Source organism: Capsicum annuum, chromosome 2 (genome assembly GCF_002878395.1).
Source record: "Capsicum annuum cultivar UCD-10X-F1 chromosome 2, UCD10Xv1.1, whole genome shotgun sequence".
In the NCBI taxonomy this organism is placed as follows: Eukaryota; Viridiplantae; Streptophyta; class Magnoliopsida; order Solanales; family Solanaceae; genus Capsicum; species Capsicum annuum.
The window spans coordinates 146,290,803-146,361,832 of record NC_061112.1 but is presented as its reverse complement, the minus strand read 5'-3'; the positions used below and the strand labels follow the sequence as shown (position 1 = coordinate 146,361,832).

Genomic DNA, 71,030 nt, shown 5'->3' with positions numbered 1-71,030 from the left:
CACATCTTGCCAGTTGAAATACACATTTTTTGAGCCCTCGAATTATGGAGACAATCAAGAGTGAAGAATTAAGAGAACAAACATAATTGCACCATATTATTTATCAATAAAATTGTGTTTCTTCGTATTTTATTTATAATTGTAGTCAATTTTCATCACTTTAAAATTTATCACAAACAATTACATCTTAAAATTAATTTGCATTTCTTTAGATGCATGTCTCCCTTTATAAATTAAATTTTGCGTCAAACTTTCAACCAATATTATTAGATTATTGTTCTGACCTTATGCCTACCTGCTTTACCACTTAACATGAAAAAATAATATCAGTAATAAAGAGTACTTTGCACAATACCTTTTACAGGAATACCAAAATGTGTCTATTCCAAAAGGAGTGAAGACCTGATTACACTTCTTTAGAAAGATGTAAACAAAGATGCTTTGAAAATAATAAAGAAGAGTGGACCAATTGTCCACTATCCATAAAAACATGTCTTGGACATGAAAAGAAAACTCTCTTTAAATTAAAGTTGCATATTCCAGTCAGACTTTTTTTCCAATCTTTTTTTTTTTTTTTTGATGTTATTGAATGAATTTCCACCATCTTCTTTTCTCTGTTGCTAGATTCCTTATCTCTGCGTCTTTTTCCACCTTATTTCTTCTTTTTCGGCTTTCTGATTTCTCACTGCCTTTTTCGCCACCCATTGGGATTAAGGATTTACATATTTTCATGAAAAGATGGCTAAACAACTATAACTGGTATCGTCTAAGTATAGTGGCTGAGCATTTTAACAAGGGGTTCATAAGTGAATATAAGAACTAATCGAAGATGGTTCAACATCTACTATATATATATATATATATATATATATATATATATATATATATAAAGAATAATTTTAACCATGTATATATAGCATAATTTTCTGTCGAGGGAAGTTCGGATGAATCCTCTAACTCAAGTGTAGCTCCGGCCCTGTCTAAGTCGATGGTGGAGGTACTCAACCACTTGAGCATGAATTATTTATCTCAAATAGAATATACATATATCAACAGTTCGAAGTATTCAAAAATGTGATTAAAAAAAAATTATTTGACATCCCTAATTTTGACATGGGGTAGTGCCATTTATGGGAGAAAAATTTGCCTACGAGGTAATTACAATGATGTTGTCTTTTTAAATTTGAAAAACCACACCACCCCTTTAACTCCCTTTTCCCCACCATTTCAATCCCGTCCTAAGTTTCCATTACAGTAAAGTTGCTGATCAACTATTAATTCCTTAAAAAGATAAAGCTATTTTCTTCTTTGAACTTCTAGTTCAATTTCTAGCTTTTTAGGTCTTGTTTGTTTGATTTAAAGGATGTCAGGATTTAAATCTCGTACAACTATTTTTAAAATCTACACTATTATGTTCACTTAAAAATTCCTATGAAGATAACCATTACAACTCTTTATTGATTTATTTATTTATTATCAAGTCAACATTCACTCAACACAACAGTAAGAACTAAAATACGAGCTGCATGCATAATACTATTATTCTCAGGGAACAGTAAGATTGTATATTTACTTTTGCCATATTGGAGAATTGAATATAACACATATTGTATAAAAGAATGTTTTATAAGAGGAATCCTAGCATATTTTGTGTTATATAAATTAATTAACTTTTTAAACAAAGTCAAGTAGCAAATTTTTTATTATCCTTTTAGGATTAAAAATCAAGTACTAGTATACTGTTTTAGAATTGACTTGAGATTATTAAGAAATATATTTGTGGACGTAGGTTTAGCGACTACTACAATATAACGAAAACCAAAAACCTAGGACTAGGAGTGAAAAAACTTACACGCACCAGGTGTATACATCAAGCCAATACATGCATGTCATGTGTTTGAATTTAAAGTTCACTTTACTTAATCATGATTAATCAAAATGTATTTTACTTAATTTAATTACATAACCATGATAAAAAATATTAGTTTGATGTATACAGCGAATGCGTGTAAGTTTTTACCGACTAGGAGTAGGAGTAACAACAAACTGACCTCTGTATTTATGGACCATATAGTAGTTAGTACTTCTCTGTTCATTTTTATTGACTTAATTACATATTTTAAGAAGTAATAAACTATTAATATTATATTATTTGTTTTTGAATATAACAAATTTAATACATTGTAAGATGATTACAATTAATAATACGAATAATTTATTTTTTATTTTCTAAACATAAATATCTAATATAGAAAATAAGTAAAACTGGCCGGAGGGGAGTAATAAACTACTATTACATTCTTTTGGAATGGAGTGGAGAGAAGACAATTTGGAGTTGCAGTACTCTGAAATGGGCGTAAGATATTTTAATACTCTACGGACTACAGCTAGATTTCAAATTGTCATACACCAAACATCAACGTTTTCGAATCCAAGGAAATTATGACTTTTTCCTCTTCGTAATCTTTTGCACAGTGAAGATGAAACATTAAAGTAATGAAAAGTACTAATTTGTCTAATCTTTTGAAGTTCAATCTTTGCTTGCCTTAAGGAAATAATTGAGGACCAAGATTATGACTGCCGCCTTCAATTCAATTTTCAGTTTTTTCAAAATTTCAAAAAGTGAATAAGGGCCCTCAAAATCAGGTCTTGTTTTCTGTGCCAACACTTGTATATAATCTCCATGTGCCTTTGTCTATTACAGTATCCTTTAATTCATCACCGATCATTACAATAACTCGAGATAGGAGGAATCTTACCTTTAGTTGTTTGCCAGTAACTAATTAATTAATTTTAATATATATAGTACTCCCTCTATTTATGCAATGATTAAAGTTAATGTGGTGATTCCAATTAGTTGGGTTGTCGTATCCTGCCGCCCACTAGTATAACGCTCCTTGGCCCTTGCACAGGCCAGGTTGAGCTTAGGGTTTTAAGTTGGAAAACTTATGTATTTCTTTTCTATTATATAGAATAGCTCGTTTCGAATACCTCTTATTCAATTACCAAACTATTTTTTTACTCCCACTTAATTATATATAATATTTTAATATATAATAATTTTATTAATTGATCATAATAATTTAAATATTAATATATTTTATTAATTTATATTAATTAACTATAACTACATATTAAAAGTAAATTTTATTTATTTATTTAATTGACTATCATGTCCAAAACTAATTTGTTACCACAAATCACAATAATTAATAACTGAAAATATTTAAAAGACATATAGAAATTTTATTGACTTTCATTATTTTAGCAATGCCATATAAATTGAGATAAAAGAAAAAGTACTGCAAACCATAATAATTAATAACTTAAAATATTTAAAAGATATATAAAATTTTAGTTGACTCTCAAAATTGTATCAAAGTCACATAAATTGGGACACAAGGAATAAATATATTATTTGATAATCACGTAAAAATTATTATAAATCACAAGAATTAACAAGTTAAAATACTTTTTTAAAAATTGATAAAAGTCTTATTCAACTCTCAAAATTTTATCGGTGCAGCATAAATCATGACAAAATAAAAAATTATCTTAATTAATTGCAACTAAATAATTAAAATAAATCAATTTTATTATTTTAATTGACTTATATATAGAAAATTAATCTTTTTATTTATTTATTTATTTATTTTAGTAAATTTAAATTTTAAAATTATTTTTTTCTTATATAGAAATACTAATATTTAAACTTGACTTTAAATTTTTAAAGTACAAAATTAATAAATTTAATTTAATAAAATAAATTTCTAATGAATATTTTCTTAAAATTTGTGTTGGGTCAATATATATCAAGTTAAAAAGAAATAAAGAAAAATATATAGTAAATTTTTATTATTGTGAAAGATAAATATAATGCACTATCCAATAATGTTTAATAATATTATATTTTGCATATGCAAATATCTGTATTTAATTAATATACTATTCTGGTGAATTATCGATGATTACTATTGGATATTATAAAATTATATTAATTTTTATACTAATAACATAATCAATTGCTCTCATCTAAGTATTAAGAAAACAAATAATATTTAATGAATAATAAAATAGACATAAAATGAAAAATTAACTCTAAATGTTTTAAGTTAAATTTTCATCTTTCGAATGATGATTTTACTATATCACTCCTTATTATAAGTCATTTATGTATTAGAAAAATATGAATAACAAAATGATATGTCAACATAAAATATTTGATTAACTATCAAAATAATATTAGTGTCACATAAATTGGGACGGGACAGAAGAAGATATAAAGCAACATATATTATTTGAAAATGAAATAAAAAGTACTATAAATAACAATAATTAACAAAAAAAATAATTAAAAATTGACTGATTTTTGCTTCAGCTGCTTCAATCGTGATTTTAATGTACAGTGATGTTTAAAGAGGGTAAAATGGCATAATGAGATTTAAAGAGGATAAAATGTATGTAGTAAAGTGTGAGAGGAATAAAGCATAAGTAAATTTTATTACTCTATTTTAAATAAATTAAAGAAAAGAAGTATAAAGATTATTTGCAAGAGATTTTTACCAACTAATTTAAATATAAATAAAGTAAATTTAAGTATAAAAAACGTGTATTTATCACAAATTTGCTACCAAACACTTCACATTTTCTTAACATTAGCAGATTTTCTATCAAATATGTTTAGCTATCTTTCTCAACCTTTTACAGCTCCTCAATATTAATTAACATTTCTTTGTTTTAAAAATAAAATAAACAAAAAAAAAATCTCAACTCTTCCTTCTCTATTAAAAAACAACACTCTTTTCTTGTGTTAAAATTAATAATTAAACAAAACAATAGTGAATCTAAGGTGTGTATTCGCTTTATCGGGTAAGTTTACATGGTTCTTAATCTTTGCGATATTGAAAATTAATAATTTGCTGGATATTTGATTTAAACTATTTCATCAGATTTATGCCTCTTTTTTTTTTATATTTCTGATCACAAAATTCAATAAGAAGGTTAAAAAAAGATTTCAATTGTGATCCTCTCAGCTCAATCATACTAATAAAAATATTCTACTGCTCAAACTTTCTACTCCAAGATAAATCCTAAAACTTAAAACTTGCAATCCAAATGTTCTACTACTGGGCCTATGCTGACACGGGCCTTGCAATTCTAGTATACGTAGATGTGGTGCACACGATATTTTAGACGAATTTTATATTGAAATAAAGAACTTCATAGAGTCTGACTCAAAGTTGAATGGTATGCGTGTCTTTGAAGCTCAACGTGACATTGTTTTGAAAGACAAATCAATATGAGTTTTGAATCAAAGTGGACAATAAAGATTTGAGTTGTAACATTAATGCCTACAACTAGGAGACAAATCAATTGATCATTCCGCAACTAGGATAGTATTTTTCCTATTCAAAAGTTGATAAAGAAATGGACTTTAGGCTTAACGGAGGCTGTGGGATTCCATCACCCTCGTCGCTCAGGATTGGACATTTGGAGTGTGGACAATATAAGATAGGAGGCCTAACATCGAAAATAATGAATTGGGCGGGTCCGACTCTAATACCATGATAAACCACCGCTCAGGACTGGACATCTGGAGCGTGAATAATATAAGATGGGAGGCCTAACATCGAAAATAATGAATTGGGTGAGTCCAACTCTGATATCATGATAAAAAAATTGACCTTAAGCCTAACTCAACCTCAAAAAGTTAGCTCAAGAGGTGAGGATTGTCCAAGACCATAGAGGGAGATCAAGAATACTTTAACCCATCGATGTGAGACTCCAACAAAAGTAAAATGATGTCAAAAAGGAACGTAAGTAACTCAATTGATTGATTATCTGATTTTAATATTGGTGTGGTTGAATACCTCATCTTGTATCTCCTTCCCTAGTTTCTCTTTCCTGCCCTCAATTTTTGCAAAAAAAAATAAAAAATGGTGTCAGGATATCCGGCTTTTCGAACATTATTATTCAATGGAATTGAAGTCTAGCTACCTGAATCTGTAAAATATATTGATGAAGTCTCAGTAATTCCAGATTTCAGATTTTAATTAATTCTTCGACAGAATAAATATTCTTTGCATTTAATTCCTCCTTCCATCTATAGGATGACTTTTTGACTTGACTATCAGCATTCCAATATCCGGTTTGTACTTACCTGATCACTGTGTATTTGGTTACATGTATAGTTTCAGTATAATTCAATTTTCATGTTTCTCCCTTCAGTACATTTTTCTTGAAGTCCTATTAATCTAAATTTGTATCGAAATGTTCTACTTTCTCCATTTGTATCAGTTTAATTGAGTGCAAAGTATGCAAAAGAAACTTGTGAATCTTGTAATCTTAAACTAAAAATATAATAACGTATCAAAACACAAAACGATTATATTTAATGGTATGTATGTAAAGTAACATATATGCTATGACATTAATATGTAAGTTAAAACTACGAGACAGCGGATGTAAACTTCACTGTAGAAATCTCAAGTGGGATCCAACAAATCCAGTTAATTCCTTTTTACAATGTTCCAATTTTACTGCAGTACGTATCAACAAGTAAAAAGCATTTTATTTCTACCTGTTTCTATCTCCAACTCTGCCATAAATTCTTATATGCAACTGTTGAAACGAGGTTCTTTGCAAACTCTTTTATCTCATTTTGGTGCTCATAAATTCCTCAACAATGCAAAATACTCCCTCCGTCCCATTTTATCCGTCCCAAATTTTTTAATCTGGTGTCCCATTTTACTTGTCCTTTTTTACTTATCAAGACAAGACAACTTTTTTTTTTTTCCATATTTTACCCTTTGCATTAATTACTTTTTCTTTAAATTAAAATATAAGCATCATTTAATAGAGATACTATGGTAAACTAGCCATATTATTTATTATTTTTCTTAATAATTGTGTCATCCTAATTTGGGACGAATAAAATGAAACGGAGGAAGTAGTAAACTTTGTGGTTTGAACATGGTAAACTCGAAACAATAGTAATGAATACTACTATTGCATGGCAAATTTGGGTAATGAGCAGCATGTACATGGTCCCCTGACCCAGCTTTCAAGATGTTTTGCCCTCACGTGTGATGATTGAATTTTCATTCAAGTAATTTCTTGGAGGCCTAAGTTGTTGATCTCTATACGGGGTTTATTGTTGTCTATCTATTTTATGTTTGACGTAATAATATGGATTGCGTATATTTTATTTTTTTTGGACCCATTATGTGAAAATATATTGAAAATGTTGTTATTTTAATTTCTTGGAGGTGACAAACTGATGCTCCCTACACTACTTCAATAGGTTACACAATCCCTTTTAGTAACACATTTATCGGTACTTTAAAAAAGAGAATTATTTATACCATATCTTTATTCCCTCCGCCCTAAGTCAATATTCATTTTAATTAGTTTCAAAAAAGTGGTCCACAACTAATTGTCATTTTAAATTTTAAAATTAAAACTTACAGTTATTTTCAATTATACTTGTAATCTGCAAATATCAATCAAAACGTGAACCTTTGTATAGATATGTAATTTCAGAAAGCACACCAATTGAAATAAGTTGGTCCGTATTGGTACTCTTTTAATACTTCTCATTGCTCAACTTCAAAAGACAACTAATAAACAAAAACTTAATAAACTGTGTTTTTTATTTATTAATACTTAATTTTTTTTAATACTCCAAAAAATAAATTTGAAAGTCCAAATGAGGAAGTGAAGGGGAAGAATGAGAATTTTTTCTATAAAGGAAACTTTTGATGCTTTTTCTCTCTGTTATTTCTCACTTTAATTTTAAAACCCAAAAATTCCCTTCAACGGACAAACAGGTTTGGCTTCTTATAGCAATTAATTAATGAATACTTTTGATTAACAATTCTAAGCAATTAATTAATGAATACTTTTGATTGACAATTCTAACATTCTATCACTGTTATTTCGTTCACCTGTATACTCTTAATTAATGAGATTGCAATACCACTACTGCGTTGATCTCAAAAATGGGTACCCCACTGTCCTAAAACATCAAACTGAATTTACTTTTCATTTTATGTTGCTAGCCATTTGTTATAAACCAGACGACAGAGTCCAACCCAAAAAATTTATAATCATTACTGTTGTAAACCAAACGGGAGAGCTCAACCCAAAAGACTAACCTGATAGATGGGAGAACCTATTTGGTATATAAATCAATTAGAATTTCTCTATTTTTTCAATGTGGGACAATTGGTTCATAACAATTACTTCCTTACGAAGTTAATTAAAGACATTAATTAAAAAGTATTTAGTCAATATAATTATTTTGCTTCCTTTTTCTTTCTTCAGAATTTCTTCTAAAATTAGAGATAGTCACTGAAAAGTTCATCACAGAAAAGGATAATTTTAGCGAAAATTTTGTACTTTGAATTTCTGTTTTTGTTTTGAACCATAAAAACGACCAGAAATTCATTTATATTGAAATGGGAAAATAAATAAATATTCAAGGCAAGCCTCATGGAAGAAAAAAAGGGAAAAGGACATGGCATGGCCATTTAAAAAAAAAAAAATGGCCCATAATTGCAAAGATAAACATGCTGTAGTCGGCTAAAGTAATTCCTTTTTTTAGTCATTTGACTCAATTGGGCCCATGCAGTCCCTAATCTCTATACTCAATTGATACATTTTTATACTATATTGATACACTTTTTAAAAAGAGAAATGAAATTCTATGCAAGCACATGTAGTCCCTATATCCAACTGATACTTTTTTATACCACATTAATACACTTGCAGTGTCCATATACTCAATTGATATTGTCTTATGTTAGATTGATATATTTTTAGAATGCATGTAGAAATTATATAGAGTCGTATAAAATATGTATCTAAATAATAATTGTACTATTGTAATTAAAAATTGAATAGAATGTGTATAAAAATGCTATAATTATTATATAGAATATATATATATATATATATATATATATGTATATATGTATAGAAACTGTATCATTATTATATATAAATATATATCTTTAACAATTGTATTATATTAAAAGTATATGACATTGTATTTTATTGTATAAATAAGTAAAACTAAACAAAAAAAATAGTATGTTATTTTAAGAATGTTGGGGAATGCAAAATAATCTGAAAAAAAAAAAGTAATTACTTTATTGTTTAAAGAGAATAAAAAAGATAGAATTTTCAAAAAATAAAAAGAGCCAAAACGGATGATGTAGCAAATCTAATTACTAACTAATTACTATAGTTTTAGTTAATACTGCAAATCTAATTACTAACTACCGAGAAATGAAAAAAGTAAAACTAGCACCTATATTATTTTATAATTAAAGATGAAAAGTTGGCCCACGATACAAAATCAAAAGGACTGAATTGTGATGTAGAATTGAGGTGCTATTTACTGAATTTTTAAATTTAGGTACTAATTTTATAAAATTATTTTAATTTTAAGTGTTATTTTTGTCGTTTCACGAAGAAAAAATTCTTAAAGTCCACATGTTCAAGAGGAGGGTGTCAAATATGACAAAAGAATTGATGGCCCACTCAAAATTTTATTAGTTGGAAATAAGAAATTTTGGGATAATTGAGCTGACTTTTAATTTCTCCAATATAAAACTTATTTTTGAAGTGATCTCCATTATAATCCAGCACTTTATAATCCAGCACTTACCTCACTCTTAACTTATTTTAAAAATTTTCCACGATTCAAATTTAATTATTGCTTCAAATTTACTTTGATTTTATGTGTATCGACTTTTCTTAGTGTACCATGTATCTTTAAAGAAAAATGCTATACATGGAATTAACTTCTTGTTTTTGTTTTTTTGGTTTTCATCTGGTGTTCGATACCCACATTGAGAATACTGCCATCATAATAGACCCTGCAATGCGCGATCCGGATTAGTCAGAGCTTCAATACGGACACGAACACCGGATGAAAAACCAAACAAAAAAAATTCTTCTTGTTGTTGATCGTGCTTCACCAACTTAATTTCATGCAAATTAAAGTCGAAGAGTGTACTTGCTTGAATACTACTATAATATATGTAGCTTCCAAAAGCAAAAACTAAAATTGATAAAACAGAAAATAATCCATTAGCAAAATTCATTTATTTAGCTCCTGGTCTCAGTAGTACAACAACATATATATTGAGTACTGAAATTCCACAAGTGAAGTTTGGAGACAGAGGTGGAGCCAGCCTAGTAACAGGGGTTCGTCCAAACCCTCTTCGACGGTAAATTATACGATTAATACATGATTAAAACAATTTTTATGTATATTATAAATGTTGAATCCTTCGGTAAGTTTTTCTTCAAATTTTGAATTCCCTCAGCAGAAATCTTAGCTCCGCCTCTGTTTGAAGAAGTATGCAGGTCTTATCATTACCTCATGAAGATAGAGAAATTGTCGTGAGAAAATCATCGGCTCCAGTGAAACAAATCCAGACTATATTTCATCTTATTTAGACTTAAGCCAACCAATACCATTAATTTCCACTTGTCGGTGGCTAAAAATGAGAAAAACATGCATGTCTCCAAACGTGCAAGAACTTAACTTGTCCCATCATTAGCTTAAAAGATTTTTTTTTTTTGGTTAAAGCTTAAAAGATTTAAAAGGTGGCATTTCGTTTGATGACCCAAGTTATGCATGAATTCTAGAGATTAATTATGTAGAATTAAGTAATATAATTTTTTTTTGTTGGGGGTTTAGTTCACTACATTAAAATTGAATATATAAGATATTATTTGTAATATTTATTTACCTTTACAATTTAAAAAATAAGCAGAAACATTTTTTTCTGCTTCTGGTAAAAAACAGAAAATTTCTGCTTTTCAAAAAAAGTAAAAGTAGAAACAGAAAATTATTTTTTATGACAACAATATCCCTATCAGATACACACACAAATATATATATATATATATTAAGTTTAATTAATGTTTGATTTTTAAAATTTTACATTTCATATTCACGCATAATTCTTTATGATTTATGTATTGTTATTTTATTTTCACTCACTTTCTTTAAATAAATTTAACAATATCATTGATAATGATGACTAAAGGATATATAATTTTTTATTATTTATTATTAATGATAACAATTAACAGATGAATCAGATTACAAGATTATATTTTGACAACACATGTAATTTTTTCTTGAATATTTAATTTTAAATTAATAATTCATGAAAAATGACATATTTGTTACAATATAGTGTGTGTGTATATATATATATATATGAATATGATGATTGTTTATTCGTAGTAAATTTTGATACAATTAAAATATATTTTTTTAAAAAAGATAACAAATAACAGATTCAATTTTATTTGAAATGTTTATTATCATGTAGTATACGTATATAAATGTGGTTACTTAGTTTTAGAATTGACACGGTAAAAATATATCCAAAAGAAAAGATAACAAATAACAAATATCAAAAAAATTAATTAAAAATATTATAATATATATTTAAAATAAATTTTCTCTATGAATTGATTTTAGTAATAAAGATCTATTGATTGATGTCCTTTTTTATTATTTATCTCAAAAAAGCACTTATTCAAAAAGATTACTAAAATACTATTTGTTTATCAAAAGCACTTTTCAAATGAATTTACCAAACACAAATTATTTTTTTTAAAAAAAATTATTTTATAAAAGTGTTTCTCAAATTAGGAGTTTTGTAACAATAATTCTGTACGGGCTCTTAGTCAGCTTTATTTACAATTCATCAGAAGTTAGATTAATTTAGTTAATGTTGTCGTCCACCCACAAGTAAGCCTAAGTTTTGATCATTGTGAACGTATATAGGAGATTTTGAGTACTATATATCAGTTGGCCAGCTTTTTTCCCATGTAAATAAGCCTTTTTACTACTTTATGTATTTGGGACGAAAAAAAGGGATTGGGTGGGGATACTAAATGGCATGAACATGACTGTGTATTTGGTTAATATGTATTATTTAATCTCAAAAATTATTTTAGTATAGACCACGATAGAATTAACTCAGAGAGAATTTGAATCTCAAATAATCTCCTAATATATTATTGTCTATCCCATCAATAGCCAAACACGCTTGGGATAACTTAAATTAAAACCAGTCACTATTGGAATCTAATTCTTCTTGTCCATTCCTATTACTAACCTTATCTGTTAGACCAATTATGGCCAATTAAACATTACGTCCGTCCACTATTCTCCGTCAAATATCTCTAACCATTTTGGGCAAATATCTCTACTCCTGAGTCTTGAACAGGGGTGTGAAAAAATCGAATCAACCAATAAATCGAATCAATAAAAATGTTGTTGATTTATTGTTATTGGGTTAGCAATTTTTTAATAGTTTTATAAATTTTCTTATTGGATTATTGGGTAACCGATAAGCCAATAAGAATATTTCAAATTACACTTTACTGGGTTAGAATATATATATATATATATATATATATATATATTTCTCTTTTGATTCCACAAACATATTCAATTTCTCGAAAACTTCAAGCTTAAAGATTCTTGTAAAATAAAACACATTATTTCAGATTTTTGCTGCAAGTATGATTTGTTTCTTTTCTTATTAGTTGCTATTATTTTTATTTTATGCATATTTTCTTATTGGTTAAACCGAAAATCAAACTGTTAAGAACTAAAAATCGATAAATCAAAAAGTGATAAAAAATATCTTATTGATTTGGTTATTGCTTTAGAATATTTAAAAACTGATAACCTATAAACAAAATCGATAATACATAAAATCGAACCGATCGATTTACACCGCGTCTTTCTATTCATATTCTTTGGGTGTGTTTGGTAAGAAGGAAAATATTTATTTTTCAATACATGATTTGGTAAATTGTTTTGAAAAATATTTTTCTCTAGTAAACCAAGTTCTTTAAAAATAAAAAAATTAACTTTCTTAATGAAATTAGGAAAAACAAGTTATATAAGTATTATTTTGTGTTTATTGTGTTCTCCCATTCACCTAATAACTCTAACCCTTACCCATTTACCATCCCTGCTCGGAAGCTCCACACTCTATAATTTATTTGCTAAATTACGTATAAATACTTTTAAAATAATATTTTTTTTATATCAAACACTACAAATCAGAAATCAACTTATGCTCTAGGAAACCATTTTTTTTAGGTAAATACCAAACACACCCTTGTACACGGAGTGTTTATCCGCTTAACGTGGCTGTCAGAATCCCGTTACGGTAGGAAAAAAATCCGTCAAAATGGTGGACCACAGTAGTAAGCGACCAATAATACAAAACGCCATGGAATCATTGAAATGGAATACCTATCATCATCATCATTATCACCATCACCCTCTCTTACACTTCTTCTCTCCCCACAATACTGCCTCCACCAAAAGAAGATATTCTCCGTCAGAATCGTACTATTCTGGAGTTTGCAAATCTCCCGAGTTTATATAACAAAGAATTTGTGTCCTATTAACACAGATATACATTTCCATTGAAGAATTCTGTGACATGTTGGAGTTTATGCTTAGAATTTGATTTAAATATCATATTTTTTTAGCGAAAGTGATAGTGCAAGTCGAAAGGGAATTGGAGAAGTTGCGATTATGAAGGTTGCGGTGAAGATGAAAAGAGAACGGGAGGTTTTAGAGGTGGCTGAGACGAGGAAGAGGAAGAAGCGCGATGCCGATTTGGAGATGTTACCAACTACTGTAGCTTGTGTTAGAAGTCATGATTCTGGAGTCTCAGTTGCACCGGCGAGTTTAGAATTATCTCCAGTGAGCGAGCTCACTTCCCAGGGAAATACTACTGTTTCGTGTAAACCGGCTGTGAGTTCTAACTTTGCAGATAATGAATCAAACGATGCCACAAAAGGAAGCTCGAAATTTTTAGATCTGGATGTATGTGAATTTTACTTGTTTCGCGGTTCCATTTTTCTGCTTCCTTTAATATGTACAGTACTGTGCTCCGGTCTGATAAGTGGAGTGCATTGTCTTGCCGTTCAATAATTGCAGTTGAATTCATTTTTTTTTTTGCCATTTTTGTGAAATTGATGGCGGACTGATATATTTGAATTTTCCAGGAGGACGACAGTGTGGAAATTGCAACCAGTAATTCAGAGTTGAGAGAAAGGTAAAAATGCATTCCATGTCTTTCATGGCGTTTCAATTGTCTCTCAGATTCGCCACTTCAGTGCCACCATTCTTTTCTTTTTCTTCACTGTTTTTATTGAAAACAAAGCGCCATTTTGCAGTAGAGAGGCAATACTACCCAGCGATTTAAAAGTTGAGCTTCACAAACTGGAGGCAACACCGCAACAACAACTTGCTAAATGTCGCTGCCGTCGATCTAATACAGAAGCAAAGATGCCCTCTGAGGCTGAGCTTGATGAGTTTTTTGTTGCAGCCGAGAAAGATCTCCATAAACAATTTGCAGAAAAGTACAATAATTCTCTCTCATTTTTTACGCATTTATCTCTTTTTTCTATTTTCTATTCAGCTCGGAAAACAGTATTCACGATACATGAATTTGCCTGTGGTAACAGATACAACTTTGACTTTGCAAAGGAGGAGCCATTGGAAGGTCGCTACAAATGGGTGCGACAATGAGACGTACAATGAAGATATATCCGCAAGACCAACACAATATTCAAAGACTAAGCCCATAACATTAGCAGCAGTAGTTGCTCTTAATCTAATTTGTTTGGTAGTCCAGTGATTCTAGCACTAGTAGTATTTTCAAGTATATTTAACTGTTTTGGCTTATTAATTAAGTAGTTCTCTCTTTTTCGTTTTCTTACTTGTGGCTTTATGATCTTGGTTTCCTTGGGGGCCGGAGTTAGGATATGTACAGCCAACGAAGACGAGGTCTCTATGTGTTAATTTAACTTAGTTGCATATATAAGTTATTCACGAAGAATGCTTTGGAGAAACCAATTGTCTTATAAGAGCTCATTTTCTTCTTCGAGTTTGATATCTACTTCATTTTTACATCTTTCGTTCTATACTGATGCCACCAGTATTATTTTGAATTTGTGTTTGTGCAATGCAGTTGTACTCTTCTGAGCGTTTAATTTCCATTTTTGTCCGAGTTATATTAGTATGAGCTTGAGGCAGAAATTAAAAATGGAAATGCATAGGCCGTTGATACTAAGACACTGGAATTTTAGTGTATGATTTGGTGATTATATTCGAATGTGTGGGAAAATGTACATTTTCTTCTAGTGAGATTGGGACTAGACCGGTGACTTTCGAGGAGGAGGAGGAGTACTGGAATATTTGCTGAAAGCATTGAAGGACTGAGCCGACCGTAGGCAGTGATAGGTTACAGTACAGAAAAACACAGCAGTAGGCCTTGCAATGTAAGTTACGGACGCGTTCTGAATTAAGGGAAAGTTATCTTTCTCTAGACTTTTAACGAGTCGTTTGGCCGGAAAATAATTTATTCCAGAATTAGTTATTCCATCCTTAAGAAAGCACTATAATTATTTCGAGACGATTTATCCCATGAATTTTATCTCAATCAAACATAGAATAAGTTATCTTAAAATTAATTATCTTTTATAAATCCGATCAAATGAGCCCTTAGTACTGTGGACCTCTCCATGCAGCGCTCACAAAGTACTCTACGCAGTTGGTGAAAGAAATAATTACTCCCCTTATCTGTATTCTCGTTTTCTTTTTTCTCTCTCCTCTTTTGGCAATTTGGGTTTCACTGCCAAAGGAATCTGCTTATGCAAGAAAGACTGCATGTGTGTGTGCTTTTTCTAGCCCCGGGAAAACGACACATGAAGTGTAGTGCTCAAAATTTTAAAATTTGCATGGAGCAAAAGTTGTTTGAGAAAATGTTGTACTGTAATTGAAAGGAATGGTAAATTAAAGCAGTGCAAAAAGACAAAGAAACTGCTGCTTTCTTACACAAGCATTCTTCTTGGATCTGCTGAAATAGGCTTCCTTATTTGGAGTAGTGTACCTGCTACTTCTTTATACCATTAATTACTGGGAGCATTACCATTTGAGTGAGTAGTATTGCTAAAATACAGTATGTATTTGCTACTCATGTTTATAAACAATTTATCATTAACTAGATGAGAGTACATATTACTTAATCATAGTAAAAACAATAAATGACTCTATATATAGAGCAGTCTCTAGTGCACAAAACATTTGTGTTCCAGGAAGGATCTCACCACGAGTGATTTGATGTAGACAACATACCCTAAACAAGCATTAATGAATGTTTTCACGGCTCAAACCTGCGATTTATAAGTCACACAGTTGATCTAGAAACAAATAGTATCTAACATTATTTTAGTGTGAGCATCAGGTGCCGTTAAGTTCTTTTGTTCCCAACAGTAATGAGTTCAAGTGGATTAGTGCCAACTATGGATCAAATAGATGTTGCCCCTCTTGAGTGTTCTTTTGGTGCTTAAGTCTCGACATTTACTTGATATTATGGTAAATTAATGTAAATACTTACTTTTTGCAATGTTTAACCTGATTACTTTCTAGAATTTAAGTTATATACTTTTTTTTACGCCATGAAAAGAATTTATTTCTAGAATTTGAACTCTACTATTTGTTATGCCGCAAGACAAATAATCTGCACATAATCATGCCATCTCTATTTGGTATTTTCATTTTTGCCAAAATTATTAATGGAAATAAAAATAATGCCATCTACAACTTTGTTGGAACTTTTTGTCATGTATAGATGATAAACGAAAAGGGTACCCAGCAATTGCAAGTTACCTCACTTATTATAAACAGAACTTCCATGCTGATAAAAGAAAAGAGTAAAGCATTTAGTACCCCTGAACTATGATCAAATTTGCAACGACACACTTTAACTTCACGGGGGTCCTATTACCTTCGAACTAAATTTTAGCATTTTTTTGAGCGACTTTGGCCCTAGTTCGTGAGTACTGGATGCTTATCTCAAAGGAAAAATGGAATTGCCAAATAGTTATGTACAAATAACCAGGTAAAGCTAGAGATCTAATTTCTTAGTTATTGCTCTGTTGGTACTTTGGCATACCTTGGTTTGGTTTCTTCAGATGTCTTTTCTCCCTTTTTTTTCCCTTGCAGAAGTACTATAGTTAATTAGCTTTTCCTTATTGGATACCTTAGCTGGTAAACCAATCAATTTAACACATGACCTACTACAAATAGCTAATTAACTTTGAGAATCAAATCATTGCAGTAAAATAATGATGTTTTAATTAGGCAATGCTAATATTGCTTTAATTTGAATAGATGTAAGGAAAAGAGTCGTCAACACGTTCAACATGACAAAATCTTGGTCTACAAGATAGCAATAAATAATAACATAAAATTGATTGACGAAAGAAGGCTGCTTAAATAAATTCAACAAATGCAGTAGAAAAACTTTATGCAACATTGAAGACTTAAGCTGGAAAAGTTGTCTTTGACAAATTGCTCTTTTGCTGAGACATTTTGCCCCCGCATATACTGGAATTCCTATTTCTGGAGGTGGTGCCGGGCTGCCGGTCTTTTTTTTCATGGGATAGGGGAAGGGGGAAAATGTGGGAGGGGATTACAAGGTGGAGAATCAAACTCTCATCAATAAAGCAAAAGTTCAAGTCGCCCTCATCAATTATCCATCTCGAGCAAAATGTAGAATGATCCAATATTATCTTTACCAAAATAACAAATACTAGTAATAAATTTACATCATCTCCCACTCTAAACCTCAAATCTTTTGGGGAGCACCCCCTAAAAACGAAAGGAAAAAGAAACAAGAATAAAGAAGAAAAAGAAGAGTAAAAAAGGTCACGTCTTTACAAGTTTGAGATGGGAAAAAAACTGAAATCGTAAACAATTGTTAGCCTACTTCAGTCTTTGAATAATGTGAATGAACTCACTCAATCATCACGATGTGACTTAAAGATCACTAATCCATTTGTAAAATGTTCAAACAATGTCGAGGGAACCATTTGATCTTGTGGATACTGATCTGGTAGAACTATTCTTTATTACAGAACGAGGAACAGATCGCGTGGAACCTTCTCTGGAACTATTTGAATACTGCATTGCCAATGTTTTCACTATCTGCTTGAATTTCCTTCTATAAGTTGGAAACTTAGAGACACTTCTACTCATTCCCACCATCCTGCCAAAACAAGAGAATGGATTTTTTCATCATTTTACTACATGTATCACCACACTCAAATCTTGCCAACAATACAAATTTATGAAGAAAATTTAAACAAAGAGACCTACCTTCGGCTTATGCCTTCAATCTGAGCAGTCCTTAGAGAATCCTGAGGCACCACGCTTCCATTTTCCCAGGCCTTAAAGCGATCAGAGTTGCTTCCGAAAAGGACTACTTTCTCTAGGAACCTCATTTCACCTTCTTCTAGATTTAGGACTCTAATTTGTTCCTTGAGGACCAAGACTGGTTGGAAAAACCAGTCCAACAGCCTGTCCTGAGGTCTGTTAAGGTGAGTGATCTCAAGATCCTCAAGAAGGAACAGTCCATCTGATCCAGCTTTTATGGAATAAAAGATTATCTGCAGAAATGTATAACACGGTAAACCAGCATTGACGACTGCAACATCAAGTCCGTGCTTTGCCTTCAACCAATCATCCAGGTCGCTGGGGATTATCACTTTCGCGTCCAATAATTCCTTGCCCCTTATTTCACATGCTTTCATCATGTTCTGCCACACCTGTTACTTTTTGTGACATGTCAATTACCCAATTTCATGGTTTTCAAGACAAGAAAAATGTGATTCTGTTTTTGAAAGCTCCGTTGAATTGTGTGACCACTTATATAAAAGCTTAAGTTGTTAGACAAGACACATTTTCATTTACTTAATTACGTCTTCAAATGCATAATTAGAGTAGATCATTGCACATGTTTGTCAGCATTTTGCAAATTGCGTACGCAGAAAGTGTTCTACTGGTGCATTTTTCACTAACAAAAGCATGCAAAACAACACAGAAAAACACACCTGCACCATTTTCACTTCTTGTATTGCCTCCCTCACTGATCTAGACGACGTTAGGCTTGGCACGAGCATTGCAGGTGCTTCAGCAAATATCGAATTTAATCTGCCTTGTACTGAACCATTTCGTTTCACAGAGTACTCTGACGTACTGGATCCCTTCTTGTTTCGATAATGAGGCCTGGCTGCAACTAAGATGGTCAGTAACATTGACAAATATGAAACCGCGCACAGAAATAAGGGAGAACTCGAGTAATTACTTTGGGAGAATGGACCCTTCTCTTAGATAAAGCCAATCATTTGTGTACTCATCAAACTCTGCCACCATTGCTACCACAAAAGCAACACCTCTTTGGAAGGACCTCTCCTGAATTCAGACAATTTTAACTAATGATAAATCTAACAATCACACTAAAACATCAAAACCGCGAAATGAACGAGGCAAAGGGATAAATTACCTGATAGACAATAACAGCTCCATATAATCCAATGAAAAAGCTGGAGAAAACAGCCATTATGACACTTCCAATGACAACAACAGGCCATAGAAGGATTGTTAATCCAGCAATGGGAATGCAAGCAGTTTCAAGAAATGGCCCTTCGCGGCTTATCAGATCATGTATGAGTCTGTACCATCCTTTGAACAACATGAATGGGCTCTTTATTATGGCTATAGCAGTGTATAGGGGAATTTCCACAATCAGTCCCAATAAACCAACCATGATACATCCTGGTACATGAATGAATCTGCAACACAACATTTAGCATTTCTTTATTCCCTGGTTATCAAGAAGAGAATTGAAAAGATGCTCGTAGCCAGAGATAAGAAAAGTTTCTATCCAAATCAAAACATTCTATTTACATATAAAATATTTCTTTCTTATATTTTAGTTCTTCAGACTCTTTCTTTTCATTGTCTAGACGGCCTAGCATTACCATTTTCCATCTTCTTTTCTCTTCGTGATTTTTTCTCTTTTTCCTCGAAGTAACGGTAAAATTGTTATAGTTGAACCTCAGAAGTAGTCACTAATGCTTGCATTAAGGTAGACTATCTAAATCAAGGGGTGCGGTCCTTCTCCGAACCCTGTTAACGCAGAATGCTTTGTTCCCGAGCTGCCCTTTCCTTTTCTTACTTAGCACTGTATTTTCCTAGTCTCCGTTATTTTTAATGTGAGAAATGCAGGATAAGGCTATATATATTAGATCCTCATGATCCGACCCTAATCCCATGCATAATGAGAGCTTTAATTCACTGATTTTGGAGGGCATGGAGAAAGTCAAACCCCATTTATTTACTGAGTCAAGGATAGTTGATTGACTTCTTCCTCAAAATAATTTGTGCAAAGTTTGAACGTTAATATAATATAGCCCTATAAGAAAATGAACACGATAACGCGTACAACAATGAGAAGATTCATTATGATTGTCTCCTATTTCTTTTCTTTTTTCTGGGAAAGTTCAACATAGAAAGGTTAAAATTAGAAACAAACCTAAAAGGTTGAAGATCAAGAGAAGCAGGAGAATCACGAAGTTCCTTCAAATACATTGGATAAGAATGATAACATATATCTGCAAAATCTCGAACTGCAGTGCAGCTACCTTTTATGGTTCCCCATGTTCCATCCTGAAAAATTAACGTAACCAAAACAACCTTAAAAAAGAACTAACGCTACTTAACTGCAGAACCAAAAAGCAAGACCTTGATTCCTATTTTCTTACCACAATGCAATGAACAAACTTGTGAAATTCGTCGTCATGTCTGAAAGCTTCAAAGGCAGAAACCCAAGGAGCAAAGAATCCATATCCAACTCCCACAAGAACACTACCAGCTATGCTTAATCCCAACCAAATACCAAATAAAGCTGGCAAAGCGAACAATAAAGCAACTTTAAGCGGCGCATCAAACCTATTAGTCCTGTTCAATTGTCAAGAAATCCACATTAGAAAATAAAGAATTCAACTTCAGATAACATAAAAATGAATGGTCTAAAAGAAGACATTTACTTGACAAGGGTGTATACTGTCCAGAAAACATGTGCTGGGAAGAGACATAAAATCACCCCAACATTTCCTAAAATAAGTATTAAGCCAGCAATTGGACCTACCAGCACACCTGCAACCAGAAAATTATGGAATTGAGAACCATGAATGTTAATAGTAACACAGACCATGATCACAAAATCATTCAAAAAAAAAGGAAAAATGACAACTCTCTATGCACGAGGTTCAGGAAAGGACCGGACCACAACTGTTGTACGCAGCCTTAAGCTGCATTTCTGTCGGAGTCTGTTACCCCTGAATCACAAAATCATACAGTAGAAAAAAATCTTGAAAGGTAAAAAAGAGTTGGTACTAACTTTTGAGAGCACCCAAAATTAGAGCAGAGCAAAAGGCAAATACAACATAAACGCCCTGGAACCAAGAATCCACGTTGTTGGTCATGTCTTTCTTTTTTTTATGTGTCAAATAAACAGAAATGAACTATGAAAGACAACTTCTGAAAATTGTAAAGACAGAAGAGAGAAAGAGAGAGATAATTTGATTTTAAGCCAATTAGTTGGATACAATAATCAAGAATAGTAATTTATATTGTCTTCATACGTGACGTAAAGGATGAGTTGGAGTCACTGGAGGATTAATTTTGTGTGAAAATTGGCGTGCCCCTATTCTTTTAAATTATTAGTATAATATATCAATAATTATGCAGACTTTTCTTACTTGGTTATTTTATTCATTAATAATTAAAATAAGCCAACTTATTTTGAATTGTGCCTGGAAAAAACAATTAGATATGTTTCTAACCTTCTAGAAGTTGAAATATTGTTAAAGCTTCAAAACGAAATGTAGCTTCTAGTACTTCTATTTCTTCTGTTAAATAATTAATGCACCTGAAGTTTATTGCTACGAATTTTAGAATGATAACGACTTCCCAACTTAGACTGCAAGAAGTCCATAAAAAATGAAACGAAATATCTAGCAGCTGATAATTCTAAACATTAGTAGCTCTAAGAATTGCAACAATGCCATGAATTTGGAGTTGCTTTTTTTTTTTTTTTTTTTTTGCTTTTTCCATTTGGCAGTCAGTATCGTCTTGAACTCTTGATTAATCCAAATTTGCCCCTAAGGCTCGTTAAGGAAAAAATCGCTCCGAAAAAAAATTATAATTCTCAGAGTTCAAACTCAAAGATATTTAATCAAAAGCGAAAGGATCTTATTCATTCCATTACAACTATAATTATATTCGACCTGTACTAGTTAGGAGGAAGTCTTCAAAGAAAAAAGTTTCACCTCTAAAGAAATTGCATGTGTTTTATTTGAAAGAAAATTATATTAGTGATAAGATAACTAGATAAGATAAGAAGCAAGAAGATTATGGTTGGATTACGTGTGAAGCACAATTTTAAGAAAGTTTCCGTCCTCCGACGTTGGCTGCCGTGGATGATAGTCAAGCCTAGCAGCCCATGAATAATTGACTCTTAATATTTTTTTGGCTAATAATTTCCCATTACCACTAACCCAAAATAAAGTCCTAAGTTAAGTTAAATCATCAACAAACCTCAATCATTTAATGAGTCTTTCAATAGGAAAAATTATAATAACAAATATACAAATGTAGCAAGAGGCACACCAATTTTTTTTATGTTCCATATATATTGTCTTACTTATCACGTTCCTTTTCCTTTTTGAAAGAATAAAGAAAGGAAATGTGATTGGTCAAACTCTTCCTCTAGTTCCACGTTTTTCCTGTACCCTTTAAATTGGGTGATTAAATTTTGGGTTCAAGCTACTATATATAGGAAGAAAGAAAAGGGCCCTGTATGCTGTATATTATAACACAGGGTATTGTAAACTTTAGCTAATAAAGCAAAATCTTTTAAAAGATGTCTCAATCAAATATTTATGCCTAGCATGACTAAACATTTTAGCAGGCAATTAGTTGAATTAAAAGGATTTTTTGGTCCCTAGTCTCTCCGGGCAGTTCATTCAATTTTGGTTGAGGTGATTCTTAATTGTTCATTACCAACTAATCTAACTCCCGGAGTACATGACATTCTTGTTGAAACGTGGGGTAGGGACCAGATTTATGCAATAAGTAATATGATAATAAAACAGTGAACACACAAATATGCAGTAAATTAACCAGCACAAAGATTTATGTGAAAACCTCTTTACTCAAGGAAGGAAAAATCATGATCTGCACTCATAGGCTCTCAATCTCCATTATAATCAAAACACATCTTGATTAAAGACTTCTTTAGAACTTAACTCTAAGTTCCTCAATTTGTAATAACTATATTACAATCACCTCTCGACACCTCTGTCAATTTCACTCTGAACAACAGTTAACTCTAACCAACATAAACTCAAGTAACTCTATCTAATAGAGGGTTTTTGCCTCTACCATGAAATTCTTCAATTGCGAAAAATGTGGAGGAAAAAGCAACCTTAAGTATTTATAGTAGTGTAGAATTGAGGATAGAATTTTGATTGGACGAGGTGTAATTTCTAGTACGTTATGCACCTGCACAGTTGTTGCACTAGCGAACAAAACCGTGCAGAGATGTGACGGCTGTATTTGGACAAAGTGTGCGAGGGACCTGGTCCTCCAATATCATCTAGTCATCATCAAAATATGACACAACAATTCTTAATTTCTATCCCTTAATTTCCGTATGTAGAATGATTTTCAGTAACTATCTCCTAGAAAAGGGACTATCTTCGAAAGGATTCAAACTACAACTTAAATTTAACTACAAAAAGAGGCCATCTTCGAAAGACTCAAACTACAACTTATATTTAACTAACTGAAACCACCTCCCTTCATTATTGTTAATGTAATATGTACGGCTTGTGCAAAAAAAAAAAAAAAGATCACCATCTATTCATAATTATTGAAAGCTCTTATAAATATTGGAGAAGACCCGTAAATTAGCTTCATTTTTATTCTTCTATTTAAAAAAATTATTACGTGTGTCTCGCGAGGAATTGGATTTCAACTTGTAAGAAAAGAGGTCCAAAAAGGTGTGATCGATTGATTATTTTATCATGCCACTTTTTGTTTCCTTTTACTTAAGTAGATTAAGAACAATTTTTTTTTTCTCTATTATTTGTCCACTTCAGCAAATTGAGAGAGGATTAATTATTCTATTTTAGAGAACAGAAAGAGTACATTACATGTTCGGGCATTATAGTTGACTCTACAATTTCAAAAGAACTAAAGGTTGGCCCAAAGATTTGTCAACCCCCATTTAATTCATTTTATAAGACAAGTAGTCATTATAGTGTTTTACCATAAACAAAAAGGGGTAAGAGGCATACACCTGTTTTAGCATATTGTTTTGGGCTAATAACAAACTTCTTCAGGTACTGGATCACTATAGGAATCAAATCAGGTAGCACCCTGCTTGACATTGTCTAGAGCAATGTTGCTAGTACTCCATAAAAATAAAAATATTACTGCTCTCGTGTTTGATTCTCCAAATATGTACTATTTTTGAAATATTTGACACTAATTCATCAATATTTTTAAAGAGTTCTAACAACACATGTGACAAATAAGTTCCTTTCGTGTTTGATAATTGTGAATCTATTTGATATACATACATTTATATGTCCTGGCAGTAGCTTCAGGCCTGGCCAAGATTAAGTATTACCCTACTAGTGTTTGACCCAAAATTAATGCAGCATCAATGTGATGGTTGGGAAAATTGTGTTTGCATTCTACATTATTGAATGATGCACTCAATCGGTCACTAATGAGCCAAATTTTAGCTCGTCGGTAGATAATAAATGTTAAAACAACATCCTCTTGTGTTTATATGACACATCCTCTAACACTAACAACACGTTTTTGCAGCAATTATATAATGGTAACAACATAATTGTCGCTAAATTATGTGTTGAAGCCGACTATTACTAGTAAAAGAACCTTCTAATTGTTTATAGCGGCAAGGCAATAATATAGGATTTTACCAACATTTAGGATAAATGCCGCTAGACACTTACGCAACTTTGAATTGCATGACATTTAATCAATTATCGCTATATATTTTTGCCGCTACAAACCTCTTTTGATGTAGTGTAATTAATACTTAACTAAATTAGAATTAGTAGACTAATATGAATTGGACTAAAATTTTCACCTGATTTTTATTCAGTGTTTTACTAGACTAGACAGGCAAAGGACTGTTCCTCCAGTATCAGGAAAATCCAATAGGCCTGTCAATGAATGGCACCTTTAACAAGTCACACGTGTAAACCAGGTGGCTATGAATCGTTACTAACCAAAACTAGATTCACACAACAGTATGTCAGTACCCCCTAATAAAGCCCAATTTTTCTGTATTCTAGCAATTCAGCAAAAGATTATACCACAAAATGCATCTGTAATTTTTGTGTGCTTATACATGTTTTGTTTAAACCATTAAAACCAAATGAAACGGTCAGGCTAAATGTAACCACGACCGAACACCTAAAAGGGCTCTCGTTTTCTAGTATTTGTAGTTGTGTACATCACTTTTTTCTATCCAGGGATGTGGTAGAAACAGGATCTGCTAGAAAAGAAAAACCCCACAAAGCCACAAAGGTACAATCTTGATTTTTTTCTTCAGGAAGAATGAAGATAAAAGTAGTTCATCGAAGTGAACCCCCAAATCAAGAACGTGTTATCTACCCAGATATGCCCATGCCCAAGAAAGAAGTTGTTGATGAGGAACACGAAAATCAACAACAACTTGGAAATCTGGAAACTGTGCCTGAACCTGATTCAGGAATACCCAACTCGAGCAATGGCAATTTGAGTCTTGTTGTTGATGGTTCTATCCCAATTAGCACTGTAACCCCATCTACCCAAACTCCCTCTTCTGCCTTGCTGGTATTTGTTTTTGTTTTTCTGCGTAAAAAATTTTTGTGTTGTTGTTTCCCCGTCTTGATTTACTGAATTGATGTTGGATCTGGCTTAATGGTTTCAGGGTAAAAGGAGGAGGAAGCCGAAGGAGTTGATTGATCAGATTTCAACAGTTCCCTTCAGGATGAAGAAAAGGGTAATCAAGAAATACTCTCCTGCTTCTCAATTCAACAATGTGAGATACAATTTTTCATCAAGCAAAGATTTTTCTGCCCTATTCATAACAACTGTTCTCTTAATCAATTAACCTATGGATCACATGATATTTGGCCAATTTATTGTTATACCCTAGCTGCAGTTCATAATCTTGCATTTATCCCTCTTGTTTTGCTGATAAAGCTTCAAGTAATTGCTATGTCAATTTGCAACGAACTCTGGTGGAAAATGTGATTAATGGGACTAGTAGCAGAATTTACAATTAGGATCTCACCAATTGCAAACCTGTCTGAGCTAATGTTTGGACTTGGTACAGTAATTAACGTGTCAACTTAAGAAAACAGGCTGATTTACAATGAAACTCGGCTAGCAAAGTTACTCTAAGCTAGGGCTGCATATCGGTCGGTTTCCATTCAGATTTAAAGGTTATCGGTTTGACTTAGTAACTTCTAATTAATTCCTGCCTTTCACTTTTTGGGGGTGGAAGGTAAAAAATAACATAGGGGAGGGGTAGAATCACTACATTATCATGGCCGATTATACCAGGTCCTTAATTTAAGCATGTATTTAATGCTATTTATGAAATTAAATAATAAATAGAAAAAAATACTATATCTTGGATCACTTTAAGATTCAATGAAAGGTATAAACTGCATTTTCATGCTCGTTCTGTGATGCCAAATACCTTAATAGCTTGCATGTTAGTAATCCCTTTTTCTGGATAAGATGTTATATCATTTTCCTTCCTGTTGCATTCAACATTTAGGTAGTATTTCAGGAGATCTCTTTGCTTATATGCTAAACAGTTTTGCTACCTCCCAAGGTAGGGGTAAGGTCTGCGCAGCTTTACCCTCCCAAAACCCCACTTGTGGAGTTACATTGAGTATGTTGTAGTTGCTCTTTGCTTATGCTAATTTTAGATTCAGAACATAATTGTGGTATTACTAAATTTACACTGTGTAGTTTTTGTCACATTCCATGATTGTTTACTTTGACCAAGAAATAACATTAACAGCTCTATTGCTGTTCGTCTTATTCTTGAGCAGGGAGTAGCTGATACTGGGCGCAGGTCAATTAGGTTAGTCTTTTAGTCAATACATTCTTTGGCTATTCTTCCACAATTGTAAACCTTCGGTATTTGAGCGTGACGGTTACTTGCTTTTTTCATGAAGCACCAAACAAGAGAGGGCTACAGCCGATGGATTTGGAAGTGCTACTCACATGAAATCACCAATCATCATTCGAGCAGAGGAGTTCCTGTCAAATCTTGGAAATGAATATCCGAGCTGCATGAAATATTTAGTTAGATCACATGTCGGTAGTTGTTTTTGGATGGTAAGTTTTGTCTAAGCAACTTAACTTTGACTTAGCAAAGGAATTATTTACTTAACCCTCTAATTTTGTATTATACCGTCCATACAAATAGGGGCTTCCTGTGCCATTCTGCAAGAACCATCTACCAAGAAAGGACACTCCGGTTATTCTTGAAAGTGAGAATGGCGACGAATTTGAAATAAAATACATTGCTGAAAAGACCGGACTTAGTGCAGGATGGAGAAAGTATGCTGCTGCTCAAAAGTTGGTTGAGGGAGATGTTTTAGTTTTTCAACTAGTTGAGCCTACTAGATTCAAGGTGACACTGCAAGTTTCCTTTTATAACATGCTTTAACTAAGCTTATTGCAATGGTTGTATGCCGTACCTTACTAGTTGATCTACTTGTGCAAAAGTATAGCAGATAACTGTGGTTACCGAGAAATGAGATCGATTTTCTTTTTTCCTCTTTCATGGCGTATAAGAATGATGTCATCATGTAAAACCAGCTTATCCTCACCTCAATCAAGATGCTGCAGCAAGAGTGTGATTTTTCAGTTGAGATACGTTTATTCTCATCAGAAGGTCACAGTTAAACCAAACGTTTGTGAAGAATTATGGTTATTTTAGATTGGCTGGAAATAGATATTGAAAACGCTCTTGAATTTGACTATATGCTTCTGATATTATATATATCCTGGGAGACTTTGTTGCTCTGCAAATTTTGAGGTCAAGAAGGGAGGATTAGAAGAACTATAGAAAGCTTTGGTGGATCACCAGTTTTATGGCATTGTGTTTGTTGGACAGGATGGAAGTAGTTGACAAACTAACAGTTAAGGTGCCCTTTCTATTGTATTTCCTGTAGACGAAGTCAGTGGAAAAATATTGTCCAACTGCTGGTCTACTGTGCATCAACAGTAAACACAATTTTTGCCCCGTGCTGAACTATTCAAGTCCAAACGAGGGGGAGCAGGCATGTTAATCTGTTATATAGTTTTGTAAAGAGAACTACACTGTAGTAAGGTTTTTAGGTTTCTTTGAAGAGCTTGTCTCCGGTAAAGGATTCATGTTTGCTTAGCTTGTCATGGATCCAGATAGAGTATACTATTTGTTGTGGTTCATTTCTTGCTTAGTTGGTTTTCTTGCATTCTACTTCTAGGCCTCATGAATAGTGTTTGGAGACCATCTTATCGACATTACTTCGAGCCTCATATGCAGCAGCTGAATGACTGAATTTATACCAGTCAGCTAAGTAACAGCCTTTGAATTGGCAAACCATCACTTTTGATCTAAGTTGCTCTGACTCTCCAAAAATGTTGCCACACCCGTGTCGGATCCTTCAAAAATACACTATTTTTGGAGGATCCGACACGCACCCATAGACATTTTTGAAGAGTCCGAGCAACTTAGCTTTTGATGTTAACCAAGTCCACTTAAGTGATTTGACGTGTTCAATGCGCACGTAAGTAGCGTCTAGTGATGAGATAAGTAGTCATTCTTCCTCATGTAGGAGCGTACAACTACACATATTGTGAATCCTATTACATAAGGAAGGTTTGTGTCCTAAACTGTGATAGAGATGGAAAAACATTGGAGCAAGCAAGCATAATCCTTTAAGGAGCCTCTTGTACAAGCCAAGCATCTATCGAGATACTTTTTTGGGAGGAACAAATATATAGGCAATGCTATGTAGAAAGTCACATATTTTACCTAAAATTGAGGGCAGGTATGCACTTGCTTTTTTTAATTGATAAAACATTAGTTCCACAAAATATTGCGGATTCTTTTTGTGGTACCAAAAGTAAAAGGATAGCTATTAGTGATATCAATGACTGCATCCTTTTATGGAAAGAAATGGAGAAATGGGAACTGTATGACACAGTGAATAAACATGTTTACAACAGTCTCTGCCATATGTATATTACAGTGACACAGTAGAAACATTTTGAAGGTGGGGATGATTATCAACTTTGTGTAATAGCAGTTTATTGGTAGGGGCATAGAGGATCACAAATACTATTATCTTTATGTTGGTGCGGACATTGACGATGATGTTACACACTGTATTGGTGCAGTGTGGATGAAGTGGAGACTTGCCTCGGGTGTCTTGTGTAATAAAAAGTTGCCACCTAAACTTAAAAGGTAAGTTTTACATGGTGGTGGTTAGCCCGGCTTGGTTATATGAGCAGAGCGCTAGCTAGTCAAGGACTCTCATGTTCAGAAGATGCAAGTTGCGGAAATGAGGATGTTGAGATGGATATGTAGGCGTAACAAGAACGATAAGATTAGGAATGAGGATATCCGGGACAAGTTGGAGTGAGCTCAGTGGTGGACAAGATAAGGGAACTGAGGTTGAGATGGTTTGGGTATATGAATAGTAGATGCGCAGATGCCTCAGTAAGGAGGTGCAAAAGGTTGGATATAGTTGGTACGAGGAGCGGTAGAGGTAGGCCGGAAAAGTATTGGGGAGAGGTGATTAGATAGGATGTGATGCAGCTTCAGATTACTGTGGACATGAACTTTGATAGGAGGGGTGTGGTCGCGTATTAGGATAGAAGGTTAGTACGTTTGGAGTATTGTCTTGCTTTTCGAGGGATTTAGCCTTAATTCTTATAGTGTCTTGCTTTTGATTTCTATCATCATTTGTGTCGTTTATTATGTTTAAGTTGCTGCACTATTCTGTGATTGTTATTGTTCTCTTATTTGTTTTGTTTCTTTACTGTCGTTTTCACTTTTCTATTCCTACTTTGATATGTGGTATTCGAGCCGAGGGTCCTTTGGAAACATCTCTCTACCTCCACGAGGTAGATGTGGTAAGGTCTATACGGAGGTAGAGGTGGTAAGGTCTGCGTGCACTCTACCCGCCCCAGACCCCACTTGTGGGATTTCTTTTTTTTTTTTTGGTTTCCCATCCGGTGTCCGGTACCTGCATTGGAGCCCGACTAATCCAGATTCGCGCCGGGTTGGGCCCCATTCGGGGGGTAGCGCTCCCAACAGAGTTTTCTCCATGCCCAGGGTCGAACCTTCGACCTCTAGTTAAAGGTGGAGCAGCCCCATCCGCTGCACCACAACCCATGTTGGTCACTTGTGGGATTTCACTGGGTATGTTGTTGTTGTTGTCTGCATCAACACGTGATTTTTACTTTATCAGTTTACAGGTTTGAGAGGCAATTTCTGATTGAATTAGGGCTACTGGAAAAGCTGCTTTATACATTTATATGAACTGTTATCCAGCTAACAGCATGATAAAACCCGTTGCAAGTTATGATGATTTTCGTCTTAGGCTAGTGTCAGATATTATACGACATCTCAGTACAAATGCTCACCCATTAAGTGAAGCAGAAACCTGGAAATTGAAGAAATGATTTTCTAATTGCAAATTCACAGATCTTTACCGGCAATCTTTATCTAAACTTGGTTTCTGATTTCATAGGTGTATGTCATAAGAGCAAATGATCTAAAGGAGGTGGATGGCGCTCTTAGCCTTCTAAATTTGGATGCGCCCGCCAAGCTAAGTGATGCAGGTCAGTTGATCAATTTTATACTTGAAAATTCTGTGAAACATGACATATCTTTTGGTCTTTTCTGGTCCTTCTAAGCAACTTGTTTCCTATTTGTCACATGTCAGAGGGAGCTAATGCTAATAGCATAAAGAAACGTCAAAAGAAGTCTCTTCCCTTAACTGTTGTGCAAAAGAGGAGACGAAAGGAGGGTCCGAGTAAACAACTTGTGCCACTGGAGGCACAGTCTGGAAATGATAGCGATGAGGTTGCTTCAGAAATTTTAGAGGGCTCAAGGTTCTCTGGTCTTGCTATTAATTTTAGAGACATTAAGAGCCTTGAGGAGTTCCACATTCTGGTGAATGGAGTGCGCATAGACTCCGAACTTCCTGAACATATAAGGAGAAAATACTATGAGTTATGCTGCAGTAAAAATGCTTTTCTTCACGATCGCCTAGAAGGCCTTCATTGTAAGTTGGTTGCTGGTATGATTTTTGAAGTCGTCAACATTGCTGATATGATAAAAGCTTGCAAGCTCAGCACCCCACGGAAGGAATTCGATATATGGGAGAAGTCACTGAAATCTTTTGAACTTCTGGGCATGAGAGTTGGATTTCTGAGGACCCGTCTGCGCTATTTGCTGAGTCTTGCATTCGACTGTGAAGGTGCTTCGGACACCAAGAGGTACTGGGAAGCTAAAAAGGAATGGTCTCGAGCTGAAGATGAGATACGGAGTCTTGAAATGAAACTTGAGGAACTGAAACAAGTTTCTGCAAAATATGGTGCTGATGTTGAGGCTCTGAAATCAAAAGCAGAGAGCTATGAAATTATGTTCCAAGGAGAAGTCAACGCTCCTTGGTAATCTTCTCTAATATATTTCTACTTTACTATATGCTGCACGCAGCAAATCAGAACGGAGAAAGTTTAGTAGTATATCTTATCTTAGTTTGTGCATGACCCTTTTGACTGCTAAATTCTGCTGTTATTGTTATGTAAAGCCTGAACACCTAGCTAAAAAAGTTTCAACAAGTCTAGATTCTAAAGTCACTGTTTTAAAAATGTTGCTCTCTTCAACTTTAAATCAAATATATGAAAGTATGCTTGAAATTGTCAAATTGAGTCACTTTAAACTCTACAACTGAGAGTATTCATTTAGAACTTTGATGTTGATTTTAAAGGTCAAAAATTTTACGTTTATCTATGTGGAGATTTGATATACAACTAAGAAAAATTGCAATGGGTCACAAAACCAATCAACTCCTGAAATACTAGAAATGTTACTTCATTACTTTCATCAGCTAAGTATAATTTTAGAAGTAATTACATTCTCTCCCACCTTTTTAATTAGTTTACTTTCTCTCCCTATTAATATACATCCGTCAACCGACATATACATAGTAACGTATGTATATTCGAATCTATTAATGTCCTTAAAAAAGGAAATAACGGATATCTAGCAATTATGGACGTAAATAATGCAACTAATTAAATAAATGGATTACTTCATCCCTTAAATCATGTAAGAGCAACTGAATTTCAAAATTTGAAAACCACAAAATACATAAAACCCAATTCTGACAGAAAAACATAAATCAAATATAATTTGAGCTCTGGTTTTTATTGTTTTCGGGAGAAAAAAATTTATTTCGAATTCAAGAAGATAAATATTGCTATTCTTTTGAGGTATTCTGGTAAATGAATATCCAAAATAGAATATGTGAATTATAAATGTGAAAGGATCGTTGTCGCTGAATCAGTAAATTATTTGAGGTTGATTTCGTCAATTGCCGCGGAATTAAACATTGACGAAGCTCGAAAACTATTGATGTGCGTTATGTTGTCGACGGCAACGATTCACCTTTTCATATCAGTAACGATAATAACGTTCGGTTGTATATCGAGTTTGAATCAGTAAATTATTTGAGGTTGATTTTGTCAATTGCCGCGGAATTAAATATTGACGAAGCTCGAAAAATATCGATGTGCGTTATGTTGTCGACGGCAATGATTCACCTTTTCAAATCAGTAACGATAATAACATTCGGTTGTATGTTGAGTTGAACGGTTGTATGTCGAGTTGAAGAGTAATCACTGATTGTTTTGTTATCAGTTTTTTAGAAATTACTTTATTGATATGTTTTAGTTTCTTATTTTTTCGTTGAAATAAATTTGAGTTTAATTTAGTCTAAAATTTTAGTTTGATGTTGTTATAAACCAAATGGGAGAGTCCAACCCAAAAGACTAGCCTGATAGGTGGGAGAACCCATTTGGCCTATAAAGCCCTTAGCTTTTCTCTATTTTTTCAATATGGGACAATTGATTCATAACAATCGCCTCCGCTTGAGAACCAACGACCTCATTGATCACGGCTGGCACCCCTCTTAGGTCCAGGCCACCACTCCTGGCGCACAGGCCACCACTCCTAGTCGAGGTTCCACGCGTGGATCGATCCTTGTTGGTCACAGCTACGCCCAGTTGGTCACGGCTGGCACCTCTCCTGAGTCCAGACCACCACTCCTGGCATGAAGGCCACCACTCAGAGTCACGACCAAACGCGTGGGACTCTCAACGAGAGCATCAATGTTATAAATCAAATGGGAGAGCCCAACCCAAAAGACTAGCCTGATAGGTGGGAGAACCCATTTGACCTATAAACCCCTTAGCATTTCTCTATTTTTTTAATGTGAGACAATTGGTTCATAACAGATGTATTTTTTTCTTATTTGTGTTGTGCATGTAGTTGTTGGGTTAATTTGATTTGTTATTGTTGCTTGTACGTGCATTGTTTATTGAGTAATGTTTGAAATCAGTATGCAACCAGTTATGTATATTAGCTAACATACATAACCTGTAGATATAGACTTTAACTCAGTTATGTGTATTATCTAAATTACATATACAGTTATGTATATTATCTAACATACATAGCTAAGTTATAAACTTTACTATGTATATGTAAACATATACTCGCATAATAAAAAAAAATGCAGGCTATTAGTTTTTCATATACTCTTGACAAGCACAAATCGTTGTAGACGATGCGGACATGAAGGGCACAATAGACGTTTCTGCAAATTTTTTTCAGAGGAGAACTAAGTTATATTTTTCATAAACTTTTGAAGACTAATCACTCGATTATCGTTATCAGATTTTTAGTAATGACTTCATTGAACAATTTTAGTTTGGTATTTAAACTTTGAAATAAATATAAGTTTTCTTCAGTTTATCATTTATGTTTGATGTATTCTTTTCTCATATGTGTTGTGTATGTATTTGCTGGGATAATTAGTTATTTGTTTGATGCTTGTACATTCATTATTTATTCATTAATGAATGTAATTATTTGTAGATAAACATAATTTATCGACGACAAACAAACAACTTGTCAACATAGCTTATTAGACTATATATATGTAAAAAAAATTAATCTACTGTATATGTAAATGTTTACATATATACTCAATATATTGTTAAAAATTTAGGAGTACAGTGAATTTTATGTATGAGTACATATACACGGATTCAATATTTAGGAATGTTATAGAATTCTCAAAATATTCTAAAAAAATAAAAGAATTTACACAAACTTTTTTTGTTTGTTTGTTATGTTTGATTGAATCAAGTTATGTCATAATAATGAATGCGTTTTGTAGACAGAAGTGCTATGTATATGAAGACATAACCACACATTAAAAAATATTCATAGTGTATTATTTGTTTTTATACTGTTGAAAACTAGTCATTTATTTAAGTATATCAACTTGTACTCGTATGTATATGTAGACATACACACACATAATAATAAATAAATAATAGATATTTGGAATACAATAATACTATGTGTATGTTGACATATACATGCATATAAGAAAATGAATAAATCATATAAAGAAATGCTATGTATATTACACATATAATAATGACTGTGCTTTGTAGGCAGAAAGCTATGTATATTAGGACATATATCCGCATTCAAAATACTATGTATATTAGGACATATACACACATACAAAAAAGTTGATAATGTATTTTTGGAAGACAGTAATACTATGTATACGTAGACTACTTCATGCATACAAAAATATCGATAAATCATATACAAAATACAATAATCAAGTTATGTCATAATAATGAATGTGTTTTGTAGACAATAATGCTATGTGTATGAAGACATATACACACATTAAAAATGTATATGAAAACTACTTCGCGCATACAAAAAAATTGATAAACCATGTACAAAACACAATAATAATGCAGAAATATTTTTACCAATAATCCATACACAATAATCAACTATTTGATATGTTTGATTGAATTTTCTAAAAATTAACGCTTTTAGCAATGGATAGAAATTCCTCATGTCTGTCTCTTTTCATGGGTTACTGTAGAGTTGATTTGACCATGTTATTCATCATAACGGTAAGACTGGATTAACTCTTTTCATCTTCATTACTTTGCCTTGTAATGACATATGCCAACAACTTCCTCCGAATGTTCTCTTAAAGTTTGAAACCTAACTTCCAATATTACAATTTGAATGTCTCATTGACCAAGATCATACACATCAGAAGACAGAAGAGCTGGTACTTATAGCCAAGTAGCTGCAGTGCCATTACTTAATAAATATTGAAAATTTAGAATAAATAATGGTAAATTTCTTTCTAATAAAACTCAAGATCTTTAAAAATTGAGAATGATATAAGAGATTAAATTAAAACAGAATACCATTGAATATGAACTCAAACAAGGTCGATTTCAAAATATGATAACTAACCTTGATTTTAACCTTTTTTTAAGGGGGCAAAACGTGAGAGTAGAAGGGAATTCTATGTATATGTAGTTTTGGAGAGAGAAAGTTAAAAAGTGGGATAATCGTAATATGTTTAGGGAGTTAAAATTTTTTGTAATAAATAAAAGATAAGTTGTGGATTTGTGTAATTTATTTAATGATTTCCAACAAATTTGCAAAGGAGCGTACAACTTTTTTTTAAAAAAAAAAAGACAAAGCACAAGAGTACATGCATAAGTTCTTTAAACGTAGCACAGTTGACAAAAATTACCTCATCTCCGAAATATAAGGTACATACAAAGCTCACTTTTTAAAAAAAATAAAATTACAAAAGTTCATTTGATTTTACAAAAGATTCAAAATAAATAAAGAAGTTTTTTAGTAACATGGTTGAAAGTGAAGTACCTTACCCCCAAAAAAAGAAAAGAAAAGAAAGTGGAGTAACAGGGATATTAACTATAGGAATAGGAAGCTTCTTTGCAAAATGGTTAGTGAGTTGCCAAGTACATTTTGACCGGCAGCTCTCACGCTCTGGACATAATTTGTATGTTGTCTACTGTAATATTCAAATGCACATTTATTAATTCTGATGACTCAGATTCAGATTGGTAAAAGTGAATTTTGTTTTGGAGTTTTGTGCTTCCTCCTCTTCCATCTGTCATTTTGACCCCTTCACTTCTATTTCTATTTTTTTTTTCAATGAGAAAAGAGTGGCCCGGTGTACTATAGCTTTCGTTATGTGCAAAGTTTGGAAAAAGTCGAATCATAAAAAGTTATCGTATGCAGCCTTATCTTACATGACTCTCCACTTTTCAATAGGATTTATAAGAATATAAAGATGATGAAAAACAAGTAAGGAATAATATGTCATGTACCTTAGTACTAGTAGTATTTTGGAAGTAAAGCAGAATTCACTAGTATTTAAATAGTTATGTCAACTTATTGCTAGAAATGAGCCATAGTAATAGTAAATGAGTAGAACGGATTGGAATCATGCGAAGCTGCTTTCTCATCGATCTTTTCTCGTCCTGAAATTCATCAGTATTATTCCAAATGTCATATATAGTTGTCATTTCATCGGAGAAACTGTGCAACCAAGATACCACAGACAATACAACATGATTCAACAATCACATTTGTTCATAAAAAGTAAAGCCAAAAACTCCCAACTTCTACATATTTAACAATTGATGATACAATCAAAAAAGTACACAACAGCCCTCAAAGATACCAGTAAATAATCAGAATTTAAATTCAAAGCTTCTAACTCAAAACAAATCAGAATCTGCATTGATTCTCCCAAACTTCAAAACTAAGAAAACATAAGCCATTGTGACATTGCCATAACCCAAAATACCTTCTAAAAATCTACTTACTGCACCTGCACCTCAATATTACTTTCAATTAAAACGAAAATCCATATCCCTTCCACTACCAGACCCATTGTACATCTCCTGCAAGTAAACACAACAACACAAGTGAACGGTCATATCAAACACACTAGTTTTACTAGATGTAAAACTAAATATTGCATAAATAAACGTACCTGGGAATTCTTGGTGGCATGAGGCAGGTCTTGAGGCCTCTTTTCATCATTTTTCTTGTCGATTTTCTTGGAACCAAGATGAGATTTTTTGAGGCCTAATAGACCCTTCCACCTAGTAGAACTTTTGGGTATCGTCAAGGTAAAATCATTATCATCATCGTCGTCGTCATTGAGGAGTTCATCTCGAATAGTAGTAATAGTCTTTTGAGTCTCTTTAAAGGGCAGTAACCTGCCCTTAGAGAAAAGTTCATCAGCACTAATCATGGAATAATTAGTGACGGAGAATTCAAAGTCAGAGGAAACAGGAGCATCACTATAAGACCTTTCTTGATTCTTCATCATCATTTGTTGTTGATGATGCTGAGAAGAAGTAGTTGAAGATTCAATGAAGTCATTGGAGAAAGAGATTCTTGGACTCATTGAATAATGTTTGTTGTTGTTGTTGGTGCTGTTGCTGTGGTCAGTGGATGAGTTATTGTTTTTGTTGTACATTTCTAAGCATGCCATGAAGAGTAGGAGTGACTATTTTTACTCTCAAAGACTCAAACAGGAGAACATATTGGTAGTGAGTAGTAGTACTATAGCTAGTGTGTGTGTGTGTGAGTTGGTATTGCAAAATAAGAGCCCAACCACCCTTGGCCACACCACCTCACTACTCCCAATTCTTGCTGAAATAAATTCTTAAGGGGACCCTCTTTCTCTGAGTACTACTACCCACCACTATATGTCTGTATTTATATCATCAAGAGTATAGGCCCTGCGATCTTGGAGTGACAACATAAAAAGGGGGTCACCCTCAGCCTCTTTTCTCTTTTATGAGTTAATTGGTATTTATTGACTAGACTAATTTAGATTCGAGAGTATACTTTCTTCGTCTTTTTTTTTTTTACTGATCCATTATGGTAAAAATTGATGTTTATTTTTACTTGTCTAATTTAAAAAATCGACAAATAATTTATCATTTAATTCCTCCTTTCTCCTTCTTGCGAAGACTTGGGCTTACTTACTTGCTTGGCTGAGGGTGGGATTCCCTACCTGATGGGTCTAGCTAGGCTGTTAGGCACCTTCGGTCTAGTTTTTCTCACTTCTATCCACGAGCATGAAGTTCCATCTACAAAAGGAAGCTCTATTTATTGCCTTATTTCCTTTTCTGACCAAAGCCATTAAGGTGTGGCCTCATTTCTCAATATATTTCTCGAAATATTAAATTAATTATATTTAAATAGTGACATAATAAAATTGTGTGTCTTCTATTTATTATTTTTAAAGGTGTGATAAGTTAATATTATTGAATAAATAAAAATAAACGAAGGGAGAGACAATAATTTTTTTTTTGTAAGGTCCACTAAGTAGAAAAACGTTCCCTCGTAACTATTTGAATTCAAGATCTCTATTCAAAATGGAAAGAATAGCATTTATGTTGAAAGAGGATAGGCTCTCATTTTCTTTTCAATTTATGCATTCAAAATATTCAGATTTAACTGGCTAAACTAATCTAGATACGAGCAGTGTATGGTGCATTGTAGGTAAAGTACTCCTTAGTAAATACTCTATCTAGTTCAAAATAATAAATTTATGACACTTGTTTTATGAATCAAGATAAAGATTTTTCAAAGTTCAAAAATGTATTAAATTTTTTTTTTCAGAATTAGCCTTCTCTTTAATGGATTATTGGAAAGACACAAAAAGAATAATATTGACAAATTATTTTTACCATCCTTCTCAAAGGGTGTGGCACACTCCAAAAACTCTTATTTTGGACGAAAGAAGTAGAAATTATTCAGCGTAGGTTTATTAAACCAAAAAACACTCTCTGATATCAATATTTTATTTTCATAGTTTGAATTCACAATCTCAATGGTGAAGGATTCACATTCATGTCAAGAAAGGAGAATTAGTTTCTTTTCGTTAAAAAAGACATTTTGTATATATATTAACTAGTTGGTACAAAACATCTTCTTCTGAGTACCTGATTTGAAAGGTTATTTAACATTTACGATGAATGACAATGGTAAAATAATATTTGGCAGGAGGATAATATATAGCTAACATCTGGCCATAAATTTCGGGAGTAGATTTTGAGAATTTATCATTCAAATATTTGTATGATGATAAAATTTGATCAAATTTTGAAACCTCAAATATTTTTAAGTTTTCAAAAACTTAATTTTTGAGACTTCAACTCACAAAACTTCAATTTTTCTCAAGCAATATGCATGTCTAGACATAACTTCAAAATCTAAAAATCAAAACTTCAAAAAACTAAAATTTTCATATTTCGGGTATCAACTTCAAAATTTATGACCAAACTAGAGCATAATAACATTCTAGTACAATTATATTTGACAAAATACCAGTCATACTACTGAGGAGAGGGGTTTAGCTGAAAAGATAAAGGAGGATGTTTGACTATATGTTGGATGTACATGGACATCAAATCAAAGATGGTGATGTTTTTTGGCTTGACGTATTAGCTTGAAATTGAGCGATAAATGTACGAGTGTTTGCTTTAACCCAGATGCAGAGTTAGGATTTTTATTAAGAGATGGAGTTCAAAATTTAAAATAAAATTCATCAAAGAGAGTTTGATATCTATTATATATATATAAAAAAATAATTTAAGTTATATATAAATAGCATAATCTAATTGTTTGGTATATGGGACCGAGATAATAATTTCAAAAAAGAAGTTAGTATTAGTTTTATTTATATTTAATCTAAGATATTAGCTAATCTAAAATAATTCTTACATTAAAATAATAAAATTAGTTATTTTATATATATATATATATATATATATATATATATAAAAAAAAAAAAAACTAATCTCGTAAAATATCTCATACTAAAGGACACCTAAATCTTGAATGAAATTGGATGGTGAAGGAAGCCAAATTGTCACTTGATTGTGTTTTTCATTGAATGCCCCTTGCTTGGACGTTTTGTTGTTGTTGTTGTTGAATGACATTTCTTTTTCTATTTGATCTTGATGTGCCCGTTGTATAGTGTTTCGTGCATTCATTCCCAAAATCAATTCTTTGATTGGGATATGAAATTTCGGCTTTTAAGTGCCCATCCAGTCTATTGTCCAAATTCAATATGAGCCTCATAATACGACAAGGAAACACTGACAGAAATTTTGACCATATTTAGTACCTCCATCAAATATTCAAACTTGAGTTAAATTATGAAAAGATTAGGATATACTTCATCCGTTTCATATAATATGAATGTCTTAAACTTTTATATTTAACTTTTCATATAATCAAAAAGATGCTTAATTTTTAGGATATACTCCATCTGTTTCATATGATAATATGGTTGTTTTAAAGTTTTATATGTGAATTTTTTTGTATAATTAAAAAGGTATTAATTTTTCTCTTTTAGATTTAGATAAGTGGATCTTTAGAACAATAATAAAGCATCCAGTTAATTTTATATTTGGAGTTTGTGAAAGCGGAGTGTATGCAGTAATACATATCAAAAACAGTTTGAAAGAAAATACACTAGTAAAAAAGAATATGGCAAATAATAAGAAAACATTACATAACATTCAAAAAGCAAAAAATAATGACAAAAATCAATTAATAATGTGATAACTGAAGAACAAGGAATAATTAATAGTAATAGAAATCGTAGGATAAGAAACTAAAAGAATAATAAATTACGATTAGTATGAATGGAGAAACAGGTATATCCTTCTTTGCAAAGTCTCATCCTCAGTGAGCTAAAAACGCGTCATATCCTATCTAATCACCCCTCTCCAATATTTTTTAATGGTCACTCTCACCTTATCTAGAATATCTTCATTCCTAATCTTATTTCTTAACTTGCCTATACATCCATTATCTCACTGTCTCAAGTCTCAACATCCTCATTCTTGCAACTCTCGTCTCATCAACATGAGAATTTAGTGTAAACCATATTAAATAAATACAATTGAAGTAATGATAATTTAGTAAAAATATCTTTTATTTTGTTAAAATAAATAGATTTTCTAAGAGGTACGTCCAAATTAAAAACATCAACGTTTTCTTCTCTAATTAGTTTAATGCTTTGGAATGACATTTCTTTTTCATTATCTCTTCGACGTGCCGTTATATAGTGTTCTGTGCATTCCATTCCCAAAAATCATTTCTTTGATTATTTCGGCTTCTAATTGCCCATACAGTGCATGTCAAAATCCAATTTCAGCTTTTAATAAGACAAGAGAAATGGTCTTTTGACCATATATGATTACCCATCAAACATTCAAACCTGGGTATTGTCGACTCATAAAATAAAATATTGTAAAAATATGAAAAAAGATTTAGGATATACACAAAGTGAAAGGTAAAAGGTGGGGTCTTGGCAAGATGTATATGAAAGATCAAAAGATTCAAATACAAGAGAGTAACTGGTGACAATAAATTAAAGGGGAGAGGGCATTGGGTTTGTCAACAGCTGCTTAATGTTTTAAATGCAAATACTTTCCTCTCATGAGCACAAAGGGTACTGAAAGGGGAGGTTGGTTGGCTTTTGCCTACAGAAATGCAGCAGAAGGATGCTGCATTGCAGTGTGCAGATGGCAGCCATGGGTTAATATGGTTGACTCACCTTTTGACTTGTATTTTTATTACTACCACTGATTCATGAGCTGGCTATGGGACCACGTGATCTTGATATCCATTTATCCATAATCCCACCAATTAGACCTTTGGTACCAGAGATGAGGTGAGACTGAGACATCTCGACATTAAGTTTGGAATTAAATTTACAATATTCTATAAGATTGATTCTATGAATATATCTCGAAAAAGCTTATAGCGTTAATCAAACAGAGTATGAATCTAATCTCAAGCTTAATCCCGAATATGCCACCTCATTTCATCCAAGCAGCTTAGATCATTTTTTTATCCACTGAATAAATTAGTCTGAGGATTATAATCTCATGACTGTAATGTTTAGTCGCGCACCGTGCCAAACAAACCCCTAGCCTTTTGTCTCGTAATATAATCTTGGACAAGGTGGAATGCAGATTGCAGCTTTTGCAGATATTGAAAGGTTAGAAGTTGGAAATGAGGGGTCAAAAGTAGTAGAGTATATTAACCAAAAAATCAGAAACATTAATAGGCACGCGTTTTGTATTTCCATTCAGAGCTACTACTATTCAAGTGCAGCAGTTGGATCAGTCAAAATAAAGTACACTGGATTTACATCAGATGCTGTTCACTATCCTCCCTTACTTTATTTACTGCAACATGCCAAATTGCCAGCAACTTTAGACTTCATTTAATTAGTTCACTTAACCTGTTATATGCTCGAATTATAGGAGTAGTGATTGTTGATGCGATAGATTTATGATACAAAGGATTGTTACTTGATGATTATATATAAATTTCTGTATAACTTAATATATAGGTATTATTTAATACCGTTAAGCAAACTTTTTTATAAAAAAAAAATATAGTAATAGGGGAAAGGAAAATGTGGAAGGGTATTACGAGGTGAGAAATTGAACCCAACGTTGTTTGTCATGCAACAATTTTTTTTTATGCAGTCAATCAAACATTATACTATTACCTTATGCTGAGTTTTGTTGTAGGATTAGCTGATCCAATACAAAACCAAACGATCATGCTAAACTAGGGTAATTTTCACTAATGATCATTGAATTTAAAACCTATACTCCCTCTGTCTAAACAACGCGCATAGCGGGAGTTTTAGTGCACAAAGATGCCCTTTTACTTCCATTGTTGGAGTCCCACATCGGTGGGTTAAAGGGTCCTTGGTCTACTTATATGGTCTTGGGCAATCCTCCCCTCATGAGCTAGCTTTTGAGGTTGAGTTAGGCCTAAGGTTCATTTCTTTATCATGATATCAGAGTCAGGCCCACCCAGTTCATTGTTTCTCATCTTATATTGTCCACGCTTCAGATACCCAACCCTGGGTGTGCGTGGGGTGTTGTAGTCCCACATCGGTGGGTTTAAAGGTCCTTGATCTCCTTATATTATATGGTCTTGGGCAATAGTTTTTGAGGTTGAGTTAGGGCCAAGGTTATTTCTTTATCATCCTCTATCTCAATTTATTTGACACTTTTCTACAATTATAAATTTCTCTTTTACCGGAGTAACACAAAAGTCACAAATTGAAAACAAACTCTAATGTAAATATATATATTTAACGATCTAGATGAGCTACCTATGAGATCATGAAAAATAATTCCCTGGAAAGAAGCTGTGATTTGCAACATGCCAAGGATTTTGACTTAGTTGCCCATTTCCAAGAGAGTAGGCCAGTCAAGTTGTTCCAATCTATAGAAGCTTGTGGACAAGACCTCTCATGAAAACATTAGGCAAATGTTATTTTCCTAAGGAAAAAATGCTCTTACCTACTCGTTCATGGAACGTTATAAATTGCTCAAATCTATTCATATTTAAAATATTGATGTATGTTAATAAGTTGGAAGAATCAAGTGGTAATTACAGTAACCCCCTACTACTACAATTGAATTGGCGAAAGCAATAATAGCACATTACAGATTCCAAATGTAAGTGATCTAGTGATACTAGCTAGCCAGCAGACATTATCATTGAGTACTAATTTGTTTGCGTACCTAAACATGAGCTGATTTTTTTTTACTTAGAAAAGAAAAAATGGATAGCTATTATTTTCCCACAAATTTCCCTCCACTTAGATATAACTGTAAATTGAAAAACCTAACACCTAATCTTTATTGGAGTTAACTTTCTCATGTGCAAACGTTACGTTATTGGGCGTAGCCCACCATTTTATCCATTTCATTCTTGTCCAGAATTAGCAGCTTTCATGCATTGATGGGCCTCCCACGAGCTGAACCATATGTGCAGGCCCTGCAATGTCTCTATGTACAGGAGCCGGGAGCGGAGCTACCCTCGTCCATTTGTGTACCGCTCTATAGACAGATATTTTTATTTATAATGTAAATGTTGAATCCTTCGACTTTTTCGTGGATTTGCATTTTAAAGATACATGCTGTGAAGGGTTATTCTGAAGGAAGTGATGAGGAAATTTCTAAGATGGTACAGTTTCTTTTGCCTCTTGGAAGGTGCGTATTGCTTTGTAATGACTTCGTGTACACCCTTTTATGCTTGGACTAGGTAATTTTTAAAGCTTGTGAGGGGACTTTTTTTTTGTTATGATAAGATTAAGAAAGAGTAGTTTAAATGATTTAGCAGAAACCCAACGTAAACCCTGTTTCTCATTTCACGTGGACACCACACCAACTTATATACTTAATTGAGAAGTATCCTTTTAATTTGCTGTATTGAAAGAATAAGGTGCTCAAAATATTTTACTGAATTATTGAGCTTGGATTGCGCATTGAAATGCTCAATTCGAACTCACATAAATGTTTATAAATTTAATTTATTTGAAGACTAACCCTTGATAATACCACCAGAATATTATTGCACGCATTATTTTGTTCAAATTAGCATGCTTAATTTTTACACGGACCGACGCCTTTTATTTCGCCGTTATTTTCCAGAAAAGTTGACATTATTTCACACCAGTTGATCCATTTTCTTTTATATTAGAGTAAAAATCCATTTGAAGCATAATATAGCATCTCATTTATCAATTTAAGAACTTTTTTCTAAGAGAAATTTCGAGCCAAAGTAGAATTATAATAGCAAAAACATGAATGACTCAACTTTTAACTGAGGTGACGGTAGATCATTTCACATAATTCAGGGAAATAGTTGACCTTTTGCCATTAAAAAATCATGGTAGATGTGTTCAATTCAAAAAGGATGATCAAGAATCTAATGCATGAAACTTTAACTAGCTACTAAAATGCACTTTGCAAAAAAATAAGACAATTGCAAAAAAAAAAAATTCATATTGATCGACGTACAACGTATAAATTCACATTAAAATTATTTTATTTTTCATCGTAGCGCAAGTTAGTCAAATAAAATTTCATCAACTTACGAGATTTCTTGGAAATGATGTTTGAGATACGTTTTCGAAACTTCCACATTTCTTGAAACTGATTTTTTTTCTACCCGTTAAATTAGGACATAGTACCCTTTACCAAAAGTTAACTTCATCAACTCATTTGCTTCAAAACTTGTCTAAAAAAGAAAATGTATCCAACGTCTGTTAATCAAGACTACGGCAAATTCTCCTGTGAAGGATACCATCCAGGTCCAATGAAACAACCACCTTACAATGTTCCTCACTATGCATCACCCGCCGGTATGCCGGTGCATTCATCCGCCACCACCAACACGGTGGCGTGGTCAACCGGTCTTTGCCACTGTTTTGATGACCCTGCTAACTGTTTAGTTACTTGTGTTTGCCCTTGTATCACTTTTGGACAGATTTCTGAAATACTAAACAAAGGGACAACTTGTAAGTATGCAACCTTTATGTTAATTACTCCTTCTGTTTAAAAATATTTGTCGCAATATTTGACCATTTTACTTTTATTTTACCGTAATTGAGATGGTTATAGTCTTCAAGATCAATTACTACCAAGAGTAAAAGGGAGGAAAACAATTAAATTGTCTTAAACTTCTAAAATGACAAGTATTTTGAGACATGTATTTTTAATAAGTACGACAAGCATTTTGAGACGGAAGGAGTAATTAGTATGATATTGTCTGATTTGGTTTTGGTTTTATTGAACTAAGATTATGATGTTTGTGTTGTTTTTTGCTTCCAGCATGTGCTAGTAGAGGTGCATTATATGGTTTGCTGGGAGTGACAGGATTGCCTAGCCTATATTCATGCTTCTATAGGTCCAAAATGAGGGGGCAATATGATCTGGAAGAAGCACCTTGTGTTGATTGTCTTGTTCATGTTTTCTGTGAGCCTTGTGCTCTTTGCCAAGAATACAGAGAGCTTAAGAACCGCGGCTTTGATATGGGAATTGGTAGGTTAATTCACAACTCTCTCTCACCTTTCTCTTTAATCTTTTGAGTACTATAAGTTTATACTGTGACAATATAAAAAATATACTAATAGTTACGCAATCAGATTAGTTTTACAACATATTGGCATTGTGTTGTAGGGTGGCAAGCTAATATGGAAAGACAAAGCAGGGGAGTTACGATGCCCCCTTATAATGCTGGCATGACCAGGTGAAATGTTTGCTTTTGTGGTTGTTACTAATTCGATGTACTTAATCAGCATAGCATCCTGATTAATTTTTATGGCAGCTGGTTTCGCTTGTAATAAGATGATGAACTTTGACAAGCTTTACAATTTGGAAGTAATGCTACCTCGAGTTCCCTGTATTTTTGGTTGGCGATGTGTTATAGCTAAGTTTGAAATTATATCCTGATTTAAATTTATGTATGATGAGAGTACAACATAAATCGCAATTGCAGTATTCCTCGTTGACGAATTCAAGATCAAACTCTTCCTACCAATGAAATTATTAAACCTGATTCCATGAACAACATATATACATTCACCTTAATTGTTTACTTATAGGACCACAAAAACCGAAAGCATGTAAAATGAGAAAAAAAATTATACAGAAACAGAAACGCTCAAGAAATATAAAAAAACCCAACATACATAGCACTGTCCTATTCTTATAGGTATCACAGGAGGGGAGAAAAGCATAAACTAATTACTTTCTACCAGCAAACTGTTTTGATTGATATAGTTTGATATTCTTCTTCAACACCAAGCAACTCTTTTGCTCTCTGAGCTTGCATCAGCCAATCCGTTCTATTCAACACAAAAAACATGAGACATGCACAAACAGCCTGAGCAGCCAACAAGCCAAAACAAAGGCCCAACAAACCCATTTGCATACCAAAGCCCAAATAAATTGCCAGAGGCAACCCAACTCCATAGAAAGAGCCCAAGTTTATATGAGCACCTAAAGCTGGCCGCGCACTCCCCCTCAAAGCACCACAACCGGTGGTCTGTGGGCAGTTGCCCAATTCACACAACCCCACCACCGGCATTGCTGCCGCTGTCAATGCCAAAATCGCCTTGTCGTCTGTAAAAGCCTTGCCCCAAGTACTTCTAAAGGATGTCATAAATAGCATTGCTACGATGCTAGTAACTAAGGCACATAAAGTTGCTACATGACATGAAGTCTTTGCTTTACTAGGTCGATTGGCTCCCAACTCATTTCCAACTCTTGTGGAAACAGCTAAACTTAATGCTGATGGAAATATATAAGCAAGTGAAGTTGCCTGCAAGAGAATTCCCATAGTAGACACAGCTTCTGCAGCATTAAAAAGAACCCCTGACAACAATATCATCAATTCATACCACCACCACTCTAAGCATACAGAGATGCAGCTAGGGACTGCAAGACTCAAAATTGGTTTCCACCCATCAAAGCAATCAGCTGACCAACCGTGCCAAGATTTTCTATGAACACCAGAAAGGTTAACATAAAGAAAAAGAACAATAAGTAGATTGAAATCGGCAATCACCACGGCTATAGCAACACCTTTAAAACCAAGGCTAAGGTTATAGATAAGGAAATAGTTGATAGGTGCATGCAGGACAAGTGAAAAAGCAGCACTAAACGTAAGAGGGAATATGACATTCTGAGTTCTCAAGTAGATTTTGAGAGGATTGATAATGGATTGAATGAAAAGATCAGGTAGACAGAAACACAGGTAAGTAGAAGCAATTGATGAAATGGTTCGATCTTGGCCACAGAGAATAAGCAAAGGTTCAATATTTAGCCACAAGACGGAAATGGGGAGGGATGAAAATAACAGAATCAAGATTGTTCGTTGGAGAGTTTGACCCATAAGAGGCCATTGCTTGGCACCCCAAGCTTGAGAAGATATAGCCTCCATACCCAAAGCAAGTCCAGAAAGAACAGAGTAGCCAGTGATATTGGCTATGCCAATAGACAAAGATCCACCAGCAAGTTCTTCTTTACCTAATCTACCCATGAACAGCATTGATATCATTGATTTTCCATATGTAAGCAATCCAGCAGCAATGATGGGTAAGGCTATTGAATACAGTAATTTGATCTCCTCCATAACCTACAACCATATATTTCAATTAGTGTCAAGATTCAATGGCTATCTTCATTCTAAACATTTTTTCTTATAAAAGGATCAAATGGTTGGTCATCAATACAATCTAGGTTATAACAATAAATTTAGTTTTTTTACTTTTGAAATGTCTAATTATTCGAATGTAAAATCTAACCTCTAAAATGCTTGATCGTCGATACAATCCAGGTTATAACAATAAATTTAGTTTCTCAATCGTGAAACGTTTAATTACTTGAATGCAAAATCTAACCTCTGAAACGGTTGGTCGGCGCTACAATCCTGGATATAACAATAAATTTAATTTCTTAAATGTGAAACGTTTAATTAATCGAATGTAAAATCTAACCTCTGAAATGGTTGATCGTCGATACAATCCAGGTTATAACAATAAATTTAGTTTATTAAAAGTGAAACGTTTAATTACTCGAATGTAAAATCTAACCCTGAAACGGTTGGTCGGCGATACAATCCAGGTTATAACAATAAATTTATTTTCTTAATCGTGAAACGTTTTATTCCTGGAATGTAAAATCTAACCTCTGAAATGGTTGATCGTCGATACAATCCAGGTTATAACAATAAATTTAGTTTATTAAAAGTGAAACGTTTAATTACTCGAATGTAAAATCTAACCCTGAAACGGTTGGTCGGCGATACAATCCAGGTTATAACAATAAATTTATTTTCTTAATCGTGAAACGTTTTCTTCCTGAAATGTAAAATCTAACCTCTGAAATGGTTGGTCGCAGATACAATCCAGGTTATAACAATAAATTTATAATCTAACCTCTGAAATGTTTGGTCGTCGATGCGTTTGCTCTTGTTCATCCGGAGTTGTACCTGCATTGGTTGATGTCAACATCGGAACATGGGGATCCATCAGCAAAGGCGTTGAAGCTTCTAGAGCCATCACAATCACCAGGATGTCGTGCAGAAGCTAATAAAGAAACCTTGAACAACGATTATATGTACTAGTTTGTTTCTAGAAGGGAAATGAACATTCTATTTTTCTCAATGAAAAAGGAATGAAGTTACAAGAGTAGAGAATACAAGTACATCCACACTTATGAATGAACTATAGGAAGTAGTTTCAACTTGTATTTAATGAGGGAAAATGTACCTAGTGTAGATATGTAGCAGTGGGTAGTGAGTTCGGTGGTTTAAAATGGAGAAAGTGAGAGAGAGGAAAGATAAGGTGGGAAAGTGTACATGGGGAAAACCTTTGTCCTTTCTCTACTTCAATCCAAATCTTTGTTGGATTCCATGCAAATGCCAAATTTCAGTAAGCTGTCATCACATCTCTTCGTCAATAGATTCTCTCCCTTCACATTTTATTTCATTTTTCACATTTACGCCACTTATTTAGTTTGTGTGTTGGTGAAAGGTAGCAATTACTTGATAAAATAGGATCAAAAGAGCTAAAAGAAATGTAATAGTAACAAAAATCTTCACACTATAAGGTTATTAAAAGGTCCATATATACTATAAATAGTAATGTTAACTGTACACGGAGTGAAAAAAAATGAAGATGGAACAAGAAGTTAGAATACGTCATTCACTATGGTAACCGAATCTGAAAGAAGAATGACTATACCTGCCAAAATAATAATAATTGCATACAAGTTAAATCACTTTCTTTCTTCTAAATAAAAGTGAAAAGTTACTATATATCCTGATTTATTTATTTTTTAGTCAATTTTTTTAAAAAAATAAATACATATTTCTATACTTACTAACAATTTAATTTAAAATGCTACACAAGATTTATTTTAGGTCATAAATTTCAAAAGTCAATCCTATGACTCAAAATTTCGTGTCAAGTCAAATTAACTCAGGAAAATAAAGAGTATATAAATGTGGAGTGGTAATAAATGTCATTCCACGGTTACTATAAACTCGAATCCAAAATCCAAACACGATAATTGAGGCCCTAACTCTCATTTTAACTCCAGAGAATCTGGGCATTTTACAGCATCTGTGGATGAGGAAAAGTAAACACCACGTATATGAAAACTCTCAAAAAACATTGCACGTGTAAGTACACACCCCTTCTTGTTCATAAGAAAAAGCCATGGAAAATAAATAAATAAATAAATATATATATAAACCATTCAAACGGGAAAAGGAGGTCAAAATCTACGTTCCCCGTGCGCCTTAATTTGGACTGGAGTATAACGGATTCTCGTACAAGTGTAACTCCAACTCTTGCAACCGACAAATTCTAGACACACTTATATAATCATTGCTATATCGTCTCTATTGTAAAAGTTTATATATACTCAATGCTTGGAAGATCGTCCGTATAGAAAATGTTTATATACACTCAATGCTTAGAATATTGTCCCTGTAGAAAAAGTTTATATACTCGGATTTCTTCACTTTCCGGTGTTGCGCCCATATCTTAATAATATTGGTGTGAGTTTGGGTATGGGTGTGGCATCTGTTTTCAATCTGGTAAATCAATTTTGGGTACTTTAAGCAAAATTGATGGAAAAGTTCGGACAAATTTAATGACTTTTATACTAAAAAAAAAAAAAAAAATTAAGGTGAATACGAAGAAAACAGAATATATTGTTTATTGAATTTTCTATGTTACTCATTTTCCTTCTATCTACTTCCAGAACTATTGATCAATATTTATTCCTCATGTTCTCCATTTAAGATCTCATATTTTAGGTTTTCTAACTCTATTTTTAGATATTTTGAATTATTTTTAGCTAAATTTTTGCCCCCATATCCATACCTGAATCCGGATCTCTAAATCTTAAAATTGAGATCATGTAGGATCCGAACTCTAGATCTGCACCCGCATCGGTAGCCTACCTAGTCCTAGCAACTTAGGATAATACTGTTCCAAAAATATCTAATTAAAAATACTGAAATATCCTTTACTCTTCTTTGATTTATTAACCCTTCAGCTTTTTTGTTTTCCGTCCATAGCACCAAAGACTAGTGAAAATTAACTTGGGTATTCTCTTATTACCCATATCTATCTAAACTGCAGCATCCCCTGCTAGTCATGAATTAAAATTGCAACTAGAGGTACATGCAGCACCAGATTCATCCGGACGAAGTAATTTCCATGTAAAATATAAATTAATATGTAAAAATTCACTAAAATAACAAATAATAAATTTGAACCCATAATTTAAAAGGATTAATGCTTTAAATTACATAAAATATAAATCTTGAATACGCCTTTGACTCGCAAGTTGCAACATGAATTAAGTAGGATTATGATGGCTTTGCATTAGGCAGCAGACATCTCTTTCCTTAAAGTTTAGGAGAAGCGTTTTTTATTTACGGAATCGAATCTGTCCAAGTCTCAAATGCAGTATACATAAGTAGGCCAGCTTAGTACCAGCTAAATTGTTGTATCAGGAGAAGAAAGCCATGGCAAAGGCGCAGATGATATTTCCTCTTTTTCTCACAAAATTTTAGGGACCATGTATTGTCCAACTTCATTGTATTCCCTTTCTTCCCTTCCATAAGACAGGATCCATCTCTATCAATATCTCCCACTCAGCTGATGAAGAAAGAGACCCACTCAGCTGATGAAGAAAGAGACACACAACAAACACTTAAGACTAAATTGCCCGGAACAGGCAATGCACTGGCAATCAGATTTCACGTGACACTCCCTATTTCGGTGGAAATTTTCATCAACCAATTGCTCAAATTCATTGCTTTAATTTGCACGTCCCCTTCGAATTTGGGGGGACCCAACCCTCCTGATTATTGCATGAAATTCATGATTCTTTTCCTACTTGCTAGTTTGTTATAAGTGATGCCCCAACTGCATGGATCTTTGCCGAATCAACTCCTCCCCGTTTTCATTGCCGAATCACCATGCTCTAGCTCTACTCGGAGTCGGAGAGGAGAGGTTGACGCATTCATAATGTAACTTCTCTCTCTCCAGACTCCAGTAGGTGGTCATGAGAAATAACATATGATATCCTCCCGAGTTCTTTCCTCGAGGCATTCCCAAGGGAGGAATTGTATATCGAAGATCAACAGAAACAAATGAGGCATAGTGTGAATAGACAATTATTTCTACAATATATAGATGAAGTAAAAAAGAATATTTAGCAACTCTATGTCAACAATAATTTAGTGACTTTGATGCAGTAAAGTAAAATTGAAGGACCATTCGTGAAATGAATGCGAGTACTATTGGAAGGCAAACTCATCAGCTATAATACAAGTTACTTTTTGGAAGGAATTGTAATGGCACGCGTTGTGAAGTACTGGGATAGAGAAATAATTTTGCCTCTTTCAAGCCGATCTGATCAAAGAAAGAACCTTTTCTTCTTTCTTATAAATAGTAAAAAGTGTAAATTGTTGAGTAAAAGCACAACTGGAACTCATAATTGGGAAGATTACTACATAATTAGACAAGATCCAAATTCCTTCGGTGAAACTTATTTAGGGTATGTTTAGTTTTCCCTCAAGACCAGGCGAGGTATAATTAATTCTTGGAACAATCAAATTAAGACACCTGGCAAGCTTTCGTTGTTTCTATCCCGTATTTGGTTAAGGAGATCAAGATCAAATTAAGGATTGAAAGTTCAGCTGCTTTCCAAAAACACCCTGGCATGTTGCAATCAGTCATTTTGCAAGGTTTGTCGAGAATATCATAGCTAATTGGGCATAAAGCTTTACTCGAGAACAGATCAGTTGATCTAGCTGTACGTGAAACTAGACATAGACTGGGGAAACGAAAACGACCTGCAGAAAGATACATCTTACTTTCCCACACAAATAGTCTTGTTTTTTACTAGTAGCATTGTTTTGCTTCTTTCTTCTTAGTAATTTATTCCAACTCAGCATATATAAATCTGTTTCTCCATCTTCATACTCCCTACAATCTCTTTGAATGGGGAGAAAAATGTATAAAGCAAACAGATTGAAGGCTTTGAGGGATCGAGCGTAAACCACAGCTAAATATAATTAGTATAGTAAATCAGGTTAAAATCCAAGAAATCTCCAACAGGAAACTTCAAATGTGGCATATTGAACCTCATGGAGTCGAGATTTTAATGGGTTCATTATCTTCTGAGCAGACACAAAAGTAACCTATATTTAACAGTGTGGGTACTAAACGCTAGAATTAAAAGAACGTGTTCCACATCTTGCAACCAGTTCATTTATCTGGGCCTGAGTAGGTTAATTCCAAATTCTTAGAAAAATCCCAATGAACTTATTTAGCTATAGACAATCTCCTGGTCCCAACAAATCACTCTATGAATGGGGATAAAAGATATATAATGTAAATAGAGATACGACTTGAGCAAACTGACTAAGATAATAGTAATACATAATAGTAAACAGACGCACAAGTTGTTATATTGATTGAAGGAAAAGATAATCATAGTATAAAGAATATAAGTTGTCCCTCCCCTCCTCATGCAATATAACCCATGACAGAAACTGTGATAGCGTGCCAATTATTGCAGCTAATAAAACCAAGTTCTGTGGTTTGTGAAAGATAGCGGAAAATTCATGTCACAACTGAAAGTAAAGTCATGACTCAAGCCAAGAATGAGAAACATTAGTTTGCCAGCAAAGCATCACGAATCCCAATTCAAGGATAATGGGATCCTTCTAGGGCATAGCCCCGTAGTGGGCTTGAAAAGAATTCAACCTTCCAAATTCTAACTACCATTTAAATAATCAAAACGGGAGTTCATGCATAAAACTGAAGTACATGACAAGGCCCAATAAAGATCTTACGTCTTGAAGATCTCAATGTTCTAACGCAAACCTACTGACAATTTGAATCTTCCCTAATTCGCATATCATGTAGAGTACCTTCAGATTAAATGAACAGCTAGTAAATCTGTACAGCCCCATTCCTAATGACATAGGCAAGGAGCTACATTACGTTAGAAATTGAAATCATCTGGAAGAGATTGTCACATTCACCCCCTTCCCAACCCCCAAACCCCCAGAAAAAGGTTCAGGAAATCAACCCTCATTTTCTCATAATTGACAAAGCATGGAATTGGATCCAAATTCATCAACAAAACTCTACTTAGGTAAGCCAAATGACAGTCTGATGTAGTACTACAGAAGTATAGAATTTTTAAATCATATACTGAATTACTTGAAATAGCATGGGTTCAGATGACAGCTGCAGGGCCTCATATCTTTACAGCATCTCAAAAATCTGTTCAGAAGCATGTGCCCAAGTTGACAAGCAAACATTATTGAGATAATCATGAACTTCAAAAGAAAGGAAATACTAGACAATTGTGCAGATATGCTTCCGCAAATGCCAGTACCACAACACATGGTTTCAAATAACCTAAATTGCGCGGACTCTTCATTTTTTATGCCGCATCCTTGTCGGATTCTTCAAAAATACACTAATTTTGGTGAATCCAACAAGCACCCATTGACATTTTTGACGAGTCTAAGCAACATAGCAAATAACTCATAATCCCATTCCGGGCTTCACAATGATATTTCCATGCAATAATAAACAGAAGGAACCAAATTAACAACTTACATCAATGGGCATTTCGTCTATGAGAAGACCAGTACTTTCTTCAATGCTTTTGAGAGCAACAACTTCGCCTCCAACAACCATGTTGATCGCAATTCCATCTGCATATGATCCAGAAACTTATGTATATGTTCAAGGAAAAAAAAGAGATAACATGACACCATATATTAAGAACCATGTAGAAATGCATGATAAGGTATGTGTGTGCCGGGGTGTAAGTTTGACGGGACGTGCTACTGGATGGGATCCATCATAGTTGACTCCAATCTGGAAGAAGTATTATAAAGGAGATGTGAAAATTAATTATGTTCCGTTTTGTTTTGCTTTACTTCCATCTCTCAAGTTTCATCTGCTCTTTTTGTCAAATTTAGTTCTATAGCATGGAAAGAGAACCTGCAGCCAAACAAGTAGCCATGCGCCTCATATATGTTTCCTACATAAGAACATAACAAAAAGGTCAGTACATTTGCTAGTCCTGAGATACAACAACAACAACAACATACCCAGTGTATTCCAACATAGTAGGGTCTGGGGAGGGTAGAGTGTACGCAAACCATACCACTATCTCAGATAGTGAAGTAGAGAGGCTGTTTCCGATAGACCCCGACCAATAGCAGTATAACAAACACAAAACATAAATGTATATAAACTAGTATAGTATGCAAAATAATCTAATACCGCCCGCCACAAGATAATACAACAACCACAAGATAATACTACAAACTATCTATCCGAAACCATAGACATCACTCAACACCACGAACAAGAAACTTCAAACACAAATAAAGAACGTTTCCCTACTGTTACCGACACACTCCCACCCCTTAACACTCTACCCTAATCCGCGTCTTCCACACCTTCTTATCAAGGGTCATGTACTCCGTAAGCTGTAACTGCTCCATATCATGCCTAATCACCTCCCTCCAATATTTTTTCAGTCTACCTCTACCCCACCTAAAATCATCCATAGTCAGTGTCTCACACCTCCACACGGGAGCATTAGAGTCCCTCCTCATCACGTGCCCGAACCAACATAACCTCACTTCTCGCATCTTGTCCTCCACCGAAGTCACTCCCACCTTCTTCCGAATAATCTCATTCCCCACCCTATCAAACAATAAAATGAAATTGTCGAGTACAGTAGACTATTTCTTTCACTATACATGTTTTTTCTAGGCCAACTTCCTCCAACAATTTCAAGAATCGAATTTGCTACATAAGGAACAGAAACAAGGAACTAATAAAATTTAAAGAATTAAAAACATAAGACTCTTATCAGCCCATAATACATGTTATACTCATGAAAAGTGAATTAACTGCAAAAAGCCAAAATACCTCTAAAAATCTATTCCCCATTAAAGAGTATATCGAGCTAATTGTTTCACACGTATATTTATTTATCAGCTACAATGTTATAGTTTATCTGGGTTAATTATGAATAAGTATAAAGTGGAGTCACATATGTGCACAAATGAGATATCTGTTGGCTGGATCTCTGATGCAGTAAATGGAGGCAGCATCTGGGCTGCTAGCCCAAGCTTATGAGTCCAGTTCTTCATTAAATTTACTAGGCCCAATTTATTATTTATCGACTGCTTACAGGTGTTGTGCTGCTTATTAGTTGTTTGCGCATAGCATCTGGATATTTTGTTTTCAGCTGAAGTCGGTGAGGTTATATGTTAACATTCATTCACAACTTTGGCAACTCAGATGTTCATATTCAGCTGACATGGTAGCAGAGTATATTCAAGGTCTGACAAGTATCAAGCAAGATCATGATAATTTCTATTGATTGGTGTTAGGGTTTTGCAATCACAGCAAACCTCAAGTCAGTACTTGCATGTACGGATACTGTTAGAATAGTTAATGGTTTTCTTTCATGTTTAAGGCTTTAAGACTTAAAAGTCCCACTAGCTGCTCTTATTAACCTTCGGTTCGTGTTATTCTTCTCCGCCTGATCAGCATATACCGAATCCTTAAAATTTCTCCCATTCTTTGAACCTGCTGTATATATACATGCATCAAGTAATCCTGAAACATGGTGATGTGTAGTCTCTTGATGTAAACGGGTTTGGTGCATGGAGAAGAATCATGCTCACATTGCAGTGAACTAAATTGCTAATACTCTTCACTTTCGTGTCGCACAATGTGTGTGTGAGTGTGGGATCCGCACCAAATCTAGTCAATGGATTTTGGGTATTTTGACCAAAATTGAAAGAGAAATTTGAACAACTACAATGATTTCTGAAATCAAAACAAAAGCTAGGGTAAAATTACAATTAGGCATATGTTCTTTTATCATTAAAAGATATTAGTATTATAAAATGTCAGCAACCAGAAGATGCTTTAAAGATATAAATCAACATCACTGTTGAATTTGCAATGAACTCAAAATCTGTCATGCCCCTTGAATCATTTGTAATAGCCACGTTGCACCCAAGGGGTGTGGGTTAGTGGTTTAATGAAGTTGGGTTGAGCACCATGAGGTCTCAGGTTCAATTCCCAACAGAGACAAAACACTAGGTGATGTCTTCCCATCTTTTCTATCCTTGGTGGACAGTTACCTGGTACCTGCTATTGGTGGGAAGTGGCAGGTATCCCGTGGAATTATTCGAGGTGCGCGCAAGCTGGCCCGGACAACACGGTTATCAACAATAAAAAGAAGGTAAGGAAATGCGTCCGTAAACAGCCTCTCTACCTTCATGGTTTGCGTACACTCTGCCCTCCCAGACCCCACTTGTGTGATTTCACTGAGTATGTTGTTGTTGTTGTTGAGATGCACCTGTACTTAATTATAATTACGTATTCAAATTTGCCCTCAAAAACTCATGCATTCCTTTCCATCCAAATAGGCCAACATAATCTAGGCATATTTTTATATATCTACCTTTATTTATTTGAATTATTTTTAGCCGAATCCCCGCACCGGTATTAAAATTTAGATCGAGAATGGTCCGACCTCTAGATCCATACACGTACCGGACACCCAAACTCGAGTCAGAACAAATTATCATTGCACTGCTACCTAGGACTTAGGTGGTATTGTGAACACCAATTATCCCAAACCACATGTAGTTAGAGAGGTGTAATAACGTAATAACCATCTTTCATCTATCCAAAGTGTGAGTGTATTATCCCAAACCACATGTAGTTAGAGAGGTGTAATAACGTAATAACCATCTTTCATCTATCCAAAGTGTGAGTGTGTATATACATTGCTTCTTCTGCTACATTTCAGTATCTTTTCAATGTTTAAAACCTTAAATCAACTTCACTCCATCTTATCTTAAATCACTTTACTTCTACTCACTAAGTTGTTTTAACAAAGAAAGTACAACATGAGTAGGCAAAAAAAAATTTGGAAAATTAGAAAGTTGCAATAGCTAGGTGTACCTTCTTAATATGTTTCTATGGCTTCTAATTGGATCATGCATTGGTCTATCCATCTTCGAAATAAAATCAGAACTTGGAGAGAAAATAAGGATTTATCTAGCATCTCACATCTTGTGCACATATAAGAGTGAACCTATGAAATATAAACCCTGATGAATCATCCTTGAGTACATTTACACGATATATCAATAAATTACACCTCAATCCTAAACTAGATGGGATAGACTACAAGAATCCTCTACACCTCTTCCTCTCCATTAGGTTTATTCATCCCAGTATTAAATAATGTATTCTAAGACAAACTATAAGTTATCTAAAAAACTAAAAATCAAACTCCAATTTCTACGTCACAAATAAGCCTCTAACATAACAGAAAACACTTCTGGCGAACAGGTGAACATATTTTAGTCTAGAAACAAGAACAATTTTATTTTTTTGAGAAAGGTAACAGTCTAACCAAAAAAACAATGCCTTAATTTTAACTAATTGGTATCACCTATATAGATCATTTGCTTCGGCTGTTATGTTCTTGGCTTAATCTGTATGAATTTCAAGAGATAATAAGTTTTTGAAGAGAACTCCTACGTCAAAAAAGGAAGTCTTCGAAGAGAACTTCTTTCCATGCGACTTTATATCTACCTTTAAAAAAGAAAAAATGGAACCTACCTTGTTCAATTTTAGCATCTTTAATCATCATATTATCGCACCTGTGGACCACTACATTTGAATACATTCTATCAAAAGTAATCTTTTTATGTTATCGAATCTTGTATAAACACAAGCCCATCTCAATATCTTCATTTATACAACACTTCTGATACACTGGGGCTTAGAGACCCATATTCATTTCAAAACAATATTGTGAGACCACAGTTCCACTTACATAAGTATTCTTTTATCGTACATCACTCTTCCATGTCAGCCATCCGATTTCAATTTTATGTGTGAAATTTCCATACTTGGTGCCATTCTCTTAGAAGACCGTGCCTAGACATTTGAATTATCTGCAATTCAGCACTACATTCTTACTTAATTTCACTTCAACTTCATTCTCCTTAAGAAGGCTAAACTTACTATGAATAAATTTGTCCTACTACTTATCCAAACATCCTCAGTTTCTAAATTACTTTCCATACGTCAAACTTATGAGAGCATTTGAGCTTTTCGTTTTCACTTTGGAATCCTTGCGACCTAATTTAAGAGCTCAATGGCTCCAATCTAATAGTTATTCCAGTAGTTCTGTTTATCTAGTATTGTCATCACGGTCTCTCTATGTATGTACTTCTGGCGTCATTCTCGGTTTCACTTTCTAACAAAGATAAATAGGCAGCATGTTATGGGAGAATGCTTTACGACAGAATTCAAAAGGCAGGAAATAGTGGAGCATCAAAAGATGAAAGAAATAAGTAGGTTTCAGTGGACACTGATCAAAGGATACCAGAATGCCCAGAGTTCAACTTTAGAAATTAATGATTTACTGACTCCCACTTTTTAGAAGTTAGATGTCTCTTTTTCTAAATTCCACGACGGAACAATGTTGTCATTTCACACAAGCCCTCTCAAGTGCTATGATCAAACAATTAAAAGTCACACCACTAATTAACAAACTTTCAAGTCCCACGAGTAAGTGTTATTAAAATGCTGAAACGAAAGATTAAGGAAATGTAAAGCCTATAAGAGGAGTACCTTCTTTGTTGGTAGCTCATAATTAACCAAGACACGGGCATAAATAGGAGACTCCCCAGAGTTAACAAGGGGAAGGCAAACATCCGTGACAACTATCACATGAGACTTTTCCTCTTCCTTCTCTGTTTCCCCTGCATCACCGTGTTTACCTGTCGCCTGCTTGTTCCACCTCATTGTAGCCTGACGAAACCTAGAGAAAACTCTTGCGCGTTCCGCTTCAGGAAGATCACTGTACTGCAATTTTCACAAATATATGTTCAATCAATCAATCAACTAGTTGAGACTCCATATCAATTCCATCCATTAAGACTAATTTCATTCAAATAACATGTTTAACATTCAAATCAAGAGTGAAAGGAGAAAAACACATCTAAAGTATTCTAGATTTTTTTTTGAGTTTTATACCTGAACTATCAGTTGTGTGAGTTTCATACCTAAACTATCACCAATTATTTAGCAAAACACACACCAACTATTAGTTGCTCCAGTTTCACCTTGAACTTGTGAAACTCAAACAACTAATAGTTTTTGCGTGTTTTGCTAAACAGTTGATGATAGTTCAGGTCTAAAACTCAAAATACCAGCTATGACTCAATTTCAAAGTTCCAAAATAACTTTATCCATTATATGAATCCTCTGCAACCATCTAGTTCTATTTGCGCCCAATAATTCCCATAACAGATAATCAATGTAGATTTAACAACTTAAGTCAATTGATAAATTTGCAACAGAGAGGGAAACGGTAATTGAGAGAGAACCAGAGCGTCGATTGTAATATGTGAGAGACTAGAGAGTGCATAGCAAACAGCATCAAGCTCATCACGTGTGCTGCAGCTAACAACAATAGGTAAGGACCGAAGCCGGCCAGCCATGCTCAATAAATCCACCAAAGTCTCCTGTTATTTCAATTCTAGTTTCAATATAAGTATGAAAAGCGCTAATGGTTAACGGAATTGGAGAATAGGAAAAGCAGTTACCATTTTGAACTGAAGTCTATCGACGGCGAGGTAGAAATGGCGTTGCTGGCTCAAACTGAAGCTTGATGGAGATGTCGATAATGAAGCTTCGTTCGATTCCATTAATGGAGAATTTTGCTGCGCTGGAAATTTTGAAGAAACAAGTCGCTGCTTCACGGATTGACCCTTCTATTTCCCTACTACTTTGCAGACACTTTCAATATTCCAATTATAGGAAAGGGTAAATTTCATGTATTTTCACGTCATTATCATATCACCTTCTTCATAAAATTTACTACTCCTCCCAACCCAAAGTTTAAGAAATAAAATAAAATTTTAAAACCAAAAAAAAAAATTATTTGAGAAGAATTAAAATAAAAAATAAGTCACATAAATTGAAATAAAGAGACTACAACTTGACTACTGCTATTACTTTAAAATGAAATTATCACCTTAGTAAAAAGAGAAAGCTATTACTTTAAAATAAATTTGTCACCTTAGTAAAAAGAGAATATAGTATCCAACACAGAAATTATTAAGTTTTGATGAGTATATTAGCATAAAATAAAATTCAAATAACTTAAAATACTTAATATTTCAATGAATGATTTATCTTTTATTTTTTAAAAAATTTTAGTAAAGAAAATTGAATCAAAAAGTATCGACCTTCGAGTCAAGTTCACAGGTCAAGATAGTGAACATGTGCAATTGACTAATCTTGTAGGTAAATATTAAAATTTATTAAGTTGAGACGAAAATTCAAAATCACACATTTAATAAACATAAAGATTCAAGATCAAGTATTTAAGGTAAAAAATTAAGACGGACATTTTGAAGAGACTAAGAGTCAAATGGGTCGAGCTGGGCACTAAGCAAACTCGGCCCGGTATGATCCGACCCGGTCAGCCCATAGGCTATAGGATACCGGATCCTGAGTCGAATTATTTTTGGGTTTGGGCTCGGTTAACCCGGCCTGGACCAAGCCCAGTTTCAGTCCGCAGGTTAATCGATTCGAATATTTTTTATTTTTTTTAAAATCGGATTTTGTACAAAATTGGACCGTTGGGCCCAACGGCTATATTACCGTTTAGGCCCTTAAAACGGCTCAAATGGCATTTTTTAATTTAAAAAAAAAAATCATTTTAAATATTTTTTTAATCCAAAAAAAAATTCTATAAATATGTTATACTCTCAAATCATTTTTCACACAAATTTTCATTCTCTCTTAATTCTTAAATATTCTATATATTTAAATTGAGAAAAATGGTCAAAAGTCTCCCCAACCTTTACCCCAAATCTCAACTACACACTTATACTTTGCGAGAGTCCTATGACCCCCCTGAACTATTTTAAAATGAAATTATTACCCCCAACGCTGACACAGCAAGAGAGTGTGTTTTACTCTCTTTAAAGAGAGTGAGAACGGAAATAATTTATTAAAAAATTATTTTTAATATTTCTTTAAATAAATATATATAATTTTAATTATTATTTTTCTTTTTTCTTCTTCTTCTTCTTCAATTTTTCTTCTCTTTTTTTTCATCAATGACATCCAAGAACTCATCAATGGCATTTCTTCTTCTTCTATTCTTCTTCAATTTTTTCTTCTTCTTCTTCTTCAATGACATCCAAGAACTCATCAATGAAATTATTATTATTATTATTATTATTATTATTATTATTATTATTATTATTATTCTTTTTTTTTCTTCAATTCTTCTTCTTCATTTCTTTTTCTTCTTCAATTTTTCTTCTTCTTCTTCTTCTTCAATGACATTTCTTCTTCTTCTTCAATGGCATCCAAGAACTCATCAAGAAGAACCCATTGAAGAAGAAGAAAAAAAAAAATAGAAGAGGAAGAAGAAAAATTGAATGACATATGATGTGGCATGACGTAGAATTAATTTTTTATAGTAAAAAAAAGTAATATGACATGAAATTACGTGGAATGACACATAGCAGCGTATGTAGACCATAAATTAAAATAAAATCTGGGTATGAGCTTTTAAACGGGCATATATTTCATTTTAAAATAGTTTAGGAGGTAATAATTTCATTTAAAAATAGTTCAGGGGGTTCATAGGACCCCCGCAAAGTATAAGTGTATTGTTGGGATTTGGGGTAAAGGTTGGAGGGAGCTTTTGACCATTTTCTCTATTTAAATTTCTAAAGTGCTCACTTTAATTTTTTAATTTTGCGATTACAAAGTACGAGTGAAAGTTTCTAAAGTCGCAACCTTCGGATACTTTTAAAATTTGGTATTATCGTTTGATCTCTTACGTTTAATTTTTAATTAGTGTATTAGTTATTGAATATTTCATTTTATTATATTTGAGTTTTGAATTTTTTTAGTTTAATTTATATTATGAATAAATTAAGAAACCTCGTCACTAAAGGTGTTAAATTTTTTTGTCCCGGAAGTGGTAGTAAAAAATGAATTACTAGCGGTAGAGGTACTTCAAGTAGTAGATATACCTATGTGTCTTCGCCTCCGGTACCGCTTGGTACACCTTTTGAGAAAGAAATAGGCATAGGTGCTCACGATATGGATTATGTAAAAACTCAAGAAAATTACGGTATAGAAGAAGAAAATGAAGTAGATGCGGTTAATTTAAACGAAGATGATAAAAATATTGGTGAGACACTCGCGTAGAAAATGTTAACGTTAGATCTGAATCGGTTAATCTCCCTCCCCGTGCCCCAAAAGCTCGTAAAACAACTGGTATTGCATAGTATTTTTTGAACGTATATCAGATATTGAGGTGCAATGCAATATTTGTCAACAAATATATAAGCATAAAAGCGGAGGCAAGCAAGGCGGTGCGGGTACATTAATGAGACATATAACTGATGCTCACAAAAGAGAGTTGAATATTGCAAGAGGAGGTGGGGATGTTGGTGGGCCATTGCAAACTAGAATGGACCTAGTAACCGGCCAGGTAATAAAGAAGTATAATAAATTGAGGGACCGAAAAAAAATAACTAAAATGGTAGTTGTGGGTTGTTTGTTTTTTGGTTTCCCTTCTTCTGATGCATTTATTCAAACAATTTATAATCATATGTTTAATGGTATTCCTAGAAATACTTGTCGGTCTGATATTTTTAGACTTCATTCACAATATTATTTTTATTTATCAACATTGTTAAAAAATATTCAATATAGATTGTCCCTAACTTCTTATCTTGGTCTTGCTGTAAATAAAAAAAATTATTTAACCTTTATATGATGAAAATCGTAAACATACTGGAGATTTTATTGCTAATTCGATTGTTAAAGTTGCAGAATTTTATGGTATCGAAAATAAAATCTTATGTATTGCTTTTGATAATGCTTCTAACAACAAGACTGCTATAACAAAGTTAAAATCTAAGTTATCTCCGTCGTTACCTGAAATTTTTCATATTAAGTGTGCGTGTCATATATATAATTTAATTGTAAAACATGGTCTTGAGTTTTTTGAGTTGTATATTGAAAATATTCGGCTTGCCGTTGGTTTATTTAAGGAAATAATCAAATAAAAAGAATTAGAAAATTTAAAGTTAAATGTCAAGAAAATGGACTTGCACTGATATTCATGCCTGAGGAAATTGATATTAGATGGAATTCTACGTATGATTTTTTTAAAACTTGTTATAAATATAGAGTTCATATTCCACTAGCTTTTAACCAATATTGTGGTTCATTTGTTGATTTTGCTGATTGCATGCTACATGATTCTGATTGAGTTGTAATTAATAATCTTGTTAAATTTTTAGAAAAAATTTATATAGCTACGTTTGAATTTTTTGGCGCTTATTATCCTATTGTTTGTAATATTTTGGTATATATAGCCGATATTTCTGGTTTGCTCAAAGAATATAAAAATAAAGAAGGTTATAAATAAACTGTTGGTGCCGTGTTTACTAAATTTTAAAAATATTTTTTCTCGATTCTTCCTATTTACTTGGTTGGTGTTATGCTAAATTCATGCATGAAATATAATACTATGTGCCACTTTAGTATTTTTATTTATGTTAACTTAGAAATAAATACTAACAATGATTCTGAACAAGTACAACCTAATTTGTGAACGGCTATGGGTGATGCGAATGAATACATAGAAAAATTATATAATCGTTATGCTGATTTAGTTGATTTAGCCGTACCTACAAATATCACTCCAACTGTCGCTCTTCATCCTCCCGATGAGCCATTATCTTCTAAAAAGTCGGCACATAATGTTTTTCGTGATTCCTTTTATGATTTACCTTATTGTAACAATGTTGATGAGAGAGCTTACATATCAACTTATCGGAAATAGCTTAAATATTATCTTCGGTTGTCGCCAGAGGATCGCAGACGACGGATCAACACATTGGATTAGTGGAGGAGTAATGAAACATAATATCTTGTGCTTTCAAGATTAGCTAGAGATATCTTGAATGTTTCAATGTCAACTGTTGCATCAGAGAACGCTTTAGTCAGGGACGACAACAACTTAGAGACAACCGACACTCATTGGGAAACAATGCAGTAAATGTTCTAGTTTGCCTCAGAGATTGGATTAGAGCAGAAAAAAGAAATCAAGGAATGGAACCGGAGCTGAACGACGAGCAAAAATTTGAAGAAATTATGTCTTTGCGGGAGAACTCAACAGAATCAAGTCCAATGCATGGTTTTTCCCCCGTTGACTTTGACTATCCCATGCAAGTTCCCGTTAATATTAACATGAATGAGTTGGAAAAAATGATGCATAATTTGTAGATTTTTCATTCATGTAAATTATAAATTTTGGATCATTTCGCAATCAATAAAATTTAACATTCATTCACTCCTTATTCCTTACTTTGTAATTTTTTTCATTTAATGATTTAAATTGAATTTCTAGTTTAAATTAAAATTTACTTTTAATATATTCTTAATTTACTATCAAGTATTATTAATTTATTATATTAAGTAGCATATGTTTTGTATATTTGTGTATATATCTTCTATAGATGTTTATATTTAATATATACATGTGTATATGTTTTATAAATTGTATATATACTATAGTGTGTGTGTGTATATATATATATTGTAGTATATGTTTTATTTAAAGTAGTACATATATATTGAATGTTGCGTATATATGTGTATATATCTTCTATAAATGTGTATATTTAACGTATACATGTGTATATGTTTTACAAATTAGTATATAACTCTCTCTCTCTGTATATATATATATATATATATATATATATATATATAGTAATGTATATATATTGTAGTAGATGTTTTATTTAAAGTAGTACATATATATTGCATGGTGCGTATATATGTGCTTATATCTTCTATAGACGTGTATATTTAACGTATACATGTGTATATATTTTATAAATTAGTATATAACTATATATATATATATATATAGTAATGTATATATATTGTAGTATATGTTTTATTTAAAGTAGTACATACACATTGAATGGTGCGTGGATATGTGAATATATCTTCTATAGACGTGTATATTTAACTTATACATGTGTATATGTTTTATAAATTAGTATATAACTATATATAGATTGTAATGTATATATATCGTAGTATATGTTTTATTTAAAGTAGTATATATATATTAAATGGTGTGTATATATGTGTATATATCTTCTATAGATGTGTATATTTAACGTATACATGTGTATATGTTTTAAAAATTAGTAATTAATATATAACTATATATCTAATTATGTATTTTGTAGTATATATATATATATTGTAGTATATGTTTTATTTAAAGTAGTACGTATAGTCGTATATATTGAATGTTACGTATATATGTGTAATTGTGTATATGTGTATATATTTTTAAAATTCTAATGTAGTATATACTATATATATAGTGTATATATATTGTTTAACGTATTTAAAATGTCTATAGGTGGGTATATATATAGTGTATATTGAAAGAAGTTTTTTTTTTTTTGACCGGGTTTGACCAGATTTAGGTGGGTTTGACCGGATTGGGTTAAGTGGATCGGGTTAAGGTTGTTTTTAAAATTTTTACTGTTGAACCCGGATCCAGACCACTTAACCACAACTCGGACCCAGCCCGACCCACAACCCAGCTAAATTTAATGGGCTGATTCCGAACTGACCCAATCTGGCCCACTTAACAGCCTATAGTCCAAAGTCTATAAAGTAAGTAACTGTAAAAAAAATGAAACAAAAGTATAAAATTATGCTATCTCAAAAATTGTGTATTTTTTTTTTTTTAATGCATGAGGTGATATTATATTAAGGTGAGTAGCATGCAGTGGTTCAGCAAACTAATCTGGTTCAACTCTAGGAGTAGAATTCTGCTGCAGCTAGATATTACAACTTTTTACTTGTTTAACAAAATTAGTTCCTAATATGTCCGTCCATAAAGCTTTAGGTGCGCACATAGGAAAAACTATAGGAATGGTCGCATTCCCTAATCGTTGTGTTCTTTCACCTTCCTTAATTAGAGAATCCGCCATCTTATTCTATTCTCTGTAACTATATTTCACCATTAAATTGTCTAATTTTATCAACAGTGACTTACATTCTCCAATCAGAGCATCATATAAAAAATTTCATTATTAAGCATTAAAATGATTTATTTAGAGTCAACACTGATGTAAATAGCAGTGAGATTATTACTCTTTACAATCATAAGACCTTCTAGGAGAGCCATGAGCTACATTTGAATCTCTTAGTGAAGTCGAGGATCCAATCCTCCTTATGGTTCTTGACTACCAGTCCCTCCCTATCCCTCCTTTTTTTCGGATTGTCCAAATAAGTTCCATCATTATTCAGCGTATTGGAGTTTTTTGAATGTAAAATTCATTCAACATATATGATGGTAATGTAAAGTCTGATATTTATAGGATTTAAAAAAATAAATAAAAATCACACAGCCTCGACATAAGGAGATCTGGTAATCATATTATCTAATTCTTGCAAGAATTCTAGCAATCACAATATAATTTCAAGTACCAAAGATATGACATGAAATATTACATACTAAACATACATGATAAAAGTATAAAAAATAATTTATTTTAAATTACTAGCAATCCTTGCAAAAATATCAATGTACAATTATTTTCCCAAATTGGATCTTAATTCTTCTTTTTTTTTTTCAACTCGCTAATAAATCTTGCATAAGTACTTTTGGAAAATTAAGCGACATAATTGTGCCAAAATGCTCCACGCTAGAAGTCATGGGCCGACATTGACGAAACCGAACAAATATCGCGGTGAGAAATGTAATTAGATAATAAATTTGGGTAAGAAACGATAAAGACAAAACGATAATCCCTAATGTTTAGCTCATTCTGCTTCTCTCTCTAAAAACGAAAGAGAAGTGATCTCTCTCTATTGTCCGACGACTAGAGCAGTAGGGCTTCTCTCAACGTCATTCGCTCTTTCTCTTTCTATCTCTAGACGCGGCGCACGTTAAACATCGCCGTCATTTATCTTACGCCGTCGGAGGTAAGCTCATTATCGTACGCCTACCTGCTCATTTTCACCTGATCCAACGACCCGATTTCCCATCCAAACCCTAATCTATCTAGCCAAGCCAAGTAATACTGTTCAATTACCCGTTCTAATTCGATTTATTACCGGTAATAAGAAATTTGTTCCCTATTGAGGTTATTTAGGTGAGAGTGGGTTGGTTCCTAGGGTTTTGTTATTTGATAAACATTCTTTTTGGGGGCTTGGGGAAATATTTGTTATATATACTATTTGATGCGTTGTGGGTTTCTGATATGGCCAATCATGGCGGTGTTGGGAGCAAATTCGTGTCTGTGAATTTGAATAAATCATATGGACAGTCTTTTCATCATCATGATAATAAATCTTATAGTGGTTCTTATGGACAGGCCGCGGCAGTCGGCCGTGGTCGGTCGGGCAGTGGAGGGATGGTTGTTCTGTCACGGCATCGGAGTGCCCAGAAAGTTGGACCGAAATTATCTGTACCACCCCCCTTGAATTTGCCTTCATTGAGGAAAGAGCATGAGAAATTTGATTTATCGGGATCTGGTGGTGGGACATCAGGAGGTGGTGGTCAAGGAAGTGGGCCGAGGCCATCGTCTTCTGGTATTGGTTGGACTAAGCCTGCTGCTGTTGCATTGCAAGAGAAAGATGTAAATAGTGATGGTCAGGTTGTCGATGGTTTGGATCATACTGGGCATGGTATTGATGGTATTAACCAGGTTAGTGGATCGTATATGCCTCCTTCAGCTCGTGTAAGTGGTACTGGAGCTGCAGTTACTGGTCCTGCGAAAGTATTTCCTTCGACAGTTGAGAAAGTCTCAGTTTTGAGAGGTGAGGATTTTCCTTCTCTTCAAGCTGCGTTGCCTGTCTCTTCTGGACAGACAAACAAGCAAAAGGATAGTTTGAGTCAGAAGCAGAAGCGAGTATCTGGTGAAGGATCATCTGATGAGCAAAGAGACAGTTACAACACGAGTTTGTCGGTTGATATGCGTCCTCATGGACACTCTTCACGTCATGCAACTGGAAATGGCCCGTCAGAAAATGGGTATGAAATTCATGGTTTGAGCACTGCTCGGAGAGTGGATCAACCTCGGAAGCAGGACGATTTCTTTCCAGGGCCACTTCCACTAGTCCGTTTGAATCCTAGATTTGATTGGGCTGATGATGAACGGGACACTGGACATGGATTTTCAGATAGGGGCAGAGATATTGGGATTTCAAAAGTTGATAATTATTGGGATAGGGATTTTGACATGCCTCGAACTAGTGTGTTACCCCATAAAGCTGCTCATAACCAATATGAAAGGAGGGCTGCTAGAGAGAATCTGACTGGGAATGGGTTTTCCACTGACCAGAGAGGTGACAGCTATGGCAGGGATCTCAGAATACCTAGTAGAGAAGGTAGGGAAGCAAGCACATGGAGGAACTCAATCCTTCCTAGAGATGGTAATGTTCCAGATGTTGCAACTGACAGAAATGCCATTAGCTCGGGTGGATCTGTTGTTAACAAAGATATAGTGAAAGAGAACAAGTATGTCCCACCACATTTTGGGGACACTGCTCGTGATGGAAGCTTTACTGGAAATCGGGATTATTCACATGGAAGGAATGACACGGGTCTTGTTACCGACGGCAAACAACGCTGGAATCATGCAACAACATCATCCAACAATCGAGGGGTCGAGCGCATAACTCAAGATCGCCTTGGTAGTGAACTGTCCAACAGATACAGACGTGATGGATTTCAGACCAATGCTGGGTCAAAATCTTCATTTGCATCTGTTGGGAGATCACCGCATATGGGTGACCCTGTTCTGAATGTGGGCAGGGAGAAAAATGTCCATTCAAGGGGTGAAAGGCCATACAAAGAGGATCCATACCTGAAAGATTTTGAATCTGCAGGATTTGATGAAAGAGATCTCTTTTCTGGAGGTCTTACTGGGGTGATCAAGAGAAAAAAAGATGTAGCTAAGCAGACTGATTTCTATGATCCTGTCAGAGAATCTTTTGAGGCTGAACTGGAGCGAGTTCAAAAGATGCAAGAGCTTGAACGGCAGCGAGTTATGGAAGAACAAGAAAGAGCACTGGAGCAAGCTCGAAGGGAGGAAGAGGAGAGGCAGAGACTGATTAGAGAAGAGGAAGAACGTCGGCTAAAGTTGGAAGAAGAAGCACGAGAAGCTGCTTGGAGGGCAGAAAAAGAACGTCTTGATGCAGTAAGAAGAGCTGAAGAGCAGAGAATTGCGAGAGAGGAAGAGAAAAGGAGGATCTTCATGGAGGAAGAAAGGAGGAAGCAGGCTGCTAAACAAAAACTTTTGGAATTGGAGGCTAAGATAGCCAAGAGGCAGACTGAAGTGACTAAAGTTGATACTTTAATTGTCACCACTGATGAGAAAGTATCTGCCATGAGCAAGGAAATTGATGTTTCAGGGGCATCCGATTTGGATAATTGGGATGAGAGTGAAAGGATGGTGGAACGGTTGACAACTTCAGCATCTTTTGACACACCCGTCTTAAGCAGATCTTCTGATGTAAGTTCTCAGCACTACTCTCGAGAGGGTTTCACAGATTATCCAGACAGAGGAAGACCTTTTAATTCATGGAGGGGAGATGTATTTGAGAATGGAAGCAGCTCATCAATGCACCTACGAGATCAAGATATTGGTCATCATAGTCCAAGAAGGGATGTTTCTGCTGGTGGCAGAGCAGCAGCTCCCCGGAAAGATTTATCAGGAGCAACTGGATATTTGGCTTCTGGGAGTTATGCCAGAGGTGGACGTGAAGGATATACAGATGAATTTGGCCATCGGAAAGAGCATAGG

The 71,030-nt window shown here is 33.6% G+C and overlaps 8 protein-coding genes across 11 annotated transcripts in view; 4 read left to right on the top strand and 4 right to left on the bottom strand.

Annotated features, from left to right (window-relative positions):
- Window positions 1-13,300: 13,300 nt before the first annotated feature.
- On the top strand, window positions 13,301-14,954 carry LOC107860310 (cyclin-dependent kinase inhibitor 1). Its single transcript, XM_016705625.2, has 4 exons — window positions 13,301-13,888; window positions 14,071-14,120; window positions 14,242-14,427; window positions 14,533-14,954. Exons 1-4 carry the CDS (start codon window positions 13,595-13,597, stop codon window positions 14,594-14,596), a joined length of 594 nt encoding a protein of 197 aa, XP_016561111.1. The 5' UTR covers window positions 13,301-13,594; the 3' UTR covers window positions 14,597-14,954.
- A 2,619-nt stretch (window positions 14,955-17,573) lies between these two features.
- Window positions 17,574-21,575, bottom strand: LOC107860309 (uncharacterized membrane protein At3g27390). Its single transcript, XM_016705624.2, has 9 exons — window positions 21,315-21,575; window positions 20,962-21,070; window positions 20,677-20,872; window positions 20,448-20,581; window positions 19,416-19,704; window positions 19,218-19,324; window positions 18,964-19,138; window positions 18,230-18,678; window positions 17,574-18,119 (listed from the first exon to the last, which is right to left on the bottom strand). The coding sequence occupies exons 1-9, from the start codon at window positions 21,397-21,399 to the stop codon at window positions 17,921-17,923; spliced, it is 1,743 nt and encodes a 580-aa protein (XP_016561110.1). The 5' UTR covers window positions 21,400-21,575; the 3' UTR covers window positions 17,574-17,920.
- Window positions 21,576-25,114: 3,539 nt separating this feature from the next.
- LOC107860308 (B3 domain-containing protein Os01g0234100) lies at window positions 25,115-31,891 on the top strand. Of its 2 annotated transcripts, none has more exons than XM_016705622.2 (7): window positions 25,115-25,831; window positions 25,929-26,039; window positions 27,067-27,098; window positions 27,193-27,355; window positions 27,447-27,653; window positions 30,766-30,856; window positions 30,961-31,891. In XM_016705622.2, exons 1-7 carry the CDS (start codon window positions 25,574-25,576, stop codon window positions 31,692-31,694), a joined length of 1,596 nt encoding a protein of 531 aa, XP_016561108.1. In that variant the 5' UTR covers window positions 25,115-25,573; the 3' UTR covers window positions 31,695-31,891. The 2 variants fall into 2 exon arrangements, with proteins under 2 accessions (XP_016561108.1, XP_016561109.1); XM_016705623.2 differs by having other exon boundaries at window positions 25,217-25,831; window positions 25,929-26,000.
- Window positions 31,892-36,774: 4,883 nt separating this feature from the next.
- Window positions 36,775-37,888, bottom strand: LOC107860307 (guanylate cyclase alpha). Its single transcript, XM_016705621.2, has 2 exons — window positions 37,171-37,888; window positions 36,775-37,078 (listed from the first exon to the last, which is right to left on the bottom strand). Exons 1-2 carry the CDS (start codon window positions 37,675-37,677, stop codon window positions 37,025-37,027), a joined length of 561 nt encoding a protein of 186 aa, XP_016561107.1. The 5' UTR covers window positions 37,678-37,888; the 3' UTR covers window positions 36,775-37,024.
- A 7,302-nt stretch (window positions 37,889-45,190) lies between these two features.
- On the top strand, window positions 45,191-46,433 carry LOC107860306 (protein PLANT CADMIUM RESISTANCE 2). Its single transcript, XM_016705620.2, has 4 exons — window positions 45,191-45,546; window positions 45,860-46,069; window positions 46,208-46,277; window positions 46,356-46,433. Exons 1-4 carry the CDS (start codon window positions 45,279-45,281, stop codon window positions 46,369-46,371), a joined length of 564 nt encoding a protein of 187 aa, XP_016561106.1. The 5' UTR covers window positions 45,191-45,278; the 3' UTR covers window positions 46,372-46,433.
- Window positions 46,434-46,586: 153 nt separating this feature from the next.
- LOC107858345 (protein DETOXIFICATION 48) lies at window positions 46,587-49,654 on the bottom strand. Of its 2 annotated transcripts, XM_047407394.1 has the most exons (3): window positions 49,220-49,654; window positions 48,970-49,126; window positions 46,587-48,167 (listed from the first exon to the last, which is right to left on the bottom strand). In XM_047407394.1, exons 2-3 carry the CDS (start codon window positions 49,090-49,092, stop codon window positions 46,782-46,784), a joined length of 1,509 nt encoding a protein of 502 aa, XP_047263350.1. In that variant the 5' UTR covers window positions 49,093-49,126; window positions 49,220-49,654; the 3' UTR covers window positions 46,587-46,781. The 2 variants fall into 2 exon arrangements, with proteins under 2 accessions (XP_047263350.1, XP_016558494.2); XM_016703008.2 differs by having other exon boundaries at window positions 48,970-49,653.
- A 4,486-nt stretch (window positions 49,655-54,140) lies between these two features.
- LOC107860305 (ATP-dependent RNA helicase eIF4A) lies at window positions 54,141-61,064 on the bottom strand. Of its 2 annotated transcripts, XM_016705618.2 has the most exons (6): window positions 60,747-61,064; window positions 60,528-60,665; window positions 59,770-60,003; window positions 55,084-55,123; window positions 54,694-54,791; window positions 54,141-54,351 (listed from the first exon to the last, which is right to left on the bottom strand). In XM_016705618.2, the coding sequence occupies exons 1-6, from the start codon at window positions 60,846-60,848 to the stop codon at window positions 54,334-54,336; spliced, it is 630 nt and encodes a 209-aa protein (XP_016561104.1). In that variant the 5' UTR covers window positions 60,849-61,064; the 3' UTR covers window positions 54,141-54,333. The 2 variants fall into 2 exon arrangements, with proteins under 2 accessions (XP_016561104.1, XP_016561105.1); XM_016705619.2 differs by lacking the exon at window positions 55,084-55,123.
- A 6,952-nt stretch (window positions 61,065-68,016) lies between these two features.
- LOC107860304 overlaps window positions 68,017-71,030 on the top strand; it is a 9,263-nt gene continuing 6,249 nt past the window's right edge. Inside the window, exon 1 of the mRNA XM_047407392.1 lies at window positions 68,017-71,030. This exon is cut by the window's right edge and continues 2,547 nt beyond it. Coding sequence (XP_047263348.1) covers window positions 68,484-71,030 — 2,547 coding nt within the window. The 5' untranslated portion in view covers window positions 68,017-68,483.

Bases quoted from the DNA above. Each gene is read 5' to 3' on its own strand.
- LOC107860310 (XM_016705625.2), top strand. From the start codon at position 13,595: ATGAAGGTTGCGGTGAAGATGAAAAGAGAACGGGAGGTTTTAGAGGTG. The intron at 13,889-14,070 runs GTATGTGAATTT...TGAATTTTCCAG, and splicing joins CGAAATTTTTAGATCTGGAT to GAGGACGACAGTGTGGAAAT. The intron at 14,428-14,532 runs GTACAATAATTC...CTGTGGTAACAG, and splicing joins CATAAACAATTTGCAGAAAA to ATACAACTTTGACTTTGCAA.
- LOC107860309 (XM_016705624.2), bottom strand. From the start codon at position 21,399: ATGACCAACAACGTGGATTCTTGGTTCCAGGGCGTTTATGTTGTATTT. The intron at 20,873-20,961 runs GTAAATGTCTTC...ACAATTGAACAG, and splicing joins ACAGTATACACCCTTGTCAA to GACTAATAGGTTTGATGCGC. The intron at 20,582-20,676 runs GTAAGAAAATAG...TTAATTTTTCAG, and splicing joins AGTTTGTTCATTGCATTGTG to GATGGAACATGGGGAACCAT.
- LOC107860308 (XM_016705622.2), top strand. From the start codon at position 25,574: ATGAAGATAAAAGTAGTTCATCGAAGTGAACCCCCAAATCAAGAACGT. The intron at 26,040-27,066 runs GTGAGATACAAT...ATTCTTGAGCAG, and splicing joins CTGCTTCTCAATTCAACAAT to GGAGTAGCTGATACTGGGCG. The intron at 30,857-30,960 runs GTCAGTTGATCA...GTCACATGTCAG, and splicing joins CGCCAAGCTAAGTGATGCAG to AGGGAGCTAATGCTAATAGC.
- LOC107860307 (XM_016705621.2), bottom strand. From the start codon at position 37,677: ATGGCATGCTTAGAAATGTACAACAAAAACAATAACTCATCCACTGAC. The intron at 37,079-37,170 runs GTACGTTTATTT...GTTTACTTGCAG, and splicing joins ATGCCACCAAGAATTCCCAG to GAGATGTACAATGGGTCTGG.
- LOC107860306 (XM_016705620.2), top strand. From the start codon at position 45,279: ATGTATCCAACGTCTGTTAATCAAGACTACGGCAAATTCTCCTGTGAA. The intron at 45,547-45,859 runs GTAAGTATGCAA...TTTTGCTTCCAG, and splicing joins ACTAAACAAAGGGACAACTT to CATGTGCTAGTAGAGGTGCA. The intron at 46,070-46,207 runs GTAGGTTAATTC...ATTGTGTTGTAG, and splicing joins CGGCTTTGATATGGGAATTG to GGTGGCAAGCTAATATGGAA.
- LOC107858345 (XM_047407394.1), bottom strand. From the start codon at position 49,092: ATGGCTCTAGAAGCTTCAACGCCTTTGCTGATGGATCCCCATGTTCCG. The intron at 48,168-48,969 runs GTTAGATTATAA...ATATGGTTGTAG, and splicing joins GACGACCAAACATTTCAGAG to GTTATGGAGGAGATCAAATT.
- LOC107860305 (XM_016705618.2), bottom strand. From the start codon at position 60,848: ATGGAATCGAACGAAGCTTCATTATCGACATCTCCATCAAGCTTCAGT. The intron at 60,004-60,527 runs GTTCTCTCTCAA...TGAAAATTGCAG, and splicing joins ATATTACAATCGACGCTCTG to TACAGTGATCTTCCTGAAGC. The intron at 55,124-59,769 runs GTACTCCTCTTA...GTTCTTATGTAG, and splicing joins ATGAGCTACCAACAAAGAAG to GAAACATATATGAGGCGCAT.